This window comes from Manis pentadactyla, chromosome 2, assembly GCF_030020395.1.
Source record: "Manis pentadactyla isolate mManPen7 chromosome 2, mManPen7.hap1, whole genome shotgun sequence".
Taxonomy (NCBI): Eukaryota; Metazoa; Chordata; class Mammalia; order Pholidota; family Manidae; genus Manis; species Manis pentadactyla.
Genome location: NC_080020.1, coordinates 16,157,306 through 16,228,452, shown reverse-complemented (window position 1 = coordinate 16,228,452; position 71,147 = coordinate 16,157,306). Strand labels below are relative to the sequence as shown.

The 71,147-nt window shown below is 38.9% G+C and overlaps 4 protein-coding genes across 16 annotated transcripts in view; 2 read left to right on the top strand and 2 right to left on the bottom strand.

Moving 5' to 3' along the window:
• The first annotated feature begins 5,135 nt into the window (after window positions 1-5,135).
• On the top strand, window positions 5,136-12,004 carry SAP18 (Sin3A associated protein 18). Its single transcript, XM_036924531.2, has 4 exons — window positions 5,136-5,294; window positions 5,447-5,556; window positions 11,215-11,337; window positions 11,607-12,004. The coding sequence occupies exons 1-4, from the start codon at window positions 5,166-5,168 to the stop codon at window positions 11,758-11,760; spliced, it is 516 nt and encodes a 171-aa protein (XP_036780426.1). The 5' UTR covers window positions 5,136-5,165; the 3' UTR covers window positions 11,761-12,004.
• Window positions 12,005-16,431: 4,427 nt separating this feature from the next.
• Window positions 16,432-35,063, bottom strand: SKA3 (spindle and kinetochore associated complex subunit 3). Of its 4 annotated transcripts, none has more exons than XM_036924528.2 (9): window positions 34,933-35,063; window positions 32,200-32,261; window positions 31,914-32,079; window positions 28,587-28,992; window positions 25,526-25,620; window positions 21,398-21,483; window positions 18,418-18,621; window positions 17,962-18,097; window positions 16,432-16,727 (listed from the first exon to the last, which is right to left on the bottom strand). In XM_036924528.2, exons 1-9 carry the CDS (start codon window positions 35,033-35,035, stop codon window positions 16,606-16,608), a joined length of 1,380 nt encoding a protein of 459 aa, XP_036780423.2. In that variant the 5' UTR covers window positions 35,036-35,063; the 3' UTR covers window positions 16,432-16,605. The 4 variants fall into 4 exon arrangements, 3 of the variants coding, with proteins under 3 accessions (XP_036780423.2, XP_036780425.2, XP_036780424.2); XM_036924529.2 differs by having other exon boundaries at window positions 16,592-16,727; window positions 17,966-18,097; XR_005032492.2 differs by lacking the exon at window positions 16,432-16,727 and having other exon boundaries at window positions 17,969-18,097; window positions 21,436-21,483.
• Window positions 35,064-35,171: 108 nt separating this feature from the next.
• On the top strand, window positions 35,172-36,039 carry MRPL57 (mitochondrial ribosomal protein L57). Of its 2 annotated transcripts, none has more exons than XM_036924532.2 (2): window positions 35,172-35,255; window positions 35,433-36,039. In XM_036924532.2, exon 2 carries the CDS (start codon window positions 35,438-35,440, stop codon window positions 35,744-35,746), a length of 309 nt encoding a protein of 102 aa, XP_036780427.1. In that variant the 5' UTR covers window positions 35,172-35,255; window positions 35,433-35,437; the 3' UTR covers window positions 35,747-36,039. The 2 variants fall into 2 exon arrangements, with proteins under 2 accessions (XP_036780427.1, XP_036780428.1); XM_036924533.2 differs by having other exon boundaries at window positions 35,184-35,255; window positions 35,436-36,039.
• Window positions 36,040-57,559: 21,520 nt separating this feature from the next.
• ZDHHC20 (zinc finger DHHC-type palmitoyltransferase 20) overlaps window positions 57,560-71,147 on the bottom strand; it is a 491,166-nt gene continuing 477,578 nt past the window's right edge. For 6 of the 9 annotated variants that reach the window (XM_057490295.1, XM_036924525.2, XM_057490320.1 and 3 more), the window contains 5 exons: window positions 68,500-68,626; window positions 65,161-65,250; window positions 63,639-63,754; window positions 62,460-62,537; window positions 57,560-61,067 (listed from right to left, as the gene is read on the bottom strand). In XM_057490295.1, the coding sequence (XP_057346278.1) occupies window positions 62,500-62,537; window positions 63,639-63,754; window positions 65,161-65,250; window positions 68,500-68,626 (371 nt within the window). In that variant the 3' untranslated portion in view covers window positions 57,560-61,067; window positions 62,460-62,499. Of the gene's footprint in view, window positions 61,068-62,459; window positions 62,538-63,638; window positions 63,755-64,105; window positions 64,151-65,160; window positions 65,251-68,499; window positions 68,627-71,147 lie in introns of all 9 variants that reach the window. The other 3 variants (XM_057490310.1, XM_057490316.1, XM_036924522.2) reach the window with 2 other exon arrangements.

Sequence of the window (71,147 nt, the reverse complement as noted above, 5' to 3'; positions counted from 1 at the left end):
AAGCCCAGAGTGTACTTGCCCTGGACCGAAACCTCCAGCAAGACGCTTTGACTATTAGATTGTGGCAAAAGTGTAGTGTAGCTAAATGTGCCAAGTCCTTAAAATGCATTGCAGCTTCTGCTCTCAGTCTATTGAAACCCTGAATTCACAATGTGAAGAAGCCTGGATTAGCCCATGAAAGACACATGGCCCGGCCAACAGCCAGCACCACCATCTAACAGGGAGTGAAGTCATCTTAGACCATCTAACCGCTACCTCCAAGTCGAGCTATCAGAGAACTACAGCTGCATTTGGAAAGCCAGCTGAGACCAAAAGAACTGCCTAGCTTAGCCCAACCCAAATAAAATGTCTGCTGTCTTTATGTTGTCCGATGGTTATTACATAGCAATAAAAAGGTAACTGACACAGCGATGTAGAGAAAATGGAAATGTTACGGCCAGGATTCTCACCTAGCCTGATTCTAATATCGCCCACTATATACTTACTTAGCTTGCTTGCATACTGGAGGCCCGCAGGATGTTTGCCGCTGACAGAGGCCCCAGGAGCCGACCGTCAGTCACGGAAATACAGGCCCAGGGGAAGAAACTCACAAGCGCCTGGAAGTAGTAGTTCCGGTGTCACTCAGTCACCATAGAGATCCGCCCACAGAGTTCCTCCCAGTGCTAGGGGGCCGGGAAGGAGGGAGAGCTGAGAGAACAGTGAGAGAAGCAGAAAGCCTAGGCGTGGGGGAGAGAGATGCCGCCGAGCGCGGCGCTAAGCAGGGGTGGCAGGAGGTGCAGCCAGAGCCCCGTGGAGCGCAGGGCTAGGGAGCAGGGGAAGCACCTGGGCTGCGTGCGGGTGCAGCCAGACCCGGGACTGGCGACTGGCTTTGCCGCTCGTGCATAGCCAGGTGACCGCTGTGAAAATAAATGTGGTATGCGCCCCTTTTAAGCCCCAACTTTGTGTCGTCTTTATGTGGTCTCATTGTATTCATGATGAACTTGCCCAGGGTGGGAAACCCCCTCCTCCTGGAGCAACCTGAATAATAAATATTGACTAATATTAATACCATATAAATCTAAAAGGTAAGAATATAATACAGTTACCTAAGCACTTTATGTATTTTCAGTCTTTTAACACATTTTAGTGTCAGGTTAATATAAAATGGAGCCTTAAATTTTATTCATGCCATGGTGGACATTGTGGGTAAAATTGTAATATTTCCAGAATATTTCGCCTGGCTTTAGTGCATCTCCATATCAACAGGCGTTCCTAGTGGGTGGACAGTAGTTCCTCTCCGTATCAGTGGGTAATTACCTAGGTGACAGGGCTTATCTGAACCTGAGACGTTGTGGGGAGGTCATGCTTGCTTCCGCCAGAGGAGGATAGAGATGGCTCCGGACTGCAGTTTGTAAGCAATAAACAGGTTTTAAACTTTATTTCTCCCTCTGACTGATTTCAGTTTTAGAGGTACTTTGCCCTGGAATTTCCTCTCCCTGGAGTACGGACATCAACACCATAGAGACATTCATTCACATATGTTTCTTAATCCCACAGACCTAATAAATCACTGGGGATCTTCCTTCATATGCAACCTTAGAATCAGGGCCAGAAGAACCAGCCTAGGTCTCTAGAAAAAAGTAGTCCTTGCAGACTTGATGGTTAAATACCTAAAGCAATTAGTTCCCGTAGCTGCTTTTTATTTCCAATTGAATAAACATGCTCTCAGTATTTTGCAGTGATCGAAGATTAGGACATCTTTATTTGAATGTGCATGAACATGAATTGGCAAAGATTTATAATTCATTATGACAGCAATGCTGTTTCTTTCATTAAGTTTTCCTGGAGTCAGCTATCCTTGGGCAATAGAGGGAATCTGCCTCTTGATTTGCCCCACTCGCCTTGGTGCAATCTACATGATAATGATGATGCTAATGGCTCACTTTTCTGAATGCTCAGTATAGAGCAGACGCAAAATCAACTGTTTTAGATGCATGTATTCCTCATGACAGGCTATTTGGTAGTTCATTACCCTAATTTATAGTTCGGGAATCTATGCTCAGGGCAGTTAAGTGAATTAAAGTAAACCAGCCAGCAGGAGACTGAGTTGAAACCTAAACCTAAGATCCAACTAACTTCAAAGCCTAAGGTTTTTAACCATTAATTAAGCTTTTTAGTTACCTTCTATGACTTGCTTCTGGTAAATACGTTGTTGACACTGAAGACTTGTGAGGATGAAGATGTCTTTTTAAAAATGATTTTCAATCTAATCATTCAAATGCTGAAAATAGGGGGTAAAGTGAGAGGTATTTCAACTCCCTGAAAAGCCAAAGTGACCCCTTATTCTGTTTCACTGGCTTAAAATGCAGATGGTTCTCAGAACAACCCAAGAAGCTGGTTAAAAAGTGAATTCTCAAGCCCCACACCTCTGAGTGTATTTTTGTGGGAGCAAACTTTAATAATGTGACCCATCTGGCTGTCATGTGAAGATTGGCCATAGGGGTGATACAGAGAGACCAGTTAGGAGCAGGGTGACTGGTTCATGACGGCATTACTTGTGCTAATATCAAACACATTTTTGTAAAAATACAGGTTTTTTAGGATGATATAAAACAAACTATCTTCTAATAATTGTACTGCCTCTAGGCTCAATTTTTCTAGGAATGGTTATGAAAATTCGGGTTTTTTTCTACTCTTGGTAACAAGCAGATGCTTTACTGAGAGTGTTTACATACACTTCTTTCAGAAACAGAACTCCATAAATAAATATTGTGATTATAAATGCCATACACCTGGTCTCCCACAGACACACACACACACGCACACACACACACACACACCTTAACTGTTCTAAAAATATAGGTGTCTCAAGATATTGGGAAATTCATTTTGATGAGAGCCTGTTGTTTGAGAAGATCCGAAATGAGAATTTACATCTTAGAAACTAAACCTTCCCAAAACACCAATAAAAGGTTGTGAGGTGGTTCGTTTTCACAAATTCAGTGTTCTGTCTTTGACTAGCGTGCCCTCATGTGTCTGCATTTTTATACTATGGAGGTTTTGAAAAAGATTTATTAGAATCATAGAACTGGAGAAGAAATTCAAATACTATCTTTTAAAAAAATTGAACATTGACTGCATGCAAGGCCCCATCTCTTAAAATTTTTTTAACCGATCTAAATCACACACACACACACGAGTATCTAAAATGTACAGCTACAACATAAAGAATGGAAAACTACACCCTTCCTAGTAAGAAAGAGTACATTGCTGACATCTTAGAAGCTCCCGGGATGCCCCTCACTAATTGGGTCATCCCAGCTTATTCTCACAGGTAACACTATCCCAAATCTAGCGTTAATCACCTCCTTGCTTCTCTTTATAGTTTTACCACCTGTGTTTGTTTCCCTCAATAGCATTTGGGACGCGGGAGTTACTATTTTTCAACTTTGCATGGGTTGAATCCTATCAGATGTATTGTTCTCTGACTTGTTTTTATTCTAGTTTCATAGAAGTATATCACTTCATTCATTTACTTGCTTTATGCTATTCCATTTTATGAATATACTCTTAGTAGACATTCAGATTGCTTCTAGTTACTGTGGATAAAGATGTTCGAGCATTATCCTAAATGTTGCCTGGTGCTCACGTGTAACAATTTCTCTGGGATATACATGTGGATAAAATGAGAGTTCCTGTGGCCAGGATTCTCACCTGGCCCTGGTCGACTAGCTCACTGCACACCTGTGAACAATACATGGCTGTTGACTCTATAAAAAGAGCTCGCCCAGTGCTCTGGGTGTGACATGGTGACAAGGCTGCAAGGCTGAAGGAGAGCAGAGGCTAGAGTGGTAGCAAGGCTGAGGACAGAGGCCCAGAGGACGGCTGTGTGGGACGACTGTGCAGAGAGCCCCACAGGATGGCTGTGCAGACAGAGGGGCCCAGAGGACAGCTGTGCGGACACAGGGGTCCAGAGGCAGAGACTGGCTTGCTGCATGCAGACTTGCTCAGAGTGAATGGGATTTTAGTGATTGACCTGCCACCTGGAAATAGTTGGGTATTTCACCCTTTCACCCCAAGAACATTTTGCATTTTCTTTGGTCACACAGACTCCATAGCGAACTTGCCTGGGGCTGAAACCCACTGGCAAGACAACCAGTATATGAGAATTTCCGTTAGTCTACTAGTATCTGATGTCAGAATTTCTAATATTTGCCAAACTAGCGTGTGTAGTTTAAAATCAATCAATTAAAGCTAATCACTATGGTTTTGATGCATTCCCTGATTAGTAATGTGCTTGGGCACCTGTTTATTTGCCATCTGGATTTCTTCATTTTAAAAGCACCTGTTCAGCTATTTTATCTGTTTTACTATTGGGATGTCCTTTCCTTCAGGAGTTCTTTGTATCCAGGACACTAGCTTTTGTCAATCACAGGCATCACAGGTATCTTTTCCCACCCTGTGAAGTATGTTTCTCTCTCTTTATGATGTGTTTTAATGGTCAAGGTTTTTCGTGTTTGTTTTTTTAACCTAGTCAAACTTATCAATCCCTTCCGGCTGTTGCCTTTTCATCACGTATCCCTATCCACTGGTCACGAAGATAGTTTGCTGTTTCCCAAGAGTCCTAGTTCTGCCGTCCACATTGAGGTCTTTGATCCACTCCAAACAGTGAGGAGGGGCGGTGGGGGGGGGGGAGGGAGATTCCAGGCCATTCCGCACCGATCACCACCCGTTCAGCGACCTTCTACTGGGAGGCTTTCGCCACCTCCCTCCGCTTTGCGGGGCCTCTTCTGTCTTTCAACTCCGGGGCCCACACGCGCGGGCCTGTTTCATAACTTGTTCTTTCTTTATCAAAAAGAAGACATCATACTTTGCTGATAAAGGGCTGTTTCTGCCTATTCTTTCATCTCCTGTAAGTGTCTTGCCTCCACTAAGTGTGCAAACGCCACCGCAAACTCACTCAGTCTGCTCACAAGTCCAAGGAACAAATACCCGGGCGGCCCCGCGCCGCCGACGCCCCGCGCCCGCCCCAGCCCGCCTTTTTTCTGAAGGCGTACCACGCAGGCGCAGCCGGTCCGCGCTAGCGCGCCATTCGATGAAGTGCGCCTGCGCCTGGAGACGCCCCGCCCCCGCCCGTCCTCTATAAACCCTTAATAAAGCTTCTCCTCGCGAGAGACTCCGCTCTCATGCTCGCTGCCGGGGTCGGAGGTCAGAGCGAGCGTCTCGCGGGCCATAAGAGGAAAATGGCGGTAGAGTCGCGCGTTACCCAGGAGGAAATTAAGAAGGAGCCGGAGAAGCCGATCGATCGGGAGAAGGTGTGGGGTCCGCGAAGAGGTGGAGGTGGGCCCGCAGGGTAGAGAACGAGGCCTGGGCGCGGAAGGCGGCGGTTTCCCCTCGCGGGACGGCTCGGACTCGCCGCGGTTTCTTTAACTTGTGCCTTGCCCCGTTTTTCCGCCTTCCCTCCCAGACTTGTCCGCTGCTCCTGCGCGTCTTCACCACCAACAACGGCCGCCACCACCGAATGGACGAGTTCTCCCGCGGCAACGTGCCGTCCAGCGAGCTGCAGATCTACACCTGGTGAGGGCGCGGGGGCGGCCGGCGGCGGGGAGGACCGCGAGCCTGCGCCCGCTCCCTCCCTAGTGGGGGTCCCCTCCTCGCCTTCAGTGTCTCCCCTTTGGGGCCTTTGGGCGCAGCTCCCGCGACGTTAGAGGCCCTAGCTGTTAGGTAAAGGTGGATTTGCCCATCGTGTAATGCTTTTGAGTTTAATGTTAAAACTTAGATTGTAGAGAACTGGCAGACCCAATTGCCCTCACGGTTATGGCTGCTTGGTACGCAGATGATTCGTCCGTAATTGAAATGCGGTAGCCGCCCTTAAGGGCTCATAGTCGAATAAATGGTAATACGACATAGTAAAGGTGAGTGATGCCATTGAGTGACGCTAGCCGCAAAGAGCATTTCCATGTATATTAAACCTTAGATGCTGTATTATAAAAAAGTCAACAAAAACCAAGTAATTTCTGATATCATGCTTAACGGAAAAGCTTTTGATGTGTTCAGTGAAGCCTGCCCCCAAATGTTCATCTCTTGTGCTTGCTCACCGCCCCCACCCACCACTCTAGAGCCATCACATACTGCAGGCTTAGCTTCGGTGCTTTGTATTCTCTGACGTGACATCATAATGGCCGTTTAATAGTAGTAAAAAATGTATAATTAAAAAATATATGACTTTTGTGGTTAAAATATGTGTTACATTTGCATTTTGACTTTTCAGTGTACAGTTCAGTGGCATTAATTATGTTCATGTTGGGCAACCATTACCATTACCTATTTTCAAAACTTTTTCGTTCCCCCTAACAGAAATTCTGAACTCATTAATCAGTAAATCCCCACTGGTTCTCCCAACCCTTGGTAAACTGCAGCTTATGTCTGTATGAATTTGCCTGTTGTAGATTTTTCATACACCTAGATTCTTAAAATAGCTGTCCTTTGGTCTGGCTTATTTCACATATAAATCTTGCATAATGTTTTCGAGGTTCATGTTTGTTGCATGTAACAGAACTTCATTCTTTTTAATGGCTGCATAATATTTTACCATATGGCTGTTCTACGTTTTGTTTGCTTACCTGCCAAGGGTCACTTGGGCTGTTTCCACCTTTTCTCTGTTGTGAATAATGCTGCTGTGAACATGGGTGGGTGTGCAAGTATCTGAGCTCTCAGTTCTTCTGGGTATATGCCCAGCATTGGAATTACTGGGTCACATGGTCATTATATGTTTAACTTTGAGGACCTGCCAAACTTTTTCACAGCAGCTACACCAATTTGCAGTCCCCCAAAATGTGTAATTTTAAACTGTAAGTTTAGCATGCTAAAACTCAGTTCTTTGAAGATTAGGACTTTGTCTTTTTGGAGGTATTGTTATATTTGTGTAGTGGTGTGATTGTAGCTCAGCATCATTCCAGGAGAAAAGTTGTAGGAAGGTTAATATAACTTAATAGAGAAGAACTGTTACTAGTGGATTGATGAAAACTTACATTCAGAGATTAAAGTATATTTTCTTCTACAAATAAAAGTTTGCCAGGTTCTGTGCTTAGACCCTGTAAATAAGGTACTGCCCCCACTGGCCCCTATAGTAAGCTCTTCTAATGAAGAAAGTAAATGAACAAAATACTAAGTAAGACAACATCTTACTACGCTGATGGACAGTGACTGTAATGGGGTTTGTGGGGGGGACTTGGTGAAGGGGGACCCTAGTAAACATGTTCTTCATGTAATTGTAGATTAATGATAACAAATAAATAATACTAAGACTTTAGAATGAACAGGGCTACTGAAATGTTCCGCAGATCCTCTACTAACCAAGAAAAAAACTTACAAAAAAATCCTGTCCTAAACTGTCTTATCAATAAACTTCAACCAAACAAGGAAAGACAACTTTGTTTTACCTCAAAATGGTGGCCAAAGAAGACAAGCTTCTGAAAGGCACGATATTTGGTGTGGGGCAGCACCGAGCTCTGCTCCCCTCCCAGAAGCCGTAATGAGGGAAGTGTTAACAAACGTTAGGAGTTCTCAGTTTGTAGCAGTAGACTGGGGGGCTCCAGAGGGCAGCCCTAAGATAAGTCGGGAGAAGAGAGTGCACATCCAGAGGTGCCCGGTGGGAGCAAGTCCAAGACACTGGAGTTGGGAGAACAAGCCAAACACCACAGAGCTGGTGGCTCCAGCATTTGGGGTCATTAAACAGGTTATTGAAAGAATTACCTGGGTCAGTGTCAGGGTTCAACCAGAAAATCAGAACCAATAGGAGGTGCATTACAAAAAAATCAAGAGATTTATTGCAAAGAATTGGCTCATAATTGTGGGAACTCCCTAGACACCTAAATCCCTGATCCGTGGGTGGCCTATCAGGAAGGGCAGGCTGGAACTTTCAGTGAGCTGAAGCTGCCCACGGCACCCCGAATATCTTCAGGGAAGCCTCACCTCTGCTCTTAAGTACTTTTCAGCTGATTGATTCAGGCCTAATCAGATTGAACGAAGCTTACGCAGATTATCTAGGGTAATCTCCTTAGTTTAAAACCAACTGGTTATAGACTTTATAGTCACATCTACAATACATTACAATAACATCTGCATTCATGTTCGATGGAATAACTGGGGCTGTAGTTCTGCCAGATTGATGTATAAAACTGACCCTCACAGTCACCTAGCAAGGACTTTGGCCCCAAGAGACCTCTTGTGTTCTTCACTTGTGTACTCAAGCTTTAGCGCTCAGAAAGCAGCTGCCAGCTGTTGGCCTGGGAAGATGGTCCTCAGCAGGTGGCGAAGCTTGAGTATCCGTACTGTCAGAACTGATGAAAATTGTAAACCAGATTACCCAAATTCATTATGAGCAAGACGACAATATGGAAAATGTTAATAGAATGGAAGAAAGGATTCCTTGTGGTACACAGTATGAGCATATACTGTGTGTAATTATATGCAGAGAATGACTGATACAGAATAATTAACATGAGAGTATCAGGTAAGGAAAAAAGTCATCTCCCAGCAGGTAAACCAGTCTGGCCTCAGGCTTCATGCCAACATTGGAGATAAGTGAGGACAAAGTTAAAATAACCAAGGAACAGATAGGAACTCTGACAAAGTAAAAGTATGCTGCAAAATTAGAGGGCAGTAGGAAGGCTAACAGTGTGAATCCTTATCAGAAATTTTAGTTTGACTTACGTTTTTGCTTTGGTTAAATTAAAAGAACTTAATTGCATGAAAAATACAACATTTGAGGCATGAATTCTGTTTTTTGTATTGTCTCATGTATAAAATGTTTGATAATTGTCCATTTTTTTTCTGTAGTGTATATATGCACAAAATGCTTCGAGTGATGTTAACTTCACTGGTTATTTCTGGTTGATGAGATTTGGAATATATTGCATTCTTGCATATGGCTTTTCCACCTCTTTGAATAATGGAGCATGTATGTAGCTGGGAAAGCCAGTCACGCACGGCTTCTCCACCCCATGCACCACCGCAAGAGAATGACCTTGGGCCTGGAACATTTCCTTGCAGAGATAAAGAGCGCTGCTCCTCACAGCCTGTGCTGGGCATCTCTTTGGGAGTACCTTTATCTATTCTGGGCTTGATCTGTTCTTGTTTGTTCTGCTTAAGCACGTGTGCTACATGGCACCTGACCAGTCCCACTGCTACATCTGTTCCCAGTGGGGAGGGAGTGGAGACCTTTGCCTGCAGCCCAGGAAGGGTGTGTGCAGACCATCACTGCATCAGCCCCAGGGTGAGACCTGCTGGCTGCGGGGACCCACACTGCTCACTGTTGAATCTGATGTTGCTCTTTTTCTTCTCTGTGCAAGTAAAGCATTGCATCCAATGCCTGGGTGAGTCGTCTTTCTTGGCAACCCCGCCACCTGCAAGTCACGCGGTAGGCCAACATCTTGGGGCTACTCCCGATGGCCAGCGTTGTGCTCTGTGCTGTCCTCTGTGGTTGGGCTCCTCCCCTGGAGGTGGAACCAGGTGTCACTTCCTCAACAGCCGTTTTTATACAAAAACAGAAGCTTTAAAAAACTGAGGCAGAGATGAGCTTCAGGGAACATAGAGTTAAATAATGAGAGGTTGAAATAACAGTGGTGATGCTGGAGAAAAAAACTGATTTGTATTGGAGAAGTAAAAGCATCAGGATGGAGCTGGGAAGAACGGAAGAATGCTTGCTTAGGTTTATGATCTAGGCCACTAAGAGGGTAGTGGTGGTTTTGATGGTAATGTGAGAGAAGTGGCATGTTTTGGGGGGCACAGTGTTGTGTTATGGTTATACGGAGGAAGGGTTCAGCAGCAGTAGGGAATGGAAGATAGTGTCATCCTGGGTATTTTTACTCTTGGTGCTGTTGCAGCCATGGTTTTACTTGAGTATGATGTGGAGATTTGTAAATAGGGTGTAGAGTTAGAACTAAATGACCTTGGGCATTTGGTTCCCTGCTGGATGATGGACCTCTAGTTCTCATTCTTCATGAGTGCCTAGTATCGTTGTTTCATTTTATAGCACCCTACAGGCAATGTGTAAAGTTCCACATCATTCATTTCACATTGTCAAAAAAGGAAACAATATAAAAACACAGGAGTTGACCCTTGATCAACATGGATTTGAACTGTATGGGTCCATTTATATATGAATTTTTTTCAGCATATACACAGTGTCTGCAATTGAATGTAAGGTAACAGACTCCATATGTGATGTAGTTGATAGAAATGGAAAAATGTACATAGGGGTCTGTAAGGTGATTGAATTGGCAACCTTAGTGTCATTAACAACACACAGCTATCTGGACCAGAGAGAAATGCCAGGATCTGATTGGAGTAGAGCAGAGGCCAGGTCCGGCAAAGCCAAGGAGGGGAGAAACCTTTGCCCTTTCCAAGTGGGCCCTTCGTAGTCCTTGCGTGACCCACCTGCAGGCAAGTGTCAGCCCTGGCAGGGACCAGTGAGGCGGCTAGTATCCTCTGCTTTCCTGCTGTGTCCTTTTTGTTGCACCTGAAGTTAATTGACCCATTTTATATGCAGTAGGTGTCAGTAGTTAAGTGTTTGGGGAGTGTACATGGATTTTCAACTGTGTGTGGGGTCACTGCCCCTAATCCCTGTGTTCAGCAGTCAACTGCAGTTTGTTATTTCCAAGATGCTTATATTTTAAAAGATTTTTTCCGTATTGTTCCATATGAGCTCAAAGGACTATATTAAGTTCTGATTTCAAATAAATATTTGCAGGGCAAGAATATATATTGTGAAAAGAGCCTGTGCTTAGGAGTCTTGAGAAAATTAACTGTTTCTTTTTAGGACTCTGTTGAAAAACTCACAAGAATCTGTCTTAACTACACATCTTTATGAAGATGCTTTCCTGTTATATTGGTTCTAAGATGGATTCCAATTTTAAACATGATAAGATGCAGAAAACTGCATGTCTTAGAAATAAAGAAATTGTTTTAAGTATTATCACTGACAGGGAGTTTAATGTATCAAAATTTCAAGCATTGTGGCTGGTAGGAGAGTGTTTGGTGCAAACAGTATTATTTGCTGCTTTAAAATCAACTCAAGTAAAAGACCTTGATAGTTTCTAATGTGAGTCACAATTCAAATACACACTGTTAACTCTTAACTCATATGTCAAAATTCTTGATGCATTGTTGCTATATTGTTACCACTATGTTATTAGTTAATCAAATGTAATGTCTTTTTTTAAAAAAATTCAGGATGGATGCAACCTTGAAAGAACTGACTAGTTTAGTAAAAGAAGTCTATCCAGAAGCTAGAAAGAAGGGCACACACTTCAATTTTGCAATTGTTTTTACAGATCTTAAAAGACCTGGCTATCGGTAGGTAACTTCTCTCATTTTTAATTCCTATAATCTGTTTTTGGCTTTGATATCTTTTATTGTTAAGGAATAATCTGTTTAATGAATCTCTTTAGTAGGAAAAATGTAAATTTATACTATCTTAATATCTGGTTTAGCTTTACATAGTAATTAAAACTTTTGAACTGTGCTGTATGGTAAGGAGCATATCCAATCCTGTATTTACTTTCTAATACAAACTAAATTATATTGGTTTGTGATCCATTAACAGCTCGTCTCTTTTCCTGCAGAGTAAAGGAGATTGGCAGCACCATGTCTGGGAGGAAGGGGACTGATGATTCCATGACTCTGCAGTCGCAGAAGTTCCAAATAGGAGATTATTTGGACATAGCAATCACCCCTCCAAATCGGGCACCTCCTTCGGGGCGCATGAGACCATATTAAATTGTATTTACTGTTTCTTGAATTAGTTTTCATTCAGTAATGTAAAATAACCTTTTTTCATCCCTTCATTTTTGCCATTAAGCCTTTAAACAAATTGTGATTCATCTATTTAGGAATTAGGTTTGGCTGTGTTATGGTATGAATATTAATGGAGTCCATATGTTTCAAATCCTGTAAAATATGAAGAAAAGTGCTCTTAGCATTCAATGTAAAACTGTATTGTTAAATATATGTGTGCAGTCAACCTCAGTGTGAACGTTACTGGAGGCATGGGAACAGGGCTTAGTGTCGTATTTGGGGTTATACCGAGTAGTGGCGGGTGGTATGTTAAAGCCACACTGGGGCAGAATGAGAAAGCCAGGGAACTGTATCCGCAGTGGGTTTGTGGCCTGGCCTGTTGAATGCGGTTTGGGAAGGACCTCTGTGGATGAGGCAGCATGGCGGCAGAGGCATTTCGAAGCAGCCTGAGCGAGACAAGTTGAAGAAGCTACCTGTGTTTGGAGAGACTGGCCGGCCTGAATCAAGTTACAGTGACCAAGTTAGCAGGACAATGAGTGGCAGGTTGAGGGCTTTTTATATTTAAAAAACGGGCAGAATGGGGCATTTTGACGTCAGTAACCACAATGGAGATAGCAAGGGTTAGGTCTTAGGCTAAGGGTGGAAAGGTTTATGCTAAAGAGGAGTGAAAATGGAGGGAGGGGTGCAGGAGGAGTCCTAGGAGCAGGAAGAGGAGCCGGGGATGGGGCCCAGTCAGGTGGGTAGGGGACAGTCACATCCTGGCGGGTGCTGGGGACTGGTTGGTTTCTGAGTATCAGGTTTGAGAGGCGCAGTGTGCACAGGGGTTAAGACCAGCCGTGCAAAATGTTTAAAGCCTGATCGCATCAGTAGCTCTGCGAGCATGGACAAGGTACTTGAGTTTGTTTTTTGGTTTTTGTAATTCATAAAATGGAGGTAACAGCCCATAGGATATGGAGATTAAGAATTTGCAAAGGGCTTAGAATAGATAGCCTGATATGTAAGAAGCAATAAACAGTTACTAGCCATAGAGTTCAGTCAAAACTGGAACCATATCCTGCATGGCGTCATTTTCATTCTGAAGTTTATATACAGTATGGCAGTATGTAGTCAGCCTAAATTACTGCTAGTCTGTTACAGTAGAAGGTTGAAAATGCATATTCCAAAATGAGGAAAGTACATGCTAGCAGTGATTTTGAAAGTAAGATGCAGTTGTTTGATCTGGAACATAGAAAAGCAGCCTTTAAAAAATCTAATGTTCCTGCGGACTTGGTGTTCCTGCTGCAGTCAGTCACCAGGGGGCAGGGGCGAGCCTGGAATCTGGGCCTAGTGCCTCTTCTGAACCCCGGACCCTGATTCTCTCCGCATGTAGACTAGGTAGGCTGGAGTTGGGTGAGCTGTAAAGGTAATTTAAACCCAGCTGTGGGGGAGGAGGAGCCGTGGTGATCTCCCTGTTTGTGGGGAAGAGCAGGACCTACAGCGCCGGTCGGGCCCTGACAGGCTGGTGCTCGTCGTGTGAGCTGCAGGCAGGACTCTCCTGCTGCTCCAGGCCATTCTCCCCATAGTTCACAATAAAACGGTTTATTTGCTTGGTTTCAACGTGGAATTTCTCCTTTTTAAGATTTCAATCTTCCACCAAAAGTAGTAAAGAATACCTTGTGAATTTATTGTTGAATATAATGCTAAGAATCAAAAGACTTCAGTATAATTCTTAATTCCCTCTGGCTTTGGTATGTGTGGCTTTGAGTAAGTAACTGAGCTGTTTCTTCCAAATAGGAGTAAGTGGTCACCATGACAGCAGAGGGTCAGTGCGTTAGCATCCTGACTGCCTCCCTTGCACGTGAGGTTTTGTGGAGCTGACATTTGCCCTTTGTCATGTGTGATTTATAGCACATGCGTTGCCTATATAATCTTTTCAGTTTTCTCAGAGCATGCACGAACTTGGTTATTTTCAATTAGTTACCAAATCCTCAATAGGGAGTTATGATGTTAAGTTTATACTTGAATTTTACAAAATTTTTGGGCTCAGACTGTTTTACCCATAGTAATTAGCTCAAGTGATAGCTCAGATGTCCATTTTCTGCAGGTGTGTGCATGCATGTGAGGGGCAGGTGTGGAGAGAAAGCTATCAAATGGATAATCTAGGTTTTAAATTATCTGAAAAATTTAAACCTATTAAATAAAGAGCTGAACTCAGACCTACCTCTTTCTATTCAGTCACAGTTTTTATGAAACAGAAGGCGGCACCCTAAAACAGCTTAGAACTTCGCCAAGGCACTTAGCTTGCATTATTTCACATAGCCTTCACAAGTGAGATAAAAAGACTACAGTTTGTGTTTATGGATGAAATTGAGGCCTGCTTCAAATGACAGGTCACCAGCGGGGTATATGAACCTAGGTGGCCAACAATAAGTTAGTTGAAACATGTTTCTAAATATTGTGTTCTTTCATAGGTGGTTTTATCCTCAACTCGCCAGCAATCTGGCTTCCACACTACACTGATGCCGCTCTTGTACTGAAATTATTTGCATTTATAATTTTCTGCCAAGGTACTGTGATGTAGAGAATGGACCTGGTTCGGTTTTTATACAAACAAAACATATCTTTTAAAGAAATGATACGGTCCTGTTTCCAGTTTGAGCGCAGGGCAGTTAGGTGAGGTCTGTGTGTGCTGATCTAAGAGCCTGCAATGGAAGCAGCCTGAGGGAAGGACATGGATCTCCCACCCCATGCACCTTAATCCCTAGGTGGGGGGAAAAGGCTAAGATCTACGAAGCAGCTACGAACAAGTAATTCTAATAAAAATCACCAGCCTGGGAATGTGACACCGAAGTTATCGTAGGGAGGTATAACTACATACCTTTCATAAAACTAGGGAGGAGTCAATGAAATAGAGCACGTACCTGGCAGGTAGTGAATGTTTAGTAAATAGGGATATAAAAGGAAAGCCATTTGTAGCCCCCCTCGCTTTGTGCCTTTGGTTCAGGGTTCGCTACCCTATCCAGGTTAGCAGGTCAGCCCCATTTTAACCAAACTCCTAAGAAAATATCGCAGGATTTGGTGAAATTAAAGCAATTTAAATTCTGAATGAGGTGAACCTCCTGAGGCATTTTCAGACTGAAGATTATCTGGAGTGATTATTGGGAACTCAGAATTTGTAGCATTCTTTATTAACTCAAACTTTCCAATCTTTTGTCAGGGAATAAAATATATTTAATGAGCGTCTTTCATACACCAGGTACTGTGGGCCTAGGGATACAGATACAGATCCTTCCCCAGGAAGTCTATACAGTCTAGTATTGAAAGCATAAATACTGATGGTGATAAAAGGTGGGTAGGAAGTGTCATGAGAAGGACAAATCACTACTGAACGTGGCATTTGAGTTTGTCCAACTCCTAAAAGAGTTGGATCCATCCTACAGATAAAGGGTATAGAATGAAAAACGGTGTGAAAGTGAAAACCAAAGGCCTCACCGTCAGTGGAGCTTCCACACTGGCTGCAGTTAAGGATGGAAAGGAATGCCACGCTGTGGTGGCAAAGGGTACAGGGGAGGGAGCACATCCCAGAGATTTGAGAGACTAAGATTTTGGGGGTGGGAAACGGCATGGGAAAGGGTCAATGAGTAAAGCTGCGATACCCTCAGTGGAATATTGGGATGATGGTACTTACGCCTCAGGAGCTGACCTAAGAATTAAACTGGGTGAAGTGTATTAGAGCCATACCTAGCATATCAGTGTTTGATGTTACCATTAATTCAGTAAATTGCTAGGTACCAGTGTAATCATCAAACAAGGTCCTTGCCTTCATCGAGCTTATGGTCCAGTGGGAGAGATGAACATGAAATAAATGTACGCTCAAATACTTTATTAGGAATTATGTCATGTATTGATGAGAATGGGGTGTTGAGGAAATCTTTAAGAGGGCCTCAGAACGGGAAAATGAGGCAGTCTGAAAATGACATTAAGTATGAGAGCTGAAGCAGGTTTCAGCCAAAACTCTTGAGTTTCAATTAACAAGAAAAGCTACTTAAGCACAAGTTCAGGCAGCATCTAACTGAAGTCCTGGGCTAGAGCTAGCTGGTTTCAGGCCCCGAGTTCTCGCCTCGGACCCCTCCCGCCAAGGCTCCGTCTCACGCAGGTCCTCCCTGGACAGCGGCCGGCAGCCCAGGGCGCACACCTCTGCACGTCCAGATGAGCGCGCCGCTGTTCCAGCGGCTCCCCCATCGCCTGAGGCCAGCGAACAGTCCCCAGAAGGGCAGCTGGCCCGGGAAGTCATCAGAACCTTCCCGAGAACGAGGCTGAGACTGTGTCCAAGCAAGAGGGGAGCCTGGAGATCCGCAGCTGCGTGGTGGGGAGGCTGGCTGGAGGGGCTGAAGCGGACAGGAAGTGATGAGAGAGAAAACCCCACCCGTCCTGCCGGTAGGGGAATCCGATTCCAGCCGCGACTACGAGAGTGCAGTCACCTCAGTGTGCAAATTCCTCTTCTCATAAATTGAGCTGCCATTTGTAAACAAGAAAGTCTTAAAAGAACACTGTTGAAATAGAAGATGTAAAAGACTGAGGGACAGTCAGACAGAGGGCAGCTCCCGCAGACGGCAGGGACCACCCGGCCACGACAGGGTCAGGGGCCTTAGCAGAGCAGCAGACAGGAACATGAAAATTTCTTAAGTTATTTATTACGCCTCCTGGCACCATTAAAACCATTCTGTTGGATTAGGCAGGAAAAATTTGAGCTAAATGAGATAGTAACAATCTTTAAAAACTGAGTAAGACTGAGTTTAAACCCAAAACTTAATAAAAAGCATATGGCACTGCTCTCCGTGCTTATCTTTAATATATATTGGTTTTAAAAAAGGGGGAAATGCGGAGGGGGTGTGAATGACAAGGTGAGTCCAGCTCTGCATTCATTGCATTCTGTTCAGTTTCTATAATGGATGGATCCACTAGAATTTCTGCAAAAAGACACACAAAAAATGAATTAACTATGATCAACAAATGACAACACTGTATATATATTTTTAAGGTTTTAAACAATTTTTCATTGAAGTATATTTGACACACAATATTAGTTTCAAGTGTAGAGCACAGTGATTCAACAATTACAATACAAAATGCTCAACACAGTATTGTTACTGTATGTCACCATTCAAAGTTATTACAGTATTATTGACTTACTTTTATAACTGGAAGTTCTACCTCTTTATCCCCTTTACCTATTTCTCCAATCATGTTCCTTCCTTTCCCTGTGGCAACCATCAGTTTGTTCTCTCTGAGTCTACTTCTGGTATTTTTTGTTGCTGCTGTTCATTTATTTTTAAAATTCCATGTAGAAGTGAAATCATATGGCACTTGTCTTTCCCTGATTTATTTCACTTAGCACATAATAACCTCTAGGTCCATCTGTGTTAATACTAATGGCACGATTTCAGGCTTTTTTTATGACTAAGTGATATATGTATTTTATACCCCCCACACACATATATGCCACATCTTTGTCCATTTATCTATTGATAGATACAAAAGTTGATTCTATATTTTGGTTATTAAAATAATGCTGCAGTGAACATAGGGGTGCATGTATCTTTTTGAAGTGGTGTTTTTGTTTTCTTCAGGTAAATACCAAGAAGTGGAATCACTGTGTTGGACTGTATTTCTATTTTTAATTTTTAGGAACCTCCCGACTTCTCTCCATAATAGCTGCACCAATTTACATTCCCACCAACAGTGTAGGATGGTTCCCTTTCCTCCACATCCCTGCTAACAGTTGTTATTTTTTGTCGTTTTGATGCTAGCCACTCTGACTAGTGTGAGGTGATATCTCACTGTGTTTCTAATTTACACTTCCCTGATGGTTAGTGATGTTTAGCATCTTTTCATGTGTTAGCCATCTACATGTCTTTTTGGAAAAATGTTTATTGAGGTCCTCTGTCCATTTTTTAATTGGAATATGTAGATACATATTTTTACATTTATAAAATAGTTTGGAATAGATTCCCAATGATACCATCGAACTTGATAGCGTGGGAGTCTGAGACACAGGGACTACAAGTTCCATATCAAAAGAGAGAGACAGACTGTTAGGCTAAGCTGGAAAATGTCATTAAAAATTTTTTTACTACCATTCAACTGTTAATTCTTAAATGTCCCCCTTAAGTAACAAGTCCTTTCTTTAAAATGGGAACATACTCACGGTCACCAGTTTTCCTTTGCTGCCAGTGTCTCGGATGCTCTGCCCTTCACACCTGGTTAGAGGCCCTCTGCCGGGTGGCACAGCTTTGACTGCCACTGGAGTGGCTAGGTTTGAGTTGTATTTTGATAAAATCTAAAACAAAGCAAATTCCTTTATACCAAATCACATGAATAACATAACACATTTAGAAAGTGTTATAAAACATTCAAGAAAAGCCAAGAGCAATTTGAAGATATGGGTTATTTGAAACAGTAAAAAATTTAACAGCACTGACAGATGTTCAACAGCAAAGTGGCGATATCAGAAGTTTAACTGGGATGTGGAGGCTTGATTTCTAGTCTTCTAAAATGTACTCTGAGGTTGATAGAGATAAGCAGGAATGCATCCCTGAGATAGAAATATTTAAGTTGGAAAAGAATGTATCAAAAAAACAAATAGCCTGGAAAAGTAACCTGAAGAATATCTTCTGGAATTGTAGTTACTTCTGGAGGTGTAGGTGTTCTGAGCAGATTTTCATAAGAGGAGATCATAGGAGAAGAGGGATCTGCAAAATTCTCAAAGCACTCATCGGAATATAAAACTAATGACGTACAGTCTTTCATTTCCAAATCATTTGATGAACCATTTGTTTTTGATAATGGATAATTTGTGGAAACCTATTGAATAAGAATAAATCATTAAATTATGGAGGTATAAAATATAGCAAATAAAATAGTTCTCTTGGTGTTCTCTAACAAAGCTCCAAAAGACCCCCTCTTTCCCGACCAAGTACTAAAACAAAGACAGAGCATGTGGAGGACAAAGTACCGTCTTCATCACTAATAAAGGCTGAGCTAGAGCTTAGTATGAAAACTAAACAACTATGTTGACTGAACCCCCAGATTTAGATGGGCCCACCCACCCAGTTTCAGGCAACATTCTCCTAGGCCAGACAGAGTCACAGTATGCGTGAGCAGCAGTGTTACCACAAACCCCCATTCCGTAGAGGAATAAAGCAGGTCTGAGGTCAGCCAGCATGCAATTCATTCATGCTAAATTGGCCAAACGGATAAGTCACGCCATCTCCCCAGGGCCAGAATTAATACAAAGGGAGAGTCCCATCAGCAGAGTGCCTTCCACACGAACAAGAACAAGGCGTGGATTCATTGAAAATGGCAAGTGCTAGCAGGCAGATAACCTGACACTTCAACTGATAGCCTAGCATTTTATTATCTGTAGCTGTGCTATCCAATATAGTAGCTACAAGCCACATGGGGCTATTTAAATTTTAAATTAATCAAACATAAAAATTTAAAATTAGTTCCTTAAATGCACTAGCCACATTTTATGTGTTCAGTAGTACTACATGTCCCTAGTAGCTATCATACTGGACAGCACAGATTGTAGAACATTCCATCACGACAGAAAGTGCTATTGGACAGCTTAGACTATGGGATTGGTTAAGTGCTCATACTGACTCTAAAAAAGGGAGGAGGTTTGTTTACTGGGAAAAACTTGGAAAAAGTAGGGGGGGAAATCACTCATAAATCTAATCACATTTTGGTATGTTTCTATCCTTTTCCTTTAAAATATGTATGTGGGTGGGTGTACATAAACACCTATGTGTCATTTTATACATAGTTAAGTATTTCTTTAAAAAATTCTTTTTAGCACCATTTTATGCTCCCTCCATAAATGTGAGAGTTCCAATTTCTACAAAGCTTTGCCAACACTGTTATCTGTCATTCTGATTTTAGCCACTGTAGTGAGTATGAAGTGGTATCTCATTGTGGTTTTGATTTGTATCTCCCTAATGATTAGTGATGCTGAGCATTTTTTCACATGCTTATTGGCCATTTGTATACCTTCTCCAGAGAAACGTCTATTCAAATTCTTTGCCTTTTATAATTGGATTATTTGTCTTTTTATCGTTCAGTTGTAAGTAACTATTCTTTATTCTGTGTGTAAGTGTCGTTTCAGATGCGATTAGCAAATATTTCCTCCCATTCCATGGGCTGTCTTTTCACTTTCTTGATGGCATCATTCAAAAAAAAAAAAAATGGCATCATTTTTTGAATGTGTCATTACTCATCACACAAAATGATGAATTGGAATTTTGATGAAGTACAATTTATCCGTTTTTACTTTTGTTGCTTATGTTTTGGGTGCCATATCTAAGGAGCCACTGCCTATCCCACAATCATGAAGATTTACTCCCATGTTTCTTCTAAGAGTTTAATAGTTGTAGCTTTTATGTTTATGTCTAGATCCACTTTTAGTTAATTTTTGTTAATGATGTGAGGTAGGGGGCCCAAATTCATACTTTTGTATGTGAAATTCAGTTGTCCCAACCTCATTTGTTGAATTTCTTTTTCCATTGAATTGTCTTGGCATCCCTGTCAAAATCAATTAACCATAAATGTAAGGATTTCTTTCTGGACTGCCAAGTCCTTTCCATTGACATATGTACTCTCCTTGTGCCAATACCACACTGCCTGGATCTGTAGCTTTGTGGTATGTTTTGACATTAAGGAGGGTGAGTGTACAACTTTGTTCTTCTTTTTTAAGATTGTTTTGGCTATTGTGGGTTCCTTGCATTTACATAGGAATTTTAGGATCAGCTTGTAAATTTCTGCAAACAGAAAAAGAAAAAAAAAAGCCTGCTGGCATTTTGGTAGGGATTACATTGATCTGTTGTCACCTTTACAACATTAAATCTTTGATTCTGTTAACATGGAGTGTTTTCCCATTTATTTACATCTTCCTTAATTTAACATTGTTTTGTCATTTTTCAATATACAAATCTTGCACTTCATTTGTTAAGTTTATTCCTAAAAATTTTTTATGCTATTGTAAATGGAATTCTTAATCTCGTATTTGGATTTGTCATTTCTAAGGACTAAATATATATTAGATTTTTTAATATTAATCTTCTATCCTGCAATTTTGCTGAACTCATTTATTGTAATAGTTTTTTAGTGATTTCCTTAGAATTTTCTATATATGTAAGATCATGTCTTCTGCAAATAAAGGTAATTTTCTGCCTTTCAAAAAAAAAATTCTTTTTATATGTTTTTATCTTCAAAACATGATATACATAATGCCAGATCTTACGGATAAACTTAAGGTATTTCTCTTCTCTATCATTTGACATTTGGATTATTTCCCATGTTTTGTTCTTATAAATAATGCTGTTCCCTCCTCTGTAATTTCCTTGTTATAAAGGAACACTTTATCCCCAATGTGCCTTAAATTCTGAGACATGATTAAAGGATATGAAAAAATTGTAAACCTCTTGATATATGCTGCTAAATTACCCTACAGAAATACGTTGTAAATATACTCCTATAGGCTGCATTAGTCCAAGGTCTTTAAATAGATGATGTCTAGAAATAGTAGCGTATATGAGTCATTAGGAAAAAGATTAGAGCTTTCAATTTTATGAAAATTTACCAAAGTTGTACTGTTCTTTGAAGAAGGAATTTTCAAACCTGGAGTGCAAAATGTCGGTGCCAAGGGGGAATCTGAATTCTCAACATCTGAAAGACACATACAGTGGCATGAAATAAATATTTGAAACTAAAATTGAAATAAAGATTTCACCTTTTAAGTTATAATAAGTCAATATAATTCATGCATTTTATTTGTAACAACTTTTAACTATAATGTATGCTGTACAGGACAGGAAAAAACAAAATTGTCATTTTCACATATCTATTATTAGCACTAAAAAAGTTCAGTAAGGTTTGCAAGATATAAGAATATACAAAAATGAATAGTTCTAGTATATAAGAGCTATAAACAGTTAAAAATATTTGAAAAATGAAATGATACTTTTTCACAATAGCAACAATGAAAACAAGATACCTACATAAAAGTCTATCAAAATCTGTGTAAAACCTTTATGGAGAAAATCAAATTTCTGAAGAATAAGAAAGAGGAAGAGGGCAAGGAGGTTACTTGGCTGCAGGACAGTGGGACTTACTCTGAGGCTGTAGTAATTAAAAACAGTGTAACATTAGCCAGAGACAGACAGCTGGACTCTGAGAATAAGAGACCCCAAAAGCCATCATGCAAATGCAGACATTAGAAATCTCCAACCCATTTTATGAATAGTTGTAAAACAACATCTATGAGAAAAAGATGTTAGAAAAATGATAAGATTTCCCAATTTTATTAAGCCTAAAAATCATCAAGTGCTGGAAAAGATGGAGCAAAAGGAACTCAAAACACTGCTGGTAAGAGTATAAAGCACAACAGCCACTCTCAGGCGGCAATTTACAATTTCTAGAGTAAGTAAAGATGTGCATCTTCTTTGACCTAGAAATTCTATTCCTAGATTTGAGAATGTACACTAGCGACAATTTCATTATAGGACTGCCTGTAACAGTAAGAAATAAACAACTACCCTTAATGTGCAAATAAATAAAATATGGCTTATTCATTCAATGGAATACTACTTAACAATTAAAATGGATGAACTGTATTTACACGGATTAACTTAACATACTGCTGGGTGAAAAAAAACAGGTGACAGAAGACTACAAACGGGATGTTGGAACTTATGTGAAATTCTAAAAAGACACAACTATCCTTTAGAATAATTGTTACTTTTGGGGAGGAAGGGAAGGAGAATAATGGAATGGGGATGGAGATTTAGCTTTATGTATACCTTTAATTAAAAAAAAAACCTGAAGCAAATATAGCATGATGTTACATCTATTTAATCTGGTATTTCCAAATATACTCTTCAGCCCCTGGGATTTTAAGGCAAGCACAGATAGGAGTTAAGAACAAAGGTTTTTGTGTGAGCAACTGAAACAGAGCAAGATGCATAGGAGATTGAAGGATAAACAGAGCCTGAAAGTGCAGTAAGGTCTGCGAAGCAGAGACCAGAAAATATCTGACCACTGGCACTGGCTCCAGGGCAACAAGATGAAAGCAAGCTAGGCCCAAGGTAGAAAGTCTGTGGATACCAGCTCTGTACAGGGTAGTGTTGTAGGTTCTAAGTTCACCCTGCAGGTCCATGCAAGTATCCTGAGCCGAGCAGTTGACCCAAGCACTTGTCTGCAACTGGTAAATGCATGGGGCTTTGGCTAGGGTAACATGACTACTTGACAATCCATGGCACACAGAACTTCCACTGAAAACAACTTCATTTGAAGATGAGTTCACAGTAAAAAATTAAAAGCAGGTGAGAAAACAACCCCTCAAGAAAGAGACTCAGAAATATAAATAAGAAAACCAACTCCTTACAGCATCTTTCAGAAACCTGTGCTTAAATGTTCAAAGAGATCAAATGAAGGCACAGAAATTATAAGGCAAGAGAAAAAAGTATTATGGAAGGGAAAAAAGGACCAGTCGCATTTGAAAGAAAAACTTATGAAACAGAAAATGTGGCTGTTGGAGTAAAAATCCAATCAGTGGATTAAGATAATTTAGACTCAGTGTAAGAGAAAAATAGCAAATTGGAAGAAAATTCTAACTAAAGCACAAAATAGCATAGAGAAAGGGGAGGAGAGGATCAAAGGGAAGTTAACAAACAAGCTTAGGAGACTGAAGGATAAAATTCTAAAATATAAACAGAATTTCAGTAGAAAAAAATTGATGAATGAGAGGAGAAATAATATTAGTAAAGAGACAGTGACAGAGTATTTTCCAGAATTGATGACATGAATCCTCAGTTTGAAAATCATGCCAAATTCTAAAACTAATAAAAACAAGTATACATACAAACTATGGAGAAATGTCGAATATTAAAGATAAAAAACTCTCATTGATACCAGAAAGAAAAGACAGATCGTCTACCAAGGAAAGCCAAACAGACCTACAGTGCTTTGTTTAGCAGGAGCAACACCTACCAGATCAAATAACTTCTTTAAAATACTGAAGAAAACAGCTGTCAATCTAGTGTCTCTATCTAGTTACATTATTGTTCAAAAATTAGTGAAAAAGATGTTTTCAGACATACAAAACTAGAGATTACTCCTCACAGACTAGAAATAACATCAATGAAAGAACTGCTGAAAGTTGTACTTTGAAAAGCAAATAAAACCCAGGAAGAATGAGTGGGAATAAGAAGCAATGATAAATGTAGAAAATGGTACACAGATTAATAAATTGTAATAGGTATGGACTATAAAAATTACAGTAATGGTACTTTCGTACATAAAAATAGCTAGACTAAAATATAATAGAAGCTCCATGTATATAAACTGCTAATTGGTAAACCTAAGCTTTCCATTCCTTCCATAAACTATACTGCCTGTGGTATGCTGAAGGAATTCAGTAAGTAAGCTATTCTTTAAAAAATCCATCCCGCTTCAGGAGTTATAAAAATATTCTCCTTTAAGAAATGTGGGATTCACATATAAATCATGTATAAAATCAAACGAATAATCATATCTGACTTGATTGTTTATAGTTCATGATGCGTGATCAAAACCGAAAGTTTCTGTGATGACTGCCCTTGCACTGTTCACCATGTAAGGACTTATTCACTATGTAAGAACTTGTTCACCATGTAAGAACCTGTTTGTTATGCTTCAGAAGATTGGAGACTGTTGAGAATTAGGCTTGGGGTTGATTAATGACTGTGCATTGAGTTCCCTATACAGAATTTTATTGTTGTTAACAACCATTTGATCAATGAATATGAGAGATGCCCTCTCAAAAAAAAAAAATTCTCCTTTATCAATTTCTAAAGAGTTTATAATCCACTGAGAATTGATTTCTGAGTATGGTATAAGGTTGTGGTCCAATCTCTCTTAACACTGGCTATTCGTTAATAGAATACATCTTGTAAGTGTATTATGCTCATTAAGTTAATAAGAATCAGTTGTACTTTTTTATAATTGTTTATGCCAGAAGTACTTATAATTTAATAATTTAATAAAATATTGTCAGCAAAATTAGTACGAAAGAATTTTTCTGAAAATGTCCATAACTTTGGAAAGACCTGAAAAAGATGTTACTTTAAAAAATTTGCCAAGAAAAAGATGTTACTTTAAAAAATTTCCCAAAAAATTTTAAATAGACTAATAAATAATTACTCAAACATATCATAAAACCCTTAGATGTTTTATTTTATATTTGTAGGAAAACAATGTTTTCATGTATGCTGGGACAAATATGAGACTACTACAAGAAAATTTTGTCCAAGTTCTTGTACTTTTTAAAAAAAAACAAAATTTGAAACAGTAGCTGATGTATTCTAGTGTGGTATATATAATAAAGATAATGTAGAAATCTAATCAATAGACTGAAGCCAAACTAAAAAGTAAAAGTACTACAGGCTCTATTATCAAAAATTGATGTATACGGATATATTTATGTAGTCAGTTAAAAATGTTAAAAACAATCTAACAGTGAATATGTAACCAGGAAGAGTACGAAAAACATAGCAGAAAATTTTATCTTTCTCCTGTATGAAATCATGCTGGACTTGAATGGGATAGTACTTAATATGCTGTGCACTGAGAAGATGCCGGGGGCTATGAGGATATCTAAGTGATCGAACCACTTTGTACAAAACAGTGGGGAGAGAGGATACCTGAGAAGTAGCTTGATTTTGACACTTACCATTCTTTTCCAGCTGCTGGATTACGAGGCCAGGAGTGGCAGAGAAATCATCGTTGGTCATTGGTTCTGCTCCTGTGGCCTCCTCACTGATGGGACTCATAGGGAAATTGTTAAAAAAAAAAATTTAAGCCTCTAGGAAGAAATTTATGATATTACACATGTATCATCAAGTCTGGATGAATGTTCAATACTGTTTTATAGAACAAATCTCTTTGTTAAAAATGTGTATCGATGGCTTAAAACAAGAACCATTTTATATTGCTACCTGACTTAGAAGTAGGTTAAGAATCTCTGGCTTAAAGGAAAACCGTAAGATTAACTCATTCGTTCAAAAATACGAATTGTACAACTCATGACTTCAAAATCATAAATCGAATCTTATAACTGGTATAACAATATAGATTAAGAACTTGTCATTTTTTTTTTAAGACTTAAAAAGACTGATCCTGTCATCTTACCAAGGGTGCTCTAGCCAGTTACCCAGATGTGTGAGACGCAGTGAAAAGAGGAGCACCACTGAGTACTGCAGGTGGGTCAGTGCACCAGCTGTCCCAGCGTACTTCACGGGATAATCTTGCTCTCAAAACACCGTTAGTATGAATTAAATTCTTATATCAGTTAAGTCTGTTTCTGGGCTATTCCAGTACATTTATGGTCACAAGCCCATTCTATGACAGTTTCATACTGTTTTACTTACTGTTGCTTTATGTATTTTAATATATCTAAAAGGTCAAGTACCCTCATTACTGTTATTTTTCATTTTCTTAGCTATCCTTATTCTTCCAAATAAATTTTCGAATCATTGTCAACTATCCCTCTTTTTCCATCTTAAAAAAAAATACTCTATTGAAGTTTTGCTGTAATTGTATAAATTCATTTGCTATGATTAAACATCTTAATAATATTCAGTTACTCTATTTGGGAATATCTTTCTTCATCTTAATTTACTCTTTATATAACTCAGAAATGTTTTGTTTTAAATCATATAGGCCTTTCATCTATGACTGGCTACAGGTATTTTCCTTTTCTGTTGGAAATTTAAATGGATTTTTTTTCCATTTTGTTTACCAACTAGTTACTAATAAAGCTAATAAAACTGGAAAGCATATTATCCTAAGTGGTTATAAATATATAAAATATATCAGCTTCTTTCTTGAACTTTTAGATGTGACTTTATTAAGCTGCCGCATACAAAACATGGCCTAGAAATACTTATTTCTATTTCCTTATCTCATTACATTGACCACAGCATTAAGAATAATGTTAAATAATGGTGACAGATAGCTTCACTGTTGTTAGGTATTTGTATTGCATTCATATTAATGAAGTATCCTTCTAATTAGAGTTTGATGAAACACTTTAAATGAGAAATGGGTGTCAAATTTTATCTAACTCCTTACTGACATCTATTATTTTTTTCTTATTGAATCATAGAAATGTATTTTATGAGTTCCAAAATATTAAGTTATCTTTGCATTCCTAAGATAAGCTTAACTTGGAAGTTGCCATTATACTTTTTTACTATTTTGTTGTATTCAATTTGTTTTTTAATTAGGTCTCTTACACCTGTATTCAGAAATTAGGTTGGGCCAGTTTCCATTTGTGTGCTTTGTTGGTGTTTTTATCAAGTGTCCATGTCATAAACTGCAATGTTTTCGGTCTCACTCTAGTTTTAGAAAAAGAACTTTCCTTTACTCTATGTTCGAATAAAACTATTTACAAAAATATGCAGCAGGCTGGATTTGGCCTGCGGCCACAGTCTACAAACCCTTGATAATGACAGTTATTTTTAAAGATCATTATATTCATAGTATCTCACTCAAGACCATTTGTAATTTTTATCCATTACACCACACTGATTCTGTGTGGTAAGCACGATGGGTATGGCTATATCCATTGCAGTAGTGAGCAAGTAGAACACAGAGAGGTTTTATGAGTCTGAAGGTCCCCAGGGGAGGTGTAAACCTGCACTAAATGTTTATCTCCTTCTTATAAAAAGAACTTTTTATATAGGGTGGAATATTTTATGTTCTCTGAAATCAGAAAAAGGTTCATCCAGTAAACCATCTGTGCATGGAGCTTTTGGGAACTTAGGTCTCGATGACATTTTCAGTTTTCTTTTGGTCTATTCAGGTTTTCTGCAGTTGATTTTGATATTTTATATTGTTTTCAAAAATTTTTCATTTCTCAACTTTCCAATTTTCCCAATACTATACCCTATAGTATTTTTAAGAGCTTAAAAAACAAAAATACAGCCCTTAGTTCAAGTTGTCATTTGCATTTGTTTAAGAGATTCAGCATAGATTTATCAATTCTATACTTTAAAAAATCTTTTGTAGTGACATTTTGTTTTATCTTTAGTGTTTATTTCTCTTTTTCCCATAATTGTGGGCTTTTTTCCTAATCCCTTGAGTTGAATGTCTATTTTCTTTCTTTAATAATTAATTCTTAAAGATACAGATTTATCTTTAGATATTTCAGTGTAGCTTTTTAATTACCAATTCCACACTAATTACTCCCAATCTCTTTAGACTAGAATGGAATCATCACTGAACTTCAAATTCATATTAAAATACCTGAGCTTACGAGCACCTCTACAGGCACCTTAAAATCAACATGTAAGCACATTACCTTTACCCCCAAGCTGCAGGAATTCCAATCTTACTTGTTTTCCCAGCATCATCCCAGGAACAGAAATCTGTGATTTATCTTATATCCCCTTCTCTTCTGAAGTCTCCATGCCAAATGAATCACAAGTTCTTACTAATATTACACTTTAATTTTATCCCCTCTTCTCTATCCCATCAAATACTCTTTTTTTTCAGGCCCTTACCACTCCTTCTATAGCATTTAACCTGAGGAAACTAACAGTTCATACTTTACTGATGGAATTGTTAACTCAGAGAAGTTTGTGATTCATATGATATTCATATACGTACTTCACAGTATCTGAAAACCTTATGAGGAAAAGATGTCCAAAACATCTCTCTTCTAGGAAAAATCCATAAGGCAGAGAATTCAGAAAGTTGGGTAAAATGTGCCTTTTAAGAAAGCTGCTTACCTTTCATTTTTCTTCACATTTTTAAGTCCTACTGTGTCGTCTTCATTTAAACACACAGTATATTCAGAAATACCGAAGTGTTCTAGTTTAGGAGTTACACACTCAAAATCATCCATCTTTGGTGTACACTTTGGAGTTTTTAGTACTTTAATTAGTGATTGCTTGAAAGGAGTTAAATTTTTTGGCTCTTCATTATGGTTCTTTATTTCCTGTGGAGGGTTTGGTAGAACTTGGGATATCATGTACCGCTCAAGTCCAAAATCTGAAAGTTGTGGACTACGTGGAGACTTCTCAGAAACAGAACTGCTTGGAGCCGCAGGATCAGACAGATCATCCACAGCAGGCTTTTGAAGATTTTCATGGTTAGTGGACTCTAGTTTAGAGTCGATGACTTCTTGCTCATCCACTGGGAGGAAAAATCAGGGAGGTCATACTCTGGTCAAACATCAAACCAGGAAATCTCATGTACTAAAGCCACAAAAAAGAGCTCCGTTTGAAATGTCCCAACTCAGCAGAAACCCTGATCCTCTCCTTAGCCTGTAAAGTTCTAGTTCAAGGGACTGTAAAGTCCCTTTGGTAAGTTTCTGTCCACCCATCATATACCATTTTGATGATGACACATTACAGAAGGGAAGTAAACTAAGTGTTAAAAGATGAAAAATCAGTACCTACAAATGAGAGTCTAATTTCCTTACTTCCTCAGGTAATGTGATTTACCAGTCTTTCTTAATATACAATGAAACTGTCTTACCATTTTATGACATTAATTACAGTGTGGAACTATGATCTAGATTTAACACCAAGTATAACAGTATTATTTTAGGTTTTTAATTTACAGATGCCTAAGTAAAAAAGAAAGACTGTTAACACCAACATACATTTTTATCTTAAGTCATTCTGGAATACCTGTTATCAAAAGCCTAGCTGAGAGCCATTAATAGGAGAGTGTTGGAAAGACATATATTTTTCAACCTTTAGTAGCTTAACGATTACACTGTGCATTTCAGACTAACAACTCTTTTCTCCCCACACTCCTTTGCCATTTCCTGGGTACTTACTGGATAATGCATTTGGTGTGAAACTTAAGTTGGAGTTAAAAGGTCTAGGATAGGAACTACAATGCCAAGGAGTTTGAGAAGGAGAAATACTACCTTCTTGTGTGAGACACAACAGAAAGTCCAAGAGGGTGACTGGAAAGAGGACAAGTGGATTTGGTCGGGATCTGGGCAGACATTAACTTAACAGATGTCTTCAGTGCGATAGTAAGGTACAAAGAAGAGAATGGAATGGGTGTAAGAAAATGCAGAAGGACAAATGTAAAATATGTACTAAAAAAAATATAATATGAAGCAGAGAAGAAAAATTAAGAATAACAGGGTGATGGAAAGAAGGAAAAGAAAAATGAGACCATTGAGAGAAAGGAAAAGACACTAGAATTTATTTAGAATCTCCCATGGGATGGACACTTCTATGTTTCACTTTTAATTTTCATATTTACTTTTCAGACAGAAAATAGCTTAGAATACTTTCTTCCTCATTTTTATAGAAGGAATTAAACAACAGTCTGGAGAACACACAGCTGATTTAACTCAAAGAGCCAAGACTTGAACCCAGATCCTCTGATCCTAATGCCGCCACACGTTCAAGAATGATGAGGGAGGGAGTTAATCGAAAGACTTTAGATTATTATCATTTGTATTAAGTATCATTTGGTTGTTAAATTGGAAATATTAATTCTGCACATTTATTGAAAGAAATGGGAAATTATTTAAATTTTTTTGTTGCATTCTTTTAAAGAAAATATTTGTACTTTTCCTGTGATGAACTGGAGAGTATTTTAGTAAGTCTGATAATGACCTTGTTTGGTTTCTCTTTACTCCATCTTTTAAGGGAATGTCCATGGTTGAAATGGGCTCTAGAAGACATCAGTACACATCCCTGTCAGAATCTTTTGGGTCCAAAGGAAGAGAAAAGGGATAAATTTAGGCTATACATTTACTTGGCTGGCTAAGAGATCCAACAGACTGGAGGGAATGAAGACGTGCACACTTTTTCTTGGAAGACATAACTTTGTGTTGACTGGCAGCAGGAAATGAACTAGGACAGGGCACTATTTTTGTGTGCAAGATAAGCCAGGACATGTTGAATCTGGAGAATGTACCACATTTAAAAAAAAAAGGTTATAAACTTTGATTTCATGATTTTTGGCCCTCGGAAGAGATGCCAATTCACTGAGTTGTTCTGGCCTCATGCTTTCTGTGAGCTCTGAGGAATGTCACAAGAGCTGCCAAAACCCTAGGGTCATATTTATCCCAAGGCTGTCAGTGATGAGATGAGTACAATAAAATCACTGCCACTACCACTACCCCAGAAGGAGGTATTATCATCCTCAATTCAAAAGCGAGGGAAAGCAACTTAGAAGAGTGATCCAAGGCCACACATACACAGTGAACGGCACAGCCAGTGATTGAATCCATGGCTTGTTCACATCAAAGTCAACTGGATTCTTTCTGCTGTACCCTATGGACTGTTTAATATCCATATCTTCAGTATGTATTTGTTGAGTTTGTTTTATTTATATACAAAGACCATTCTCATAATGGAAAGAAAGACACTGAAGCATACTGAAATCAGTCACTCCTGCATAGAGGCCTGAGAACAGCGATAGTTAACACTGGGTGATCAACATGTCACGTACTGTTCTAAGCGAATTTTATCTCATTTAATCATACAACCTCAGAGGTAGATACAGACATCTCCGCTTTACAGATGAGAAACTGAGGCACAAGGTTAAGAAACTGATCAAAGATACTAGAGCAAATAAGTGGTGGAATGACAGACTTGAATTCAGGCAGTTTGGCTATAAAATCCAAACTGCCCTTGCTATACTCCCCTTCATTAGAAATTTAGAACTAAAAAGGACTTAATTTATATAGCTCAAAATCTTATTCTACAGGAGAGGAAAATGAGAACAAGAAAAATGAAATAACATGCCTTAAGGTCAGTCTCTCAGCTATGTTTTGGCAGAGCTGACTAGACACCAACTACCCTAAAGTCACATGGATTTATCTTGCACTCTTTGGTCTTTCAAGTAGCATCGTGTTAGTTCTTAACCAGCGTTTTGGAAAGGAGATCAGGACTGTCTTTTTATCACACCACTGATAGGCACCAATGAACACAATGGTGCTGAATAAATCACGGTCAAGTGACAGTCACATAATAGCACAGCCAGAACTAGCAACCTGGCTGAGCCTACAGTAGTCTTAATTATGCCGCCTTCTTTCTTTAACACTAAAACACACACTAGAAAATGCATATTATTCATACCTGAATTTATCTTGGCACGTGGATTATATCCATACTTCTGGAAAAATTCTCTTATTTTCATGATATCCATTGTATTTTTTTTCATCAGTATTTTTGTTGCCTTGATGAAACCAATACTTTCTTGACTTTCCAAACTTGCTTTATCAAGAAGAATATTGACATCATCCTTTTATGAGGAGACAAAGTACATTGTAATTTCTCTAACTTTTGATTAAGTCTAAAATTTTAATTGAAAGTATTTTTTAATAAAAAATAAAAAATTTTATGTTTAAAATAAAAGTGATACCTTCAGAGTCCGGACCTCCGAATGAAGGTCATGTACAATCCTCGCTTGGCAATCCTCAAAGTCTTCAAGACGAATAGAAAGAAAAAAGTGCAATAAGGAAAAGGAGGAAAATAATAAAACATATAATTTAGTATTGTTGCTTTGAATTATAAAATTCTTGTAGATATTTATTTTTATTTTATATTTTGTCAATTGCAACAAAAACTGATAAGGCCTTTCTTTAAAACTTTCTTGAATTATAACATACATACAAAAAAGTACAGAAATCATAACAATATAGCTTGATGAACTTTAAAAGCAACATTCCACACAATCAGCACTCAGATGAAGAGAGCATAGGAGGGATGGAAAGGAGTGAATAGTCTCAAGTAGCAATTTTTTTCATAGTGAACACTTTTTGGTTCCTATTTTTAAAATATCTGCCCATGACACTTGTTTTCTTCTAAAAGCTTTATTGTTTTGCCTTTGCACTTAGAGCTACAATCCACCTGGGACTGACTTCTGTGCGTGGTATGAGGTGAGGGTCAAGATCCTTTTTTTTCCTTCTGTGAGTGTCCAATTGACCTGGCATCTTTAACTGAAAAGATACCCTTTACCCACTGTACTGTCACTTTCTTATCAATCAGTTGGTCATATATATCATGTAGGCAGTTTTTTTAAAGCATTATATTTCTCTTTTCTGAAACACCTCCTCTGACGATCTCCTTCCACCTGTTAAAAGTTGGTCAGTTTTCATTAGGGAAATGCAAATCAACATCACAGTATGCTGCTTCATACCCACCAGGATGGCTATATACAAAAAGACAATAACAAATGTTAATAAGGATATGGAGAAATTGCGACCCTCATTCATTGCTGGTGGAAATGTACAACGGAGTGTCCGCTTTGGAAAACAGCTTGGCAGTTCTTCAAAAAGTTAAATTTAGGGTTATAATATGATCCAGCAATTTAAGTACATACCCAAGAGAACTAAAAACATTATGTTCACAGAAATACTTGCACACAGATGTTTGCAGCAGCCTTATTCATAACAGCTAAAAAGTGGAAACCACCAAAATGCTTATCAACTGATAAACAAAATGTGGTAAATCCATACAATGGAATATTATTCAGCAACAAAATGGAATGAAGTATGGATACCGGCTACAACATGGATGAACCTTGCAACATTACTCTAAGTGAAATAAGTCAGTTGCAAGAGACTATATATTGTATGATTCCATTTATATGAAATGTCCAGAATAGGCAAATGTAGAGACAGAAGGTAGATCAGTGACTGCGTAAGGCTAGTGTGGTAGGTACAGGGTGGGATTATGGGGAGTGGCTATTAATAGTCACAGGGTTCTTTTGGGGGGTAATGAAAATCTGAACTTATTGTGATGATGGTTGTATAACTCTGAACATACTAAAAACCACTGAATTGTATCCTTAAAATGGTGAATTTTATGGTATGTGAATTATATCTTCATAAAGAGGTTTAAATAGCACATTTAAAGATTCATCACTGTGTCCCATAAAAGGTGAATTTTTTGTGATCACCTTCTCTTATATCAAGTCTGTATTTTCTGTAATACATAACGGCTAGGCATAGGAAAATTATTCCAATTTTTTCTTGAAAAACCAAAAGAAAATGCAGAAGTTGTGTACAAATGTATTGTGTGGTAAGGTAAATTAGCACAAGCTTTGTGGAAAGCAATTCAGCTATACATCAAAATCCAAAAAGGTTGATGTGATTGTCTGATAGCATTACTCAACTATGTAAACAAAATCAAACAAAAACAAAGCAACCCTAAAAATAAAAATGGTAGAAAAGTTACAAAAATATCAACAGTGGTGTCTTCTTCTGATGGTGGAATTATAAGGAATATTTAAATTCTTCTTTCTACTTTTCCATTATCTCAAGTTTTTTGCCATGCACATATAGTTTTTACAGTCACAAAAGTAAACATTTTTAAACGGTGGAAAAACTATTCATAATAGAAGTAAAGTAAAAGTAATCTATGTGAACAGGGCTCAGTATCTTAAGGCACATTACAATATGACATTTATAAAATAATCTCGAAATCTGAACTACTCTTGAAACAACTTAAAAATCTCTAACACCAAGGTAAGTGGTGAGGAATTTTGCTACATTTTTACGAAAAGTAGTAGTATTGAGTACAAGTGTTTGAGTTGGCAACATGGTTTGTTATGCAGACATTTACTTCAACTGTGGACTATTTGGCTGAGACAAAGTCACTGTACCTGTAAATAATAGTGCTAAATAGCTGCACTGAAAGTATTTTTCATTTTGTTTATATTGTATTTTTATTGACAAACACACATTATGTGGCATGAAAATAAATAGTATGTTAATTAGTGTATGCGTTATGAGCTCAATCTGTCAACTGACTTATTCTCAAGTGCCCCTGTTTCTCTTCGCAACATAACAGTGCTGGTCTCTTAACTGGAGGAGAGCGTTGTGACTGTAAACAACCGAAACAGACGGACACGCCTGAGGGTTCAAAGGATGAGCAGTGGGCAGGGGCACCTGCAACCCCTCGAGCTGTGAGACGAAGGACGTGGGGCTTTCTGATAGGTGTGCCGCCCCACGCCGCGTCTCTTTCCACGCACTGCTCACCTTCTCTGTAAGGCGCGCGTTTCACTCAGCGAAGCCCTCCGACCCGCCCTCCTGGCGGCCGCGGGGGTCCCACTGGCGGCGAAACCCCCCGAGCGCCCGCCTGCTTCCCTCACCGCTTTCCTCTCCGTCCAGCGCTCGCTGCAGCCGGGACGTCTCGCTGTCTAGGGTGCTGGCCAGAGACCGCAGCTTCCCGCAGAAACTTCGGATCGGATCCATGGGGTCGAACTGCTCAGCGAGGCCTGAATCCGACGAGAGCACGGCACCCACGCTCAGCGCCCGCCACTAATTTGAATCTCTGTTTGCCTGAAGTATCGTTCTCTTCGCAGAGTCGCACAAGCCCTTTCTCGCGATAGCTGAAGTCTCGCGCAAGGGGGCCGCTTCCGGCGTCGTGTCCGCCGGCGCGCGGAGGGACGCTGACTTGCCGACTGTGCAGCCTGTGAGTTGGGGGATGCCTTTCGGTTCTTAGCGAGCCCCTCTCTCACCTGCAGGCCCTAACTGGGATCCCCACGCCCTTCGAGCGGCGGTGCGCGTTCTTGGGGGCTCCCACGTGGTGGCCAGTGAGCTGGTGGGCGGCCCTTTCCCGGTCCTGACCGCCTGCGGCCCCTCTCGCCAGCAGCCATGTTTCTGACCACCTTCCTCCGCCGCAACCGCATTCCTGGCAGGCAGTGGATCGGGAAGCACCGGCGGCCGCGCACCGTGTCCTTCCACGCGAAGCAGAACATGATCCGACGCCTGGAGATAGAGGCGGAGAACCATTACTGGCTGAGCGCGCCCTACCTCACCGCTGAACAGGAGTACGGCCACGCGGCGGTCCGCAGGGCGGCGGCCTTCGAGGCCATCAAGGCGCTCAGCAGGTCCAAGTTTCCCCAGCACAGACTCGTTGCAGACCAGCTCGACCATCTCAACGTCACCAAGAAGTGGTCCTAACCCTGAGCCACCGCTTTGCGATTCTGTAGTTCTCCGCCCTCTTTTTCCCTGATGCTGGAACTGAACTGCGGTAACCACCAGAGAAATAAGAGCCCCTGGACCAGAGCCACATCCATGGACGTAGTGGTCGGCATACGGAGCATCTGGGGCTCCAGGCTCTGATGCTTCTAGGTCTGATCTCTGTCGTGTAGTGGTTCTTTTTCCTTTACCCTGATAGGACACCAGCGACTTCCTGAGTCTCCTAGTAGAAAAATGTATTTTGGCTGAAAGCGTCAATAAAACTACAAATAGTGGTTTGGGATCTGTGCTTAGCTTTGCTTACCTTCTGTCAAGAATAATTGCCTAATCATAAATGAAAAAAAGTGAGCTTTTTCAGTTAAACCTACGCCTAAAAATAACCTTTTCATCTGAGACTGTTAATAAAAGTGGATGTTTAAATGTTGTAGAAGAAATTTATCAGAACTACACGAAGGTGTATTTTTTAAAAATATTGGGGTCTAAGTAATGTACCATACAGTTCATCAGTTAAAGGTCTTTGTTCAAATCACCTTTTTCTGCATGTAATAAAAATAATCGAACACTTTACATGTTTTATACCAAATACAGTAATCCCATCACTCGGGACTGTTTTACATGTAAGAAAGTATTTAAAGAACTTGTCCAAAATCATTCCCATTAATGAGACCAACTTGGATTTGAATTGCTGTGTAATCCATAAAATTTAACTGTTAATGCATATGTTTAATAGAAAAGTTTCAAGTTAATATAGAAAAAAAGTTCACATTACACAGACATGTTAGTTCTCATTGCCATACGTATTTTAATGTTTTATATACATATAGCTTGAAAATATATTGAGATTATATGAATAATAAAATTTAGAGCCAAAAACTCTTAACAATTAAAGATCAAATGCATGTTGCCAAATGGCTTTTGAGAAAGAACAGCTAGACTAATGCATAAGAATGCCAATCTTATTTGTTAGCATTGGATGTTATTTTTATTATAAAAATAATTATTTTGTTACATTTAATTAGATGACTCATTTGAATATCTGCCAATAGTATGTGTAGACTGTGGTGCATTTTTTTTTTAATTCATTGCACCTAACAGTTTACCTGACACGTGATAGTTCAGTGTTTAATCAAGTTGTACTTACTAGCATGTCATTCTTGGTGGTGTATAAACACTTTTTCAGTGCTTTTTGTAGCTCACAGAAATGTCCTTGGCACAAATGGCCAATTTAGTATCTCTGACCTCTTTAACTTCTGATCTCTATATTAAAGTCAGAAACTTTCTTTGGAGTTTGAATAAAATAAGTTGACTTGAAACTCAGAGAGGCAAAAGGATGGCAAAATAAAATGGTAGGTTTGAAGAAATGGAAGGCAATTCATGAAAAGAGGCATTATACTGTACAGTTTTACATTTAGTTTTTAAAACAAGCTTGTAAAATAGATATCCCCAGTATATAGGTTAAAAACAAGCTCAGAAATGGCAGCAACATTACCATGTTCATAGAACTAATAAAAGGTAAAAATTCAGGACTAGCTTTACTTGAAGACCACGTTCATTTTAATATAACACTAGCTGCTATAAATACAAGATGTAGCTTTGTTTTAGCCACTTGTCTAAGAATGCTGTTGAAACGTTTGACTTCTTGAAACTATAGCTATTACATTTTAGCCATCAGAATTAATTTCTTTTCTTACCAATAAGCAAAGCTCATGGCCACTCTGCTATTTTTAACCACACATAAGACATATCTGTGCCAGCCTGTGCATTATGAACAGTCCCTGGCTTACATCTGTAATACAGCTCTTGGGGCTCCGTTTCATCCAGTTCACTTCTCAGGTATTTACAGAGGGCCTATCATGAGTCTGCTTGGTGCTACTGCATATTAACTCATGGAGTTTACTCCCTTACTGGGTGAAATGCCCAGCGTATGTAATACCTGATGACTGACTGCGTGGGTACAAGTATAAGGTATGTTCAGAATCCAAGGAAAGGACCGTTTATGAGCCTTGCCTGAGCAGTCAGTCAGAAGGAGCTTCAGAAGAGGTGATCCTGAAATCAATTCTTGAGCAAGTTTGCCCGACAAACGAAATGACAGGAATTACAGGCAGAGGTAACAGTTTAGTGATTATTCATGGACTTGCCAGGAGTTTTGTTGCAATGTAGGGTTCCTGTGGGTGGGGAGGAGAAGTGATGATGAGGTTAAAGAGTTAGGCAGGGACTAGAGTATGAAAGGTCTTGTATGACACTTAAAAAGTGTGACTTTTATGTAAGTAATGGGGAGCCATTAATGAGCAGAATAATGGAAAGCATCTGGAGAGCAGCATGGTGGAGGGAGAGACTGGGAGCAGAGAGACCTGGTGGCCATGAATAGTCTAAGTATTGAATTGGATGGTTGGGTAGGAAGAGGTTAAGAAGTAGAGGCAACAGAGTTTGTGACCAATTGTATGACTCCCTAATTTTCTGCCTTGGGTGCCTAGTGGAGGGTGCTTTATGATTTGATGAGGATAATGCATTCACCTGCAGAGTCTTCTCTTTCTCCAGTGTATTCACTGGAAAAATCCCTGGATGCACTCTACCATTTGCCTTTCCTTGTTTGAAACCCACTAAACTGCTGAATATTGCTGGAGAAAATCGCATAATTAGGATTATTTGTTTAAATTCATGACCACAAGTCAGAACACAACACCATGTGGTAACCTTTGTGTATTAGTTTGCTGGGGCTTCCATAACGAAATAACAGTATGGGTGGTTCACCCACAGACATTTATTTTCTCAGTTCTATAGGCTACAAGTTTAAGATCAATGTGTTGGCAGGTTTTCTCTGGGGGCCATAGGAAGGATCTGTCTCAGGCCTCTTCTCTATGCTGGAGATGGCTACCTTCCTGCCGTGTCTTCACATGGTTGCCCTTCTGTGCTTGCACATGTCTGGTATCAATAGGTATGTCTACATTCCCTCTTTTTATAAGGACACTAGCTAGCCATACTGCATTAGGCCCCTCCCTCACAGCTTCATTTAAATTACCTCTTTAAAGACCTTAACTCCAAATATAGTTACATACTGTGGGTTAGGACTTAAATGTATTTGGCAGGGACACAATTTAGCCCATAATGTGTTTTTCTGCTTGGTGTAATTTCCTATTCAGTGAAATAACTTACCTTCTCTCCAAAAGCCTTCTACCGATAGGTCCGCATCATACTCAGCGAATGACTTAGCCTCTTATTTCACTGATAAAACTGAAGTCTTATCAATGTGAATCCCTTCATCGTCACAGCAACAAATTTGTAAATGCACAAACTTTTCTCTCCTTTGTTACAGTGAGGGGTATGTACCTTGTTTGAAATGCCATGCCTGAGTTGCAGGCCACAATGAGGAACTGAGCAGTAGGTTCACCTCCTGGCTCCCAAAGTCTTGGCAGGTCGACAGTACAAATATTTTTAAATGACTAACCCTGAAGAAGAAAAGGAGATAAAGAGGTTTCAAAGAATATTTTGGAAAGAAAAGGGGAGAGATGTGTAACATAGCAAAGGGAAGAAAGTTACAATCTGGATGTAGAGGAGAGGCAGAGAGCCCTCCCCAAAGCTCCCGTGGGAAGCACCTGGATGGTGCACTTCAGCAAAGCCTGAGAGGAAGCCAGAATGAGAAAGACATGGGGTTAAGGATGATAGGAGAACAGGGGAGGCAAATACCATCATGACTGTTTTGAAGTTAGAAGTCAATAGGTCCTGAATGGAGCAGGAGGATGGAGCAATCAGGAAGGGAGGTCTCCAGGAAAATTATAGAAATGATGTGTTTGAGTTTATATGGAGGGTATCACTGGGAAACCTGGCAGAAATGTTAGAGCTTTTGGGAAAAATTAAGAGATACATGGAAAACCAAGCTAATGAAAATACAAGGCAATTATTAACAGGAGGAAAAACAATACATTGTATAAGAAGTTGTGATAATAGTACACTGTTTTGTAGCATTGACTAATACTTGCATGGTCATAAATACTGCAAACACTATTAGATTTTTTAAATTGCAGTCCTGCTAAGATGGGGATGGGACAGTAAAGGGAGGTGAAATATGGGAGTATTTACCATGGTGGAAAATTCATCAGGTCTAAAATAAATGAATCAGGAAATAGTATTATGCTTAATAAAATAAGTGAAAAAAATTATGTTGCAAATTTCATTTCTGGAATTGTGACAAGGTCTACTCACTGAAAACAACTAAAAATCGATTGATTTTTAAATCAGCCTTATTATGATGTACAATTTATCTATTATCAAATCTACTTATGTTGTACAGTTCAGGGAGATTTGATATATGTATATGCCCATGTAACCATCACCACAATCCAGGAATGGAAATATATCCATCACTTAAGAAGATTACTTTTTGCTTTTGCTTTTTCAGCTGTATCCCTCCCCAACATCCCCACCCCACTCTTGAAAAACCAACCAACCAACCAACCTTGGTCCTAAACAATTAATGATTTGCTTTCTGGCACTCGACATTGGATGCCTTTTGGGGATTTTCATATATTGAATAATAGTATATGTATATTTTCGTATCTGGCTTCTCTCAGCATAATATTCTTGAGTTTTATTTGTGTTGCTGTTTAATAGTAGTTATTCTTTTTTATTTTATACCAAAAAGTACCAGTGTAATGATAACCCACAGTACGTACATCCAACAACGTCCGATTGATGAACATTCGGCCGCTTTCACTTTTCATTATTATGAATGAAGCTGGTTTTTAAAAATTGAAGTAAAAACGACATAATAGTTTCAGGTGTATGGGACAGCGATTTGATACATACATTACAAAATGCTCACCACAATAAGTGTAGTTACTATCTGTAACCATACCGGATAGTAAGCACATCTGGTTATTGTATTTTTAAGTTCTGTAACTTCCACTTGATTCTTTTTTATATCTCATTTGCCTATTTCTTTGCTGGTACTTAATTTTACAGTTATTTCAAGCACGTTTGTAATTGCTCATTGAAACATTTTTATGATGACTGCTTAAAAATTCCCATCAGATAATTCCAGTATCTCGGTGCCTATTGTATTCTCTCATTCAAGTTGAGGTTTTCCTGGGTCTTGGTATAATTTACTTTTTTTATTAAAGTATCATTGATAGACAGTCTTATGATGGTTTCAAGTACACAACACAGTGGTTCAATGCGCACCCATATTATCAAGTCCTCACCCCTTCCATTGCAGTCACTTGTCTACCGACATAGCAAGAGGTTCTAGAGTCATTAACTGTGTTCTCCGTGCTGTAAGGCCATCCCTGTGACCTACCTATTTAGTGATTGTGAATTATAGTGTCCCTTAATCTCCTACTCCCTCCCCACCCACCCTCCCCAACCCACTAGTAAGTTCTCGGTGTCTATGAGTAGTCTACTGCTATTTTGTTTCTTCTGTTTTGCTTAGTTTTTATACTCCACAAATGAGTGAAATCACATGGAATTTGTCTTTCTCTACTTGTCTTATTTTCTTAAGCATAATACCCTCTAAATCCATCCATTTTGTTGCAAAGGGCAGGATTTCCTTTTTTCTTATGGCTGAATAATATTCCATTGTGTATATGTACCACTTCTTTGTCCATTCATCTACTGATGGACACTTAGGTTGCTTCCATATCTTGGCTGTTGTAAATAGTGCTGCGATAAACATAGGGGTGCATATGTCTTTCGAATCTGAGAATTTGTTTTCTTTGGGTAAATTCCTAGGAGTGGAATTCCTGGATCAAATGGTATTTCTATTTTTAGTTTTTTGAGGAACCTCCGTACTGCTTTCCACAATGGTTGAACTAATTTACATTCCCACCAGCAGTGTAGGAGGGTTCCCCTTTCTCCACATCCTTGTCAACATTTGTTGTTCCTTGTCTTTTGGATGCTGGCTGTCCTAACTGGTGTGAGGTATCTCACTGCGGTTTTTATGTGCATTTCCCTGATGATTAGTGATGTGCAACATCTTTTCATGTGCCTGTTGGCCATCCATAGTTCTTCTTTGGAGAAGGGTCTGTTCAGGTCCTTTGCCCATTTTTAATCGGGTTATTTTTTTTTTGGGTGTTGAGGCATGTGAGTTCTTTATATATTTTGGATGTTAACCCTTTATTGGATAAATTGTTTATGAAAATGTTCTCCCATACTGTGGGGTGCCTTATTGTGCTGCTGCTGGTGTCCTTGGCTGTACAGAAGTCTTTTACTTTGATGTGGTCCCACTTGTTCATTTTTTATTTTGTTAACCTTGCCAGAGGACATGTGTTCAGGAAAAACTGCTCATGTTTATAGTCAAGAGATTTTTGCCTATGCTTTTTTCAGAGTTTTATAGTTTCATGACTTACATTCAGGACTTGGACACATCTATTGTTTTATTATTCTCAATTTTATTTATTTCTGCTTTGATCGTTATTATGTCACTCCTACTAACTTTGGGCTTCATTTGCTCTTCTTTTTCTACTTTCTTAAATTTGAAGTTTAGGCTGTTTATTTGGGACTGTTCTTGTTTCTTGAGGTGAGCCTGGATTGCTATATACTTTCCTCTTAGAACTGCCTTCGTTGCACCCCACAGGTTTTGGGGTGTTGAGTTGTTTTCATTTGTCTCCATAAATTGCTGGATTTCTGTTTTAATTTGGTCATTGATCCATTGATTATTTGGGAGCATATTGTTAAGCCTCCATGTGTTTGTGGGCTTTTTGTTTTCTTTTCTTAATTTATTTCTAGTTTCATACCATTGAGGTCTGAGAAGCTGGCTGGTACAATTCCAATCCTTCTGAATTTACTGAGGCTCTTTTTGTGGCCTGTTATATGATCTATTCTGGAAAATGTTCCATGTGCACTTGAGAAGAATGTGTATCCTGTTGCTTTTGGGTGTAGAGTTCTGTAGATGTCTATTAGGTCCATCTGTTCTAGTGTGTTGTTCAGTGCCTCCGTGTCCTTACTTATTTTCTATCTGGTGGATCTGTCCTTTGGAGTGGGTGGTGTGTTGAAGTCTCCTGGAATGAATGCATTGCATTCTATTTCCTCCTTTAATTTTTATAGTATTTGTTTCACATATGTTGGTGCTCCTGTGTTGGGTGCATATATATTTATAATGGTTATATCCTCTTGTTGGACTGAGCCCTTTATCATTATGAAATGGCCTTCTTTGTCTCTTGTGAGTTTCTTTGTTTTGAAGTCTATTTGGCCTGATATAAGTACTGCAACTCCTGCTTTTTTCTCCCTATTGTTTGCATGAAATATCTTTTTCCATCCCTTCACTTTTAGTCTATGTATGTTTTTGGGTTTTAAGGGAGTCTCTTGAAGGCACCATATAGATGGGTCTTTTTTTTTTTTAATGTATTCTGTAACTCTATCTTTTGGTTGGTGCGTTCAGTCCATTTACATTTAGGGTGATTATCGATAGATATGTACTTATTGTCATTGTAGGCTTTAGATTCATGGTTACCAAAGGTTTAAGGGCAGATTCTCTACTATCTAACAGTCTAACTTTTTTTATTATGCTATTTCAAACACAATCTAAAGGATTTTTTCCTCCCTTCTTTTTCTTCCTCCTCCACTCTTTATTTGTTAAGTGTCATATTCTGTACTGTTTGTGTATCCCTTGACTGACTTTATGGGTAGTTGATTCAATTTTGTATTTGCTTAGTAATTAATTGGTCTACTTCTTTTACTGTGTTTTATTTTCTCTGGTGACAGCTATTTAGTCCTCAGAGCACTTCCATCTAGAGCATTCCCTCCAGAATACATTGTAGAGATGATTTGTGGGAGGTAAATTCCCTCAATTTTTGCATATTTGGGAATTGTTTAATCCCTCCTTCAAATTTAAATGATAATCTTGCTGTGTAGAGTATTCTTGATTCGAGGCCCTTCTGTTTCATTGCTTGAATACATCATGCCTCCCTTCTGGCCTGTAAGGTTTCTGCTGAGAAGTCTGATGATAGCCTGATGAGTTTTCCTTTGTATGTGATCTTTTTTCTCTCTCTAGCAGCTTTTAATACTCTGTCCTTGACCTTGATCTTTGCCATTTTAATTACTATGTGTCTTGGTGTTGTCTTCCTTGGGTCCCTTGTGTTGGGAGATCTGTGCACCTCCATGGCCTGAGAGACTATCTCTTTTCCCAGATTGGGGAAGTTTTCAGCAATTATTTCCTCAGAGAGAGTTTCTATCCTTTTTTCCTCTCTCTCTTTTTCTGGTACCCCTATAATGCAAATATTGTTCCATTTGGATTAGTTGCTCAGTTCTGTTATTATGCTTTCATTCCTAGAGATCCTTCTTTCTCTCTATGCCTCAGCTTCTCTGTCTTCCTGTTCTCAAATTTCTAATTTCTTCCTCATCTAATCTGCTTTTAAATCCCTCCATTGTATGTTTCATTTCAGATTCTGTATTTTTCAAAGTGTCTGTTTCTTTCTTGAAGCCCTCCCTGAGATCTTGAATATTTTTCTGTAGCTCCATGAGCATGTTTATGATTTTTATTTTGAAATCTTTATCAAGAAGTTTGGTGATTTCAGTTTCACTTAGTCCTCTTTCTGGAGTTTGAGGGATTTTTGTTTGTACAATATTATTTTGCAGTTTCATATTTCTAAAGATTACTATGGAATAATAACTTTGTGTAGGCAGTGCCCTCTTGTGCCCAGAAGCTCTATTCTCTGGAGCGTCTCAGCACCTGCTGGGGTTGTAGGTGGGCAGCACTGTTGCCTGCTGGCTCAAAGAGCTCTTTCCTGCCTCACAGCTGTAGTGCCTGCCTCCAGTGCCATGGAGGAGACTCTGTGTTATGCCCTTGCAACCACCATAGGCAGGGTCGCCCTCTGGCTGGCCTGGTGCAATAGCCCATGCAGCAGTTTTGCAAACTGGTGGTGGCAGGGAGGAAAGAGCAGCAGGCTTCATTTCCCATTGGGGGGCCTTGGCACTGTGTTGCCAGCCAGGAGGTTGGAGCGCCTGAAGCTCCTGAAAGTTCTCAACCTTCTGGGCTGAGTGTGGCAGGATGATTTTGTCCACCTGTCCTTTCTCCTGAGCAGCAAGCTCTGTTTAGTCTCGCCCCTTTTGCAGTCCTCTTGCTGTGAGGATGTCTTTCAAAGTGCCTGCCTTTCTTTTGTCTCAGAGTGGCTGGTTGTGGGTACCTGTTCTCCAAAATAAGCTGAAATCTCAGTCTCTCTGGGTATTCTGCCTGTCTTTGCTTTCCAACCCCACTAATCTCCAGAGCACCATGGAATGTCTGTTCATGCTGTGAGATCTCCCCAGTGGATGTTTAGCCATCCTGGGTTCTACTCCCTCCCTGCTCTGCTTCTCTTCCTCCCTCCAGTGATCCAGGGATGGGGAGGGCTTGGGACCCGCTGGATCATGGCTTTGTTACTTTACTCTTTTCCTTGAGGTCTTTTCTTTTCCCCAAATGTAGGCCACCTGTTACAGTCTTCTTTCTGGTTGCTCTTTCAGGATTAGTTGTATTTGCTGTATTTTCATGTTGTATGTGGTTTGGGGAGGAAGTTTCTGCCTCACTTCTCACACTGCCATCTTTCCCCCCCTTCAGCTTTTGTTTGTCTGAAAATTGTTTAATCCCTGCTTCAAATTTAAATGATAATATTGCTGTGTAGAGTATTCTTGGTTGGAGGCACCTCTGTTTCACTACATTAAATATATCATGCCACTCCCTTCTGGCCTGCTGAGAAATCTGATAGCCTATTGGTGTTTCCTTTATAAGTAATCTCTTTTCTTTCTCTGGCTGCTTTCAATACTCTCTCCTGGTTCTTGATCTTTTTCATTTTATTTATTATATGTCTTAGTGATATCTTCCTAGCATTCATTTTGTTAGGAGCACTCTGAGCTCCCATGACCTGAGTGCCTCTTTTATTCCCCAGTTTGGGGAAATTTTCAACAATGATTTCCTCCAAGAGACTTTCTATCCCTTTGTCTCTCTCTTCTTCTGGTACCCCTATTATGTGAATATTGTTCATTTGAATTGGTCACGCAGCTCTTATTAATTCTTTCATTCCTATCCTAGAGATCCTTTTTCTGTTTTTGGTTTCATTGTTTTCCTGTTCCCTAATTTCCAGTCCATTAACAAGTTTTCAACCTGTGAATATCTGCTATTAGATCCTTCCATTGTTTTTTTTTTTTTGAGAGGGCATCTCTCATATTTATTGATCAAACGGTTTTTAACAACAATAAAATTCTGTATAGGGGACTCAATGCATAATCATTAATCAACCCCAAGCCTAACTCTCAACAGACTCCAATCTTCTGAAGCATAACGAACAAGTTCTTACATGGTGAACAAGTTCTTACATAGTGAGTAAGTTCTTACATGGTGAACAGTGCGAGGGCAGCCATATCACGGAAACTTTCGGTTTTGATCTCACATCATGATCTATAAACAATCAAATCAGATATGATTATTCATTTGATTTTTATACTTGATTTATATGTGAATTCCACATTTCTCCCTTATTTTTTTAAAATAAAATGCTGAAGTGGTAGGTAGATGCAAGATAAAGATAGAAAGCATAATTTAGTGCTGTCAGAGGGCAAGTGTAGATGATCAGATCTGTGCAGAAATTTCACACATAAAAGTTAATCAACTGTTGCTGCATGAGTACTCGCCCCTCCCGACTGAGCCTCCTGCCATCAACCAGCCTTAAACTCCCCCCTCAGGACGCCCCTTGTCAGCCAGAAGTAGCCAGATCGAGTCGTGGCCCTTTATGACCAAAAGGCTGGAATGTTAGGCTGCAGGCATCAGGGGAAGGGGTGAGCCTGATGGACAAGCTCAGGCCTCACCAAACAAGGCAAAGAGACCAACAGGTTCTGGTCTGACGACATTCCAGAGCCTGATCAGATAACCCTCCCAACTAGAGCCCTTCCCCAAAGCTAAAGGATTAGTGGTAACTTTCCAGTACCTGGCTAAAGGCCAATGAGAGACCCTCACGTACCCTAGACGAGCCAATTCTCGCACCAATGTACACGTTTGCTCTCCCTCCCCCTGCCTTCTTTAAAAACTTGCTGCCTGCATTGCTGAGTGTGACTTCTCTGGCCTGTAGTACCCAGGCCATGGGAACATCACCCGGGGGTGGCATTCAAATAAACTACCTGGCCCTTTGTTGCCTCCCTTCGCCTGCTTATTTCAGCTAAAATTTATCTTACAACCATCAGTTCCTCCGGTTTCTTCTCTGTCTCATATATCCAGTATTGGGTGTTGGAGAAGCTGGCCACATGGAAATGAGACAGGGACCATAGATGTAGTCAGAGAGTAGGGTGAGGGCCTCCCGAGGGGGCAGGGCAGGATATCTGCAGTCAGAACAGTGTAACTACATGCAAGGAAGCCCCCCTGCTAAAACTCTGTTAAACATTGAACTCTAGAATCATTCTTCAGTGAGATCAGTTAATGTTCCCCAGATAAAGAAGGGTAGCACATGTTTTATTATGCTAACCATTTGTAACCAAGTGTAAGATTCATTTTAGCATGCTAAAGGCCCAGGCCTATGTGCTGTCTTTCCTCCTTCAGATCTGACAAGGTGATTCTGCAAACTGAACAACTAACTTAGCATGCAGACCCAGCTGTAGATGACATGGTAAAAGGCAGGAAGAATTCCATCTTAAAGATAAGATTGCATTTTAACACCCAGGAAGTTCAAGAAGCAAGATTCTTTAACAAGTAGACAATACCTCAGCCCACCTTGGGGGCTGGGCAGGCAGCCTTTTGATGTGCTCCCAGACCAAGGCGCCGGTGTCCCAGAGAGAAATCAAGACAGGAAATTCCTTACAGTTAAGTTAATTTTTAATATTCAGGGACCACTTAACAAGTTCCCACCCCTAAGTTTTTTCATGTTCTCGAAAAATCCTCAACTGCCTATAAAACGCACCTCTAGACAACGCACCACTATGGACTCTTGTCCCCTCCTGGCGTGAGCCGGGAGCTCTGTCCTTTCACTTTATCTCTAAGTAAAAGCCTTGCTCTGAATCAAATCAGATATGATTATTCGTTTGATTTTTTACTTGATTTATATGTGAATCCCACATTTCTCCATTATTATTATTATTATTATTTTTAAAAAAAATAAAATGCTGAAGTGGTAGGTAGATGCAAGATAAAGGTAGAAAACATAATTTAGTGCTGTAAGAGGGCAAATGTAGATGATCAGGTCTGTGCCTACAGACTAAGTATTAATCCAAGCTAGACAAGGGCAACAAAACATCCATGGATGCAGAAGATTTCTCTCAAAACTGGTAGGTGAGGTTCTAAGCCTCACCTCTGTTGGCCCCCATTTTCTCACCTGATGGTCCCCCTGCGACTGTGCCTGTCTTAGGTTGTTCCTCCCTTGAGGAATCTTACCCGTCTCTGGCTAACCAGTCGTCTTCCGGGGCCATACAGGGAAATGTGAAGTTGGTAAGTGAGAGAGAAGCAATATTCTTTGAAAAGGTTAGCTTTTTACTTCTCTGCAGATTTATGCCCTGTGGCTTCTATGCCCTGCATTTGTCTTGAGGTATCTTTACCACTTGGAAGAATTATGATACTTGGTAATTTTCGATATGAGGCACGAATTCTACTAAAGGGTTGTAATTAGGAAGGAAGAAGAAAAGCTATAGAAGTAGCAGATGGAAGAAAACATGGGAAGATTATTTATTTGACATATCTTCTTGTAGAGTAACATAAGCATGTATAGGTTTTAAGAAACTACTAATTAAATTGCATACACGTTAAAAGAATAGGAATACAGATAAATAACAAAAGCAGACCCACAATTACCAGCCATATCCAGTGAAACCAAGAAAACCAGTTAGGTACCCTAGGCATTTCTGAAAACTTATCAATGATATGATGGATACTGTCTAACTGAATTTGAATAGTTTGAGAAAAATCACACAAATTAAAACAACACCTTCTTGGGAACTGTTCACATACCCTATGTTCTTTAAACAATAGATAGTCTACAGTCGCACGATTTTGGAGCACTGCAACTTGCACTTCTCCTAATTCTTCGTTGAGTTCCGACAATATAGATACAGCCAAATTTGTTGTTTTACTGTATGCACAGGCCAGCTTAGATATCTCCTTCTTCATTCCAATGGCAAGTCCAGGAACCAGTGGGATGAATGCAGCTACAACTGCAACAGCACCAGGATCTTTGTTGAAGGTTTTTGATGATCATCTTCTGGAATGACTCTTCCAGAGGATGTTGATGTTGGAAGTTCTTCTTCATATAGTATCTTAATTCGTTTTCTAGGTAGCCAAATTAGGCTTTGATCCTCTGTATAAACACAAACAAACCCTTTGCCCACACTTTGATATGACCATTATACCATTGTGAAGAACCTAAAGGAGATCACCACACAGGAACTGCTTTTTTTTTTTAAGAGAAAGAAATACTATCAGAAAAATGTACTTCCATAGCTGATCATCTGACACCCTTTAAAAGATCAAAATTAAGGATATGTAAGCATGCATTAATCGTTGATTTGCAGTTAATTTTATCCTATCAGGGAGTAATCCCCCCCTTTGTTTTTTGTTATCATTAATCTACAATTACATGAAGAATATTATGTTTATTAGGCTCTCCCCTACACCAAGTCCCCCCCACGAACACCATTACAGTCACTGTCCATCAGCATAGCAAAATGTTGTAGAATCACTACTTGTCTTCTGTGTTGCACAGCCCTCCCCTTTCCCCATCCCCCACATTATGCATGCTAATCATAATACCCCCCTTCTTCTCCCCCCCCTTATCCCTCCCTACCCACCCATCCTCCCCAGTCCCTTTCCCTTTGGTACCTGTTAGTCTATTCTTGGGCTTTGTGATTCTGCTGCTGTTTTGTTCCTTCAGTTTTTCCTTTGTTCTTATACTCCACAGGTAAGTGAAACCATTTGGTATTTCCCTTTCTCCGCTTGGCTTATTTCACTGAGCATAATACCCTCTAGCTCCATCCATGTTGTTGCAAATTGTAGGATTTGTTTTCTTATGGCTGAATTATATTCCATTGTGTATATGTACCACATCTTCTTTATCCATTCATCTACTGATGAACACTTAGGTTGCTTCCATTTCTTGGCTATCGTAAATAGTGCTACCATAAACAAAGGGGTGCATCTGTCTTTTTCAAAATGGGCTGCTGTATTCTTAGGGTAAATTCCTAGAAGTGGAATTCCTGGGTCAAATGGTAAGTCTATTTTGAGCATTTTGAGGAACCTCCATACTGCTTTCCACAATGGTTGAACTAATTTACATTCCCACCAGCAGTGTAGGAGGGTTCCCCTTTCTCCACAACCTCGCCAACATTTGTTATTTGTCTTTTGGATGTTGGTCATCCTTACTGGTGTGAGGTGATACCTCATTGTGGATTTAATTTGCATTTCTCTGATAACTAGTGATGTGGAGCATCTTTTCATGTGTCTGTTGACCATCTGAATTTCTTTTTTGGAGAACTGTCTGTTCAGTTCCTCTGCCCATTTCTTAATTGGATTATTTGTTTTTTGTTTGTTGAGGTGGGTGAGCTCTTTATATATTGTGGATGTCAAGCCTTTATTGGATCTGTCATTTAAAAATATATTCTCCCATACTGTAGGGTACCTTTTTGTTCTATTGATGGTGTCTTTTGCTGTACAGAAGCATTTCAGCTTGATATAGACCCACTTGTTCATTTTTGTTTTTGTTTTCCTTGCCTGGGGAGATATGTTCAAGAAAAGGTCACTCATGTTTATGTCTAGGAGATTTTTGCCTATGTTTTTTTCTAAGAGTTTTATGGTTTCATGACTTACATTCAAGTGTTTGATCCATTTCGAATTTACTTTTGTGTATGGGGTTAGACAGTGATCCAGTTTCATTCTCTTACATGTAGCTGTCCAGTTCTGCCAGCACCATCTGTTGAAGAGACTGTCATTTCCCCGTTGTATGTCCATGGCTCCTTTATTGTGTATTAATTGGCCATATATGTTTGGGTTAATGTCTGGAGTCTCTATTCTGTTCCACTGGTCTGTGGCTCTGTTCTTGTGCCAGTACCAAATTGTTTTGATTACTATGGCTTTGTAGTAGAGCTTGAAGTTGGAGAGTGAGATACCCCCCACTTTATTCTTCTTTCTCAGGATTGCTTTGGCTATTCGGGGTCTTTGGTGTTTCCATATGAATTTTTGAACTATTTGTTCCAGTTTGTTGAAGAATGTTGTTGGTAATTTGATAGGGATTGCATCAAATCTATATATTGCTTTGGGCAGGATGGCCATTTTGATGATATTAATTCTTCCTAGCCAAGAGCATGGGATGAATTTCCATTTGTTAGTGTCCTCTTTAATTTCTCTTAAGAGTGTCTTGTAGTTTTCAGGGTATAGGTCTTTCACTTCTTTGGTTAGGTTTATTCCTAGGTATTTTATTCTTTTTGATGCAATTGTGAATGGAGTTGATTTCCTGATTTCCCTTTCTATTGGTTCATTGTTAGTGTATAGGAAAGCCACAGATTTCTGTGTGTTGATTTTGTATCCTGCAACTTTGCTCTATTCCGATATCAGTTCTATTAGTTTTGGAGTGGAGTCTTTAAGGTTTTTTATGTACAATATCATGTCATCTGCAAATAGTGACAGTTTGACTTCTTCTTTTCCAATCTGGATTCCTTGTATTTCTTTGTTTTGTCTGATTGCTGTGGCTAGGACCTCCAGTACTATGTTGAATAACAGTGGGGAGAGTGGGCATCCCTGTCTTGTTCCCAATCTCAGAGGAAAAGCTTTCAGCTTCTCGCTGTTCAGTATGATGTTGGCTGTGGGTTTTTCATAGATGACCTTTATTATGTTGAGGTACTTGCCCTCTATAGCCATTTTGCTGAGAGTTTTTATCATGAATGGATGTTGAATTTTGTCAAATGCTTTTTCAGCATCTATGGAGATGATCATATGATTTTTGTCCTTTTTGTTGATGTGGTGGATGATGTTGATGGATTTTCGAATGTTGTACCATCCTTGCATCCCTGGGATGAATCCCACTTGATCATGGTGTATGATCCTTTTGATGTATTTTTGAATTCAGTTTGCTAATATTTTGTTGAGTATTTTTGCATCTACGTTCATCAGGGATATTGGTCTGTAGTTTTCTTTTTTGGTGGGGTCTTTGCCTGGTTTTGGTATTAGGGTGATGTTGGCTTCATAGAATGAGTTTGGGAGTATCCCCTCCTCCTCTATTTTTTGGAAAACTTTAAGGAGAATGGGCATTATGTCTTCTCTGTATGTCTAATAAAATTCCGAGGTAAATTCGTCTGGCCCTGGGGTTTTGTTCTTGGGTAGTTTTTTGATTACTGTTTCAATTTCTTCGCTTGTATTTGGTTTGTTTAACTTCTGTGTTTCTTCCTTGGTCAGTCTTGGAAGGTTGTATTTTTCTAGGAAGTTGTCCATTTCTTCTAGGTTTTCTAGCTTGTTAGCATATAGGTTTTCATAGTAGTCTTTAATAATTCTTTGTATTTCTGTGGAGTCTGTTGTGATTTTTCCATTCTCGTTTCTGATTCTGTTGATGTGTGTTGATTCTCTTTTTCTCTTAAAAAGTTTGGCTAGAGGCTTATCTATTTTGTTTATTTTCTCAAAGAACCAGCTCTTGGATTCAATGATGTTTTCTATTGTTTTATTCTTCTCAATTTTGTTTATTTCTTCTCTGATCTTTATTATGTCCCTCCTTCTGCTGACTTTAGGCCTCATTTGTTCTTCTTTTTCCAGTTTCGATAATTGTGATGTTAGACTATTCATTTGGGATTGTTCTTCCTTCTTTAAGTGTGTCTGGATTGCTATATACTTTCCTGTTAAGACTGCTTTTGCTGTGTCCCACAGAAGTTGGGGCTTTGTGTTGCTGTTTTCATTTGTTTCCATATATTCCTTTATCTCTATTTTAATTTGTTCATTGATCCATTGATTATTTAGGAGCATGTTGTTAAGCCTCCATGTGTTTGTGAGCTTTTTTGTTTTCTTTGTTGAATATATTTCTAGTTTTATACCTTTGTGGTCTGAAATGTTAGTTGGTAGAATTTCAGTCTTTTGGAATTTACTGAGGCTCTTTTTGTGAGCTAGTATGTGGTCTATTCTGGAGAATGTTCCATGTGCACTTGAGAAGAATGTATATCCTGTTGCTTTTGGATGTAGAGTTCTGTAGATGTCTATTAGGTCCATCTGTTCTAGTGTGTTGTTCAGTGCCTCCATGTCCTTACTTATTTTCTGTCCAGTGGATCTATCCTTTGGGGTGAGTTGCGTGTTGAAGTCTCCTAAAATGAATGCATTGCATTCTATTTCCCCCTGTAGTTCTGTTAGTATTGTTTCACATATGCTGGTGCTCCTGTGTTGGGTGCATATATATTTAGAATGGTTATATCCTCTTTTTGGACTGACCCTTTATCATTACGTAATGTCCTTCTTTATCTCTTGTTACTTTCTTTGTTTTGAAGTCTATTTTGTCTGATACTAGTACTGCAACCCCTGCTTTCTTCTCTCTGTTGTTTGCATGAAATGTTTTTCCATCCCTTGACTTTTAGTCTGTGTATGTCTTTGGGTTTGAGGTGAGTTTCTTGTAAGCAGCATATAGATGGGTCTTGCTTTTTTATCCATTCTATTACTCTGTGTCTTTTCATTGGTGCATTCAGTCCATTTACATTTAGGGTCACAATTGAAAGATATACTTATTGCCGTTGCAGGCTTTGGATTTGTAGTTACTAAAGGTTCAAGGTTAGCTTCTTTAGTATCTTACTGCCTAACTTAGCTCGCTTATTGAGCTGTTATATACACTGTCTGGAGATTCTTTTCTTCTCTCCCTTCTTATTCCTCCTCCTCCATTCTTTATATGTTGGTTGTTTTATTCTGTGCTCTTTCGTGTTTCCTTTAAGTGCTTTTAGTGGGTAGTTGATTTTATTTTTTGCCTTTAATTAGTATTTGGTTGGTCTGCTTTCTTTGCTGTGATTTTGTTTTCTCTGGTGACATCTGTTTAGTCTTAGGAGTGCTCCTGTCTAGAATGGTCCCTCTAGAATACCCTGTAGAGGTGGTTTGTGGGAGGCAAATTCTCTCAACTTTTGCTTGTCTGGGAATTGTTTAATCCCCCTGTCATATTTAAATGATAATCGTGCTGGATACAGCATTCTCGGTTTAAGGCCCTTCTGTTTCATTGCGTTAAATATATCATGCCATTCTCTTCTGGCCTTAAGGTTTCTGTTGAAAAGTCTGATGATAGCCTGATGGGTTTTCCTTTATAGGTGACCGTTTTCTTCTCTCTAGCTACGTTTAAAACTCTGTCCTTGTTCTTGGTCTTTGCCATTTTAATTATTATGTGTCTTTGTGTTGTCCTCCTTGGCTCCTTTCTGTTGGGAGTTCTGTGTATTTCCGTGGCCTGATCAATTATTTCCTCCCCCAGTTTGGGGAAGTTCTCAGCAATTATTTCTTCAAAGACACTTTCTATTCCTTTTTCTCTCTCTTCTTCTTCTGGTACCTCTACAATACGGATATTGTTCCTTTTAGATTGGTCACACAGTTCTCTTAATATTGTTTCATTCCTGGAGATCCTTTTCTCTCTCTCTGTGTCAGCTTCTATGCATTCCTGTTCTCTGGTTTCTATTCCTTCAATGGCCTCTTGCATCTTATCCATTCTGCATATAAATCCTTCCAGAGTTTGTTTCACTTCTGTAATATCCTTCTGGATGTCTGTAATCTCCCTCTGGACTTCTCCCTTAGCTCTTGTATATTTCTCTGTATCTCTGTCAGCATGTTTATGATTTTTACTTTGAATTCTTTTTCAGAAAGACTGGTTAGGTCTGTCTCCTTCTCAGGTGTTGACTCTGTGATCTTTGCCTCAAATTTTGCCTTTTCATAGCGATAGAGATAGATTGCAGAGCTGGCACAAGTGATGGCTGGAAGAACATCCCTTCTTGTTGGTTTGTAGCCTTCTCCTGGGAGAACAGTGACCTCTAGCGGCTTGTGCTGGGCAGCTGCGTGCAGACGGGGTTTCTTATTCTTGCCCAGCTGCTATGGAGTTTATCTCTGCTGTTGCTGTGGGCGTGGTCTGCCGCTCCGATATGGCGGAGCCGTGTTGGAGGGGAAATGGTCGGGAGGCTGTTTATCCCTGTGAGGGGCCTCTGAGCTGACCTGCTATCCAGGGGTTTAGGGTGCCCGGAGTTCCCTGCTGCTCGGCTAAGTGTCCCAGGATGCTTCCATCCGGCTGTGGGGTCCCTGTCCCTTTAAGACTTCCAAAAAGCACTCGCTTTTCTTTGCCCCTGGGGCGCCGGCTGCAGGGACCTGCTCACAGGTCTTACTGTCCTGTTTCCCTAGTTTCCAGCACCCCACTCCCTATGTGTATGCGCTCCGGTGTGGAGGGCTAGGGCTGGGTGTTTAGCAGTCCTGGGCTCCGTCTCCCTCCCCGCTCCGACTCCTCTCCTCCCGCCCAGAGCTGGCGTGTGGGGCGCTTGGTTCCCGCCGGGCCGCGGCTTGTATCTTACCCCCTTTGTGAGGCGCTGGGTTCTCGCAGGTGTGGATGTGGTCTGGCTGTTCTCCTGTGTCTTCTGGTCTCTCTTTTAGGAAGAGTTGTCTTTGTTGTATTTTCAAAAATATATGTGGTTTTGGGAGGAGATTTCCGCTGCTCTACTCATGCTGCCATCTTGGCACTGCCCTTCCGAATTACTTTTTTTTTAAAGGTAAAGCCATTTTATCCTCCCACCGAAAATGTTTCTTTGCCCATATCCTCAGCAACACTGGCCATTGACTATCTTATGCAAAAATAATCTTACTGCTGTTTTCACTTGGATTTATTAATGAAGCTAAGCATCTTTTTGTAAGCTGTTATTGATCATTCTTAATTTCTTCTTGTCCTAGATCCATTTCCCCCAATTAGCCCATTAGTACTAGTTTTCTCAAAATTTTCAGGTAATCAAATCTATTTTATGTTCACCAGAATGCCTGCTTAGAAATTACCTTTTCTATCCCATTATAAAATTCTCTACTCATACTGTCTTCAGTACCTTTGTTTTCATTTTTTTAATACTGAAGTCTATCTGGAGTTTGTTTCCATGTAAGATGTGAAGGACAGAGCAAGTTAGTTTCCCCCAAATGATTAGCACATTGGTTCAGCATTATATAGCAAATAACCTATCTTTCCACCACTCATCTGTAGAATGTCTAAGGCACCATCTTTTTTAAAAGTAGTATTAACACTATGAAAATAAAATGAAAGGGCACACAGTGAAATGTAAACTATTATCGACACCTAGTCTCTGTGGAGGCACCCTATTAACAGTTCATTTTATGCTTTCAGGTAATAGATAATCCATTGCATATGTCACCATGAATCTAGGTGGGACATTCATTTTTTTCTATCTTTTGCTGTTCCCAACAATATAGCAATGAATGTTCTTATATACTGCTCATAATGCATAAATCTATAAAATTTTTAAAAGTAGAACTGATAGGTCAAAGAATATGGACATTTAACAACTTGATTATTACCAAATTGCACTCCAATGATACACCACACATTTATACTTCCACTAAAATGTGTGAAAGACTGACTAATATTTGTCAAGTTTGGGATAAATTTATATGCTCTGGTGCCCACTGTTCTTTGGAAACCTAGGCAACACAACAGGTAACAAATCTAATGGGCATAAAATTCATTACTTCAACTCCTAACTGTAGTGTTCATTTTGTGGGTAGCTTTTTTTTTTTTACAAAAAAATGTCTTCAAGAATTTATATAATCTAGAATTGACTTGAAACTGGGCTAAATTAAAGAAGTAGTAGGTAACAGTACGGTACTCCAGGCGGCATAGGAACTAATGTCAACTTGGTTTGGAGGCTATGGAAAGTGAGGTGGAAGAATGCCACTGGAGGGGGAAGTCCAGGACTGAAGCAGCCACCTCACGGGGAGGACGGGCAGGACAGAGGCGCTCCTGGCTGGAGAGCAGCAAGCTATGGATCAAGGGGCAGAAGCAGCATTCAGCGTCCAGCACATTCCATGGAAGGCATTGCTATGGAGAGGTTAGACAATGAAGTCACCTCCACAGGACTGTCAAAACACATGAAAGCCTGTTACACAGAAGAAACTAAGTTTTAGTACTCATCCTTCTAGATTTTGGGGTCCAAGAGTGAGTGAAACAGGTGAAAGAGGATGACATCACTCCCTTTCCTAGCGGCTCCCACCGGCCCGCTCCTGAGACGGGAGAGAAGGCTGGCAGGACGGATCGGCGCTCCTCTGCGTGTCCAACGGCCTTTTGGCCATTTAGTAGTTTATCCTCTCTACCCCAAACACAGCGCTCTGAATTAGGAAAAGGAAAATAAAAGGGTTGCTTCAGCTCTACTGGTTCTACAAATATTTTGAAATTTTATGTTCTCACAAGTGGAAATCAGAGTTTCACCTCAGAGCCTTGTTTCACTCAGCAGCCTCAGACATCAAAACTGTCTTCTCGGAAGGGAACCGAAACACAAATGCCATAAAAGAATTCTACACAGCATAGGAATTCTACACAGGATATAATCTATTTTTTCAGCATTTTGACAAACATAGTTCGATGACTTTTACAGTGTTTTGAAGGTACCTAGTATCTGAAAGTGACATCTGAATGGAAAATTATATTCAGTAAAAGCAAAGTTAAAACCTTTTTCAATAAAGCAATCTGTCCTCTGGCCTAGGTAAACGATAGTGTTGTTGCACTCAAATTATACCTCAGACGTGGTTTCCCCCAAATTATTAGCCAAATCGTTCTAACTAAACACTTCCCCCAACTTTCAAGATGACCAAACAGTCATCAAATTTGGGATAATCCTAAATATTCTCTCATTTGGGAAATAACCCACTTTATAACAAGAGCAGCAGAGAACTGTTCAAATACAGGACTTTATTTTTTATTAATAAAGTAAATTATTATCATTAAAAAAAAACATTGAAAAATGTTCAGACTTCATGTGAATATAGGTTAGGCCATTCAAATGACAAAGCAGAGAGTTAACATTAAGTTATGGTCCAGGATGATGCTTATGAGAACAAATACAAGACCTGTCGTCCTTGGTAAGTAAAGCAACCAAAGTAAACTGCATTTCAGATGTTTATATAAAAACACATTAAAGATCACTTTAAAATAGTGTCCATCTTTTCTTTTAAAAGGGCATAGAGTCATCTGATAATCATGTACAAATATAATAAACTTGTCTAATAGCTTTCTTTTAATACAAATACAATCCTTACTTCTTTATGCAACCTGACAAAACAATATAAAGTGACGTCATTAGAAAAATACGGACCTTTCTGAATCTATATTGCATTTTTAATTTAAATTGGAAAATACAACTTAGATCATATGAAACAATGGATTTCAGATTATTAGATATGATCTTTATTTTGGCTGAAATGCAAAAATATGATTAGTTTCTTAACAGATTAGTTAAAAATACTTTCCACTGATAGCAGTGCTAGTCCTACAGCAAAATTTAAGTCAAACACATTTGTAAGTCACTGTCTATTTAGTGCCCCAAATACACAGATCTTAACACTCAGCCCTCAGTACACATCTGCATTACAGATTACTGAATGGGCTTCTCACATGTCTGGTAATCTTTACTTTTTCATTCCTGTAAACATAGTCAAAATCTGCTTTCTGGAAATAAAATTCAAGTAATCATTGGATATCTGACTGAAGCTAACCTTATGATTAAGTTCACTTATGACACCTGGGATAATAACTGCTAAATATGTAAAAAGATTTTAAAAATTATTCATATGTAAAGAGGAAACTAAACCTTGTAAACGTTTCCATGTTTAATAACTACTACCCTGCAGCTGCTCTTTGGTTTGGCCTAGTGCTGCTGGTCAGATGACTTAGGTACTGAATACTCAAGTAAGCCTGTACCCAGGTAAAACCAAGTCTCCTAATTTGTTTTTAATGGCAGTTGGCAAGACCTCAAATTCAGCTTTACTTTCCTTAAATATCATCACAACTGTTCAAAGTGTTTGAAGGACCAGAGATAGTACTAAGAAATTCTGACAGGGCTTCAATTTGACCTTTGTCCCTGGAGAGTTGATAGCACTAACCAATACCAGTTGAAATACCAAAGAGCCAGCCTTTCCCTGATTCCCAAACTACTTGTAGGCTCTTGCGGAATGGTTATTAATAGATATGAAAAACTCAGTCAAATATTATTTAGAATGTGGCAAAGTATAGGCCATAAAGTAAGCCAAACGTAACTAAAAAGGCTTTAACTGAAAATTTCTGAAAAGGTTTTACTATGTTATTAAAGATGTTAAATAACAGAAATTTAAAGTACTGAGAAAGATTATACCACAAAAGTGCCTGAGTAGGTTAAAGGGGAAAGTTATGCTTTCTCAGTTGTTAATCAGGAGCATGCAAATTCTTTGATCTAAATGTAAAAACACTCAAAAAAAAGTACCAAGATAACATTTCTGAAAGTAATAAAGTGAGTTTAAACATTTACTATTTCCTTATAATACACAAACTGCCACAATGAATGTTTTTGGTTGGTATTGAAAACCCTTAACTCTCATACTTAAAGGTTTTGTTATTAAGACTATGGAGTTGAAATAAAGGTAGAAGAATCCATATTATAGTATTCCAAACTCTATTTTCAAAGCTAACTTATTCCTTTGGTTCAAAGGGGGGAAATGTTACTTCCTCTTAAACTCTAGTATTAATTACAGCCAATGGAATTAGACAAATCCTATAAATTGAAAACCTGGAACATCTGACTATAAAACTTATGCTACATTAAGAAATTACAGAGCTATCCCGAGTATACTGTTTGGTATACAGAAGGTACCAAAAGTATTTATTGGTTGAGTGAAAAGTGAGGTTATTTGCAAAATTAGGAATCAAAGAATATTAGAGGTCACCCAGTCCAGCTCCTGTATAACACCTGTCCCCTAATCCCATTTTACAAATAGAGAAACTACAGTTATTAATACAGATGCTGGTTAAGATTGATCTCTACTATCAGAAGCAATGAATCACTGGTTTATGGGTGAATGTTACTACAACATTGTAAAGGAGGAGTCACATTTCTACATATTTCTCCTTTATAGGATACTGTGTTTTTCTTAGGAATTTATGCAGCAATTCCTGTCACCTCGATTGGATTTCAAAAGGAAAAAGGGGCTATGTGTTTAGGGGTTGTTGGTTAGGAAATCAGATTTAAAAATTTGCATTTAAGAGTGGAATCCACTGCTCAGAGACTCTTTTAAAAGACTGCTCAGGTTAGAATGTCTTTCCTGAGAACAGTAATAATACTGTTTAGCATTAGCAGTTTTAAACAGTTTTAAGTTTCACCCCAGCTCCAACTGCATTTTAAGTCACTGTTTAAGCTGTGAAAGGATTATTGTAAGAAGCTGTAAAGTAAATCTAGTTATTACCTAAATTAAAATCTGAAAGTCAACTCAACAGCTTGCTGCAGTCTAAATAATTTAAGACAAATATTTTTTAACAGCTTACAACAGCCTGCCTGTTTTTCTCTTTACTTTTCTTCTAGCCACTTCCACCTATTCCTATTGTGTCCGGTATTTCTGTAGCTCATGTACATTTGTATTTCCTTCCCAAACAAATACCCATGAAAATTCAACAAAATAGTAATTTAAAAGCAAAAAATATTTCCTACATTGCCAAGTGTCCTTTTAGGCCTTGCACACAACCCTACAGTACACGGTTGTATTAATGCTTAGACCTGAGCCATCAATGAATCATACAAATGTGTGCTATATTTTAAATGATTACATTTAGATATCTGAATTCTTCTGTTATTTTATGGCCAGTAATAAAAATGCTTCATTAAAAATGTTGAAAAGTATAGAGCAGTAATCGTATTAGCAAACACCCAGTTAAAAAATGCAGTTCTCAGGAAGAACTTTTCTTTTCCTTACACAGTACATGTAATGGTCACCTGGATATTACTCTTCACTCTCAGCCACCATACTGCACTATGTGTGCTTCACTTTAGTCCTTAGCTTGTGTTTTTGGAGTGAAGTTAAATGGACACTAAGAAACAACTCTAATAATATAACTCAAATATCAAAAAAATACATATGCCACAGGTTAACATATGGTCTGATATCTCATGTTACAGCGTCTCATACAGTGTAAGTGTTTTCCAAAGTGCAATCAAGTTACTTGTGTTACTGGAGGTCAATGTAGCACAAACGGGCTTCTTTAGGATTAAGGCATCTTCCTGCTTGGGAGACGTGCTTCTGCCGGTCCAGCCATCTGTACAAAGGCTTCCTTTTTTAAAAAATATATCTTCTTTTATACTTCAATCATTTCATTTCATTGATCATTTTCTTGCAAATAAAACTAAAAATATCAGTCCATAATATGCTTTTATAAACCTATAAAGTCAGAAACAATTGAGTTGTTGGTTAAAATTTGATTTTATATTTCTGAAAACAAGATTTATTAAATGGCTCTGTGTGCTAAGGTATGAGCTGCTATTATAAAAAAAACAGGAAATAAATACTTTAATACCATCAATATTATGGTAATGATAAAGATTTTTATAAATAGCAAATAAGGGTTCTCACTGACTTTCTTCTGAATCGAGCGAACATTTTTCAAGAGGAAGATTCTTACATCTCCTTTCCTGTTAAGGTGAATATAATCTGAGAAGAAATCCTGTCGATGCCTCTCTAAGACCACTACAGGATGTGGGAAGCACCACAGCAATGCCTGTAGGTTGCTGAGGATTGTCAACAACCACAAGCACGGCCATGATTCAGCCCATATTCGGAAGAAACATCTGACCCAGGACAGAGGAACTGTGTGTGAGGACCCCTGGCTCAGCACAGCCACAGTTCTGCGTGGCACTGACCATAACACACGGTCAGGCGTCCACTTGCTGTGGCCAACAGGAGCCCACTGAGTGCCTGGGGCTGATTCCCTCTAGGCCTTGGGCTCTGCTGTAATTCCCAAACTGCTCTCCTGACTGAGGCTCCAGATGAGAATCCTTAGAAAGAAATGAACTCCTAACAGAGAGAAACTGAGATACTAAATATGTGTTGCCTTAGGCTGCTAAGTGTGGTTATTCGTTCTGTAGCAACAGCGACCAGTGCCCACCGAAAGTAGGCTTCAAAAAAAACAGCAGCACAAGATGCCGCCGAGCCATGGTGCTCAGCTCCCGACTTCGGCATACACAGCTGTCTTTGCCGTCTTTAGGCATCAGGACAGGGAGCTCACTATATGGCCTGCAGGTCCACCCAGCTGTTAACACTACCTGCGTCGCTGGTGCTGGTGTTTACACTGGTCTACCTGGGGGGTTTCCTATGCTGTTACATCGATCTCCTCAAGCTCGTCTCTCTGTGCACAGAGGAAGACCAGTTATACTTGGCTACACGCAACTGCTCGTCTGCTTAGTCTTCCAGAAACTAAGTAACATCAACACCCTCTTGTCTTTTTTTCAGTTTTTTAGTTACTCTTTTCTGGATCAAATTTTCTCAACAATGAGCAAAAGCACAGTTTTTTCTTAAACTAATTAATAAGATACTGTTTATTGAAAGGTTAGTTGACTATATACCAACCCTAAACAATTTTTATTAGTTTCTTCATTAATGGACCAATAAATATTTACTAGGATTATGCTGGGAGTGGTAAAGAATGTGATGTAGGCAGATGATTTTGCTAATATAATTCAAATAGTAAAAAAAAAAACTGAATTGCAAATTGTTGAGATGAAATACGCAAATAAACCACATCTGTTCAAGGAAATTACCTTTTTACTGTCTTACCTTGTTCTTATTCAAATGGTTAGTTATGAACAAGTGGTACTCAATTTTCTATTGCCACTGTAACATGGTTATTTGTCCCTGTAAGCACATAATTATATATGACATGACAAAAAAAAGTGTTAAGTTTCTGGCTAAATGGTAAAATTGATGATTACAGTAAAAGCAACTCTTATGTAAGCATTAAATAGGCTTATGGTGTCAACCATTTGTCTTCTTGTAGAACCCTGCAGTAAGTAAAGCAGTGCTAAGAGCTGAAAGTCTAGTTTTATGCAGTTATTATAAAAATATCCACTGCTTTTTAAAGATATTCAGCAGCAATAATTAAGAAATCCATGAAAATAAGTTTTCCCTTGACTTTATACAAGGGGTCTAATGATTCTAATGAAGATCTTAATGATACTAACTTAAGAGAATAATGTAAATGCTGCTAAAAGCCAAAAACGAAAAAAACAAAAAAAAACCAACCCTAGAAATTCTGACAGCAAGTTTTCAAGTTTTAGGGGTATTTCCTAGAGTTACTACAAACTGACCTGACTATCTAAACCATTTTCCACAGTGCAAGCAGATAATGACAATGTTGTTACTATTAAGAACAACCATAAATATATTTTAGGCTATAATACTAATAAATGGCCATACTATATTATAAACCCAGGTCTGATTCAAAAGTTCACTTCTACGTTAACAATTATTTTATAATGTATCCATAAAATTCATGAAATGATTAAGAGCCATCAAAAAAGGCTGAAATATATCCAGTGAACTCTTTATGCTAAGGCAGCGAAGACTACAATGCATTCAAAAATTAATTTCAAATAGGCAAACGCTAGGACTGTAAAGAATAACCTTGCTTAAAGATTATACAGAATAGCCAGTGCCAAAAGAACTTTCTACATCTGAGTAAGAAATATGTGGCTGGGTAACAGAAAAAAAAACCCCAACTGTAATCAAGTGTAGAGCAGCAGCCTCTACACTTCCTCACTCAACTCCTTCTCCATAAAGGCTACCAATGAACAGAAACACCCCATATATAAGATACTTTATTAAAGTTGCACATATTTTAGTGTTTTAAAATATCACGTTGAAAAAAAAATATCACATTGATTTTTCCACATTTATTAAACCTGGTGATTTTCATTCTAACCAGATGAAGCAATGTGTTCAGATGACAGGCATTACCTGATCTGACAAAGCCTTCCTCAGATCCATTCTCTATCCACTGAGATTCACTGTCCAACAATCGGTTTTTTGATTCACTAAGTGGTTTGATAGGAAAGGGTTGATTTGAGCTGATACTGAAAAGAAAAACAAATAATTTAGCAAATTAGTTTAGTTTAATGCTCAGTTAAGGGTGCTTAATTAATAAGCAGCAAATTAGTATTCCTTCTCCTAAATATGTGAGGGTAACTTATGAGATGTCAGCACTCTGAAATTAAACTCTACCTTCAAAAGAAAAATATGCCCCCGCCCCTCAGCGAATGGCCTCTAGACCCGAGTCTGTACTCCACCACTGGCAATGAAACAATCAGACAAAAGAAAAGCTTCAGAAGCCGGTCTGAATGTTGTTAACATAGGTTAATCGAGAGCTGCAAGGTAGCACAAGGACAGGTGAGGATCTGTGTCTGCGGCCAGGACAAAAAAATTACCTGTCATTTCCCAAGTTTTCTGCTTTCTACCTCTGCAGTTTAGATCTAAGGGGAAAAAATGATTTAGTGATTTAGCGTAGACTTATTCTTCTAGCCAAGAGATCCGGGGATGGAAGAATGAGAGGAGGAGGTACAGGGAACTAATATTTCTTGTGCACCTACTCTGGGCCAGACACTGTGCTAGGCTTGACATACACTCTTTCAACCTTCACAATAACCTTCGTAGGTAGATATGATTTATCCTCATTTCTATAGAGCTGGAAAAGGAGACTCAGATAGTTTAAGTGACTTGTGCAGATCCACAATAAATGTTAGAGCTCTAAGGCCTATGTTCTTTTGATATTAATATGCCAGCTTGGAATTTATAATCTCTTCTCCCCCACAGTTTATTTTTGTAGCAAATAAGTTTCAACTGTTTCACTTTAATAGAAGTGTCTCTTCTTTAAAATTTTATTTAAAATGAACGATTTCTCTGAAATTATTAATCAGTTTGCTTATCATGCAAATTACTGAGAAAATAACCCTTAAGATGAATGAATGAAAAAAATTTTATATTTGTATTTCTGAAATCCTCACTAATATTATTTTCACAATGCAGTTAAAACCTTTTTACCAAAATAAAATAGTGACAAGTGAAACGACTAATTTCTTTGAAAAAAATATAACTGACATAAACTAATAAATCAACTCTTGGAAGAATGTCTTCATTTCTTGGAAGGTGCAGCACACTTAGGATAGCTGTGCTGCCTGGTGTGCCCAGACATTTCCAGTTATACATGATTATCCCGGTCCGACTATCAATAGAAGACGTTATCTTTCTTACTTTCAAAAGCCTGCTGGTTTGGAAAAAAATATAGTTATCCTAAGCATATTAGGTTCACACACAAATTAGCCTTCAGTTAAAAAAATGTAAATAGAATTTCTCTTTCCCTTTTTATACTGGCTTACTGAGATATTATTGTATTTATCTATATGTATGTGTCGCTCTCTCTCTCTCACACACACACAGTTTGCTTTATTATGAATACTGAAAAACTTAATGGCAAGAAACATACCTTCTGGCACATTCATTTTGACTTGTAACAGAAGCTCGCTCTGGATCCGTCCCTACCAGGCGAGCTGGAAAACTGCAACCATCACCCAAGCTGCATAATGAAAAATATCAGTAATAATTTAAATTATATTAAGTTAAATAAAAGCAGTCAAATTTAATACTCTTTTCTCAGAGGTGGTATAGTATAAAGAAATGGTCACAATTTGTCATTTCAGAAAAATTCCTAAGATTTCTCATTTAGAGGGTTATTAGCATCATTGAAGAAATAAGCCATTTTCTTTAACAATTCACATTTATTTAAAAACAGTATCTTCCAAGGCTATTCAGATTATAATGGCTCTTTTAAGATTATGATGTCTCAAACATAGGGATTCAAATATTTGGGCAACGAATCCACTCATCACAATCATTTAAGACATCATAAAGGCTCAAATTGAAATTCAAGGTCTAAGTCCCACACACATTCATTCATCCAATAACATTCCTTAAACAAATACTTATTGAATACCTATGATGTTGTGAGTACTACTTTATATGCTAGGCATACAGCATTAGACAAAAGAGAAGAAAATCTCTGCCTTCAAGATTTTTACAATCCACACAGTATAGATATGCCTTACTTTTGCATTCTAAAACAAATCAAAATTGTGTACAACAGGAACTTTCACTTACAGCCAAGATGGACTAACCAGGAAATTTAACCTTCTCTCATAAACAACCAGAAAACTGAACAGTGTATAGAGTAACTTTTCCAAACAGGCAGCACAGAAGGTCTCTGAAAGATAAGGAAGTGACCAAGTTAGTGCCAGCTTTCTGCCGGCACCTGGGCACCAGGAGGGGAGGCAAGCAGGGCCAGAAAGTCTCCCTTAAGGAGAGATAACAGAGATGAGCATTTTAAGAAGCTGAGGTATCTTGAATCTACTGCACAGAGTGGAGGAAGAGGAAGATATGGAAAAACAAGGCTACAGAAACCTGCATAGCATTTTGCCTGACTCTTCTGATGAGTAGTTAGCTACACATGTGAATCTGAGAAAAGAAAAACTGTGAAATTAAACAGTTCACGGAGCTCCCACAGCACTAAGGGGGCATTCAGGTTTGACCAGCTGGAGCAGAGATCTCACTGAACACTTGGATTCGGTAGAGACCCTAACAGGCTCCTACCTTTGTTGTACGGCTAAACTTGACCTAGAGAAAAATGCTACTTTAGACCCAATTTAGTGAAAGTTTAAAACAAGCCTCAAAAGTATCAAGCTGAAGCATAATAAGTGTCTGTGAAAAGAAAATTCAACATTCTTTAAAGGGAGACAAGATTTAAATACTAAGAGTTCAAAATGTCCACCATCCAATAAAAAATTACTAGCATGAAAGTAGCAGGAAAATGTGATCCACGACTAAGCAAAAAACAGTAGGGAAGAGAAATGACTGTAAAAACTTGAAACAAGGACTTTAAAACAGTGATTATAAACATGTCTGTAAAAATGGAAAAATGGATATGAAAAATTAAATTTAAAATTAATATATATATAAAAAATTATATCCACTTAGGAAAAAAATGGACATAATGAAAATAAAATGTAATACATAAAAAAAGAACAAAACTGAACTTTTAGAGCTGACTGGATGAGCTTATCAGTAGAGTAGACATGACGAAAGAAAAGATAAGTAACCTGCCTGACATAGCAACAGAAACTACCCAAACTGAAGCAAAGAGAGAGAAAAGATGGGGGTGGGTGTGAAAGGGGAATTGGTGCAGCAATGCTGGGTGGGTCACAACCAAGCAATTTAATGCACGTACATTTAAGAGTACCCAAAGGGCTAGAGAGGGAGGGCACAGGAAGAGTGGGAGAAGGCCAAAAAAACCCCACAAAAAACAAAAACTGAAGACAAATAAATGATGAAAAGTATCCAAATCTGATGAAAATTATAAGTTCATGGATCCAGGAAGCCTAATGAAGCCGGCCGGGGTGGATAAACCTAATGAAAACCATACCAAGTTACATCAACAAACTGCTTAAAACCAGTGATAAACATAAAATCCTAAAAGTAGCCAGAGGGAAAAAAACCAGTAATTTACAAATAGTAAAATAGAGGTAAGAGTGATGCTGACTTCTTGTCACAAATAGTACAAGCTAGAAAATAAGGAAACATCTTTTAAAAAAGGAGGGGAAAACCCCATCAATGTTGAAATCTCTGTTTAGATAAAATAACCTAAAAAAAAAAAAGGTTTGTGTTCCAACCAGAGTGGAAAATCCTTGTAATACAGGAAACAATAGGTAAGGTACAAAGAAGAGATCCATGCACTTAGCAATAGGATCAATACAAATGAAACAGAGAAAAACCTGAACAAAAAATGGGTGGTGCATCAGTGACATGAGGTAGAAATTCGAGTGGACAAACATACATGTAACTGGAGTCCCTGCAGTGATGAGGGGAAGGAATGGCAGAAATATTTGAAGAAATAATAAAGCATTTTCCAAAGCTGATGACAGTTGTAAAATCACAGATCTAAGCTCAACCAAATCTAAGAACAAGAAACAACAAGAAAACTATACCAAACATCACAAATTGTGTAACTGTAGTGATAAACAGGAAAATCTTAAAAGCAACCAGAGAAAAAAGACACACCACAGATACACTAAAAAAAGTTTAAGAGTAACCATAAACTTCTCATCAGAAAAACTGCAAGCCAGAAGACAGTGAAGCAGTATCTAGAATTCAGACCAGATGCTAGACAATACAATTAATGAAGGGAAAACCTTACAATACTTACAAATATTTGGCTTGAATTTCAAATATTTTTTCCTTTTCTATAATGACTGGTATATAGATGGCCTAAGATGGCTGGGAATTTGGGAGGAAAGGAAACTATGAATCATCTGGAACATGTATTTTCATTTATATCTGAGGCAAAAATTACATTATGTGTTCGGTCTTCTTTGATTTAAGATGACAGAATACATAATCTGTGATATAATCTTTGAAGATAAAGATAGTAAATATAAATTCTTAAAATTCTCTACTTCAAGTTGTTTTCATTTTGAGGGAAAAAGTGATTCCTATTTTTTTTAATCTCATTTTTATTATTTAATTAATAAAATGATTATTAATTAATCACCTTTTTTCTCCTTTCCACTCAATTATATACCCAAATTCTCCTTTACCTTATCTAATAAAAAACATGAAAAAAATACTTCATATAATCAAGATATTCTGAGTTCCCATTCTCAAGACTCAAGAATGTCATTTATATATTGTAGTCTCTGAATCTTAAGACATTTTAACCAGAGAGAGAGAGACTATCACAGATTCTGTAATTTTTGAGACCTGCATTTTATGTTACCTTGAAAATATTGGAAGTAGCCAATATTTCTTTTCATCGCCAAAGACTTGTCTCCAATTTTTACTGTATCCAAGAGAGAAACCATTTCCATCAGGTCCATATGAAAATGTGGGTGCACGGAATGATTCTGTTATATGTATATATACATAAAAAAAAGTTATTCTATGTAAAAATTACAGGAGGGATGGAAAGCACAAAGATATCAAAAGCTGTAATTTAAAATAAACATAACATTAAAAATAAAAATTTCTGAAGCTTATTTGGGAAAAAATATCACCTCTGAATATTTCATCATCCTTATAAAATCAACATGTCAAAATAATTAATACTACTGAAAATCTACTGACGTATGTTCAATATATCTTACTTTTTTTCTTTTTAAAGATTTTCTAACTCTTGCAACTTCATTTATTCATTACTTATTTCCTACTCTTTGCCTTATGGTACAGTACCAGAAGTCTGGGATCAAAAGATAAATCAGATGAAATTCTTAGCAAAGAGTGCAGTTTAACAAAGTCTAACAAAATACAGCGGCATAGATATGTGGGCGCTAGGGTAGGGGGGAGGGTAAGATGTGGAGGAGGGGAGACCTGAGAATGATCCTGAAGAATGAACAACGGGCAAGGAGCAGACGGTGCTCAGAGGCCACAACTTCAAGCTGGGTTATAAAGTGATATAGAGTGAAGGCTGGAGAAAGAAGTTTCACAAGAAAAGGGTTTTTTCTTTATTTAAACACAGAATGCATTTCAGCATGTTTTATGAACTAAGGATAGGAAAAAACCAGGGAGAGATTGATTGGGAAAGGTTGATGATACAGAAAAGTAAAGTAAAAATGCATGGAAGAAAATTCTAGAAGAAATGGGACAGCCTCTACAACAGCTCTGAAGATTAACCTTAGATACCAGAAAAGACATATTGTCCTCAGAAGTTAAACGGAAGGGAGTGATGGCCTTGAAAGTAGCAACGTTTGTGTGGGGTCATAAAGGTGGGAAGGTAAGAATTCACTTGTGATTAACTTCTAATTGTTCTGTGAAGGGCTCACAAAATGGGACAGGAAATTAGAGAGAATGGTGAAAATCTGGAAATACTATTGTGGGTAATAAGGTGACAAACCTGATCAGAAACACATGACATCCTTGCCAAACAAACCTGAGGGCCTCGGTGGGGTCTGAGACTGTAGCTGCAACAATCTCACTGTAGTGAGAGGGCCTTCCCCAGCTCCCAACAGCCCCTGGGGCACACATGTCGAATGAACAGCTGCAAAAAGCCAGGCCCTGGATCAGCAGGTAATTATGGGGAAAGCCTAGGAGCAGGCGTAACATGAGGGTGCTGTCAAGAGTTGCTGAGGTCATTTGTTTAGGATCAAGAATGGAAAAGGGTGAGTGGGAAATGGAACCAGAAGGGCAAGAAATACTGGGGAGAAAAGTGCTGCAGAATGGACTCATAATTTAAACAGCAGAGCACAAGGAAGGGAGAGCTGGAAGGGAGCGCCTGTGCTCAGAGAATGGAAAGTTCAAGTTGAAAATATCAGCGGCTTTTCAGTTAAGAGAAAAAAACCTTCAATGTTTAGTTATGTGAATCACGGGCACTAGCTTGCCTCTTTGGGATGATGGCATTAGTATGGTTACAGAAATTATACATGAGGGGAAATGATCTCAAAGTAGGTATGTGATAGCTATGAAGAAGGGCAGAGATGATATCTCAAAGACAGAAAAACAAAAACCTGGAAGTAGCAGTGGAGAACTAGCCAAAGACCAAGGGTGTGGAAGGTGAGGCTGTAAAGGAAGTAATGTGCTAGGGTAATGTTTTCTCAAAGTGAGTTAGAACACCTTGGTAGCCTGCAAAGTGAGTGCAGTGGTTTGCAATTCAGCATTTCCTTTTAAGTAACGGGAACAGAAAATATCAAAAGAGATTAATGATGTTTTGTGGAAGTTCTCCCTATTTTACTTATTTAACTTCATAAATATGTGTGCATGCACTAGGTTGTGACATAAAATGGTGCATTTCTTCTGCAGTCACTGGCAAAAAAGTTTAAAAAAGATTGTTTAAAGAGAACAATGGGTTTCTGAGAAGAATTCATGTCTCAAATGCCTACAGGGGTGGGTAAGAAATAGTGAAGCACGCCTAGCAGAGTTGCAGCACATTAAAGGTGAAGTTCAGCCCATCTAAGCTGGCAGCGACTAATTAGCTCAAATAGATGCCATGTGATGTCACATGGGACAATGGGCCCAGTGTACCAGATTTGTCAATTTTAAAGAGAAGAAATATACTTTTCTTTGTGAAATCTGTTTTTAGCTGTTGTGGGAAGTCTTAAGGGCTAGATTTTCATGTAGGCTGACTTTTATCATCTCTGATTAAAGGTAAGGAGATGGCAGGATATTCTGTGAAGAAATTAATAGATAAGAGGAGATTTAGCTACATAAGAAAGGGATGAAGGTGTGATGGAACTGGAGAACTCAGCAGTGGACAGTGAGCTGGGAAGAAAGGGCACAGAAATCCCTACCTGGGAAGCCCATCATACCTTATATGACTCAGTAAGACACAGGATTAAAATGATTCAAATACCAAAGTAGCTTAGAGTCTCCTGAAAACCTCTTCATCTTTCTACATTAAATCAGTCCCTTTCCAATTCTCCTGGAGGCACCTGA

What these genes read in the sequence shown, in the direction of transcription:
- SAP18 (XM_036924531.2), top strand. Translation starts at nt 5,166, where the DNA reads ATGCTCGCTGCCGGGGTCGGAGGTCAGAGCGAGCGTCTCGCGGGCCAT. An exon ending in GAGCTGCAGATCTACACCTG is followed by an intron (nt 5,557 to 11,214) that starts GTGAGGGCGCGG and finishes AAAAAAATTCAG; the next exon opens with GATGGATGCAACCTTGAAAG. An exon ending in CTTAAAAGACCTGGCTATCG is followed by an intron (nt 11,338 to 11,606) that starts GTAGGTAACTTC and finishes CTTTTCCTGCAG; the next exon opens with AGTAAAGGAGATTGGCAGCA.
- SKA3 (XM_036924528.2), bottom strand. Translation starts at nt 35,035, where the DNA reads ATGGATCCGATCCGAAGTTTCTGCGGGAAGCTGCGGTCTCTGGCCAGC. An exon ending in GCTGGACGGAGAGGAAAGCG is followed by an intron (nt 32,262 to 34,932) that starts GTGAGGGAAGCA and finishes TTCGTCTTGAAG; the next exon opens with ACTTTGAGGATTGCCAAGCG. An exon ending in ACGTGCCAAGATAAATTCAG is followed by an intron (nt 28,993 to 31,913) that starts GTATGAATAATA and finishes TTTTCCTCCCAG; the next exon opens with TGGATGAGCAAGAAGTCATC.
- MRPL57 (XM_036924532.2), top strand. Translation starts at nt 35,438, where the DNA reads ATGTTTCTGACCACCTTCCTCCGCCGCAACCGCATTCCTGGCAGGCAG.